Below are 72,089 nucleotides of genomic sequence, written 5' to 3'. Positions count from 1 at the left end.
AAGACAGCATTTTTAGATTAAACTCCAATTGTTTCCAAATTCCAATTCACTGCAATAAATATTTTTTTAAAAAAATCAAAACTGCCGATGTTATATGAGTGAGTCCCACGTCCGGAACTTAAGACTCCTCCAAAACATGACATAATAAACTTGAAAGTTCATTGTTGCAACAAATGAAATTTCCAGTTCTTCAACTTAAACAGGTCAATTAACCTTAACAGTATTAATTCAATTCAGACTTATTAACTTATAATACTTATTAACTACACACAACAGAACAGAATAGCACGTGCTTATTTTAAAAGATAGGTAAATTACGTCATTTTTCTTGCTCTTTCTTCAGGTGCCAGCCTGTAATAAAACCAAAAACTAAAGAAAAAGTTATTTAACATTCTTACAACAAAAAATTTAACACCAGCTTTTTAAACAGACAGAATCTTTCCTATATCTCCTTTGTTTATTTATCTCTCCCTTAAAAAAATATAACAGTCAATAAAACATGTCTTCAAATTTAGACTGTAAAATAAAACAATAGCAAAGTTTCCAATTAAAACAATGTTCCAAACCCCAAATTAGATTTCTGCCGGACATCTTCAGACCTTCAAGGCTGAAGCTTATCCCTCAGAAAATTGTTCATTGCCTTTTCACAGTTGCAAAAACAACTAAAAATAAAACTTTAACTTAAAATATAATTCAATTTTATATCCCATTCCTGGGTGCACAATCCTAAATCGAAATGAACAAACTCAACAATCACTTTTCACACTCATTCAATTCCAAACAACTTAATAGACTCATGCTTTTAACATTAAAGCCAGACAACAAAGAGTTAACGACAGTCAGTTCTGCAGAACACAAACTGTAAAATCCAGATATTCAATTCATTCGCGGAAGCTTCCTACATTCTCACAGTCGCATCAAAGACACAGTTACTTGTTTTACTCTGAAACATACCTATCTTTAAAACACATATTTACCGTGGTGCTTCTGTGTCTTCTTCGAGGGGGGAAACGGACGTGGGTCGCCTTTCTCCAGAGGACATGGATTACTCGTCCCTGGGGGCAACCCTTCCTTCTTGGAAGCCATTGAGTCCACTCTTACTTCTACTTTCTCAAAACCTTCTAATTTTATGAGTTAATTTCTATGGAATAAACAACATTAACACAAACAAAAGACAAAACCACACACAAGGAGACAAACAGGCGCAGTTAATGTTAAATTCTCAAGGTCAGCTAACCGGCTCATCCCTGTCTCTTCAGGTCAATGGTATTTTCGTTCTCCAACTCTTGTCACCCGCATCTTTCTCGAGGGCCTGATCAGCGGGTGTACTCAGGAGCCCCGAAAATGTGCCTGTTGGGTCAATTTGGTAATTTAGTTACAGCCCCAGTCATCTCTGTCCCATATCTTGTCACCATATTTTACTCACTTCCCGTGTGTGAGAGTTAACTTCGTATACTCAATGGGATCAGGTATTAGCCCCAGCCGACTATGCCTGATTCCTAAATTTACTGCATTTTCCACTTATCTACTTTTCAACTTCCCTTCGCAGAATTACTCACTTCCCATGTGTGAGCTTAACTTACTCAATTTTAGACCTTTTCTGATCAGGTTTCAGCCAATTCTTCCTTGACCCCTTTGTTCCCTTCGCCCATTTAATTCCTGGCCTTCACGTGGGACCCAATTGTCCTCTTAATTCCGGCTCAGGCTGGGTGATTGGGATATCAGGGTTGCAGAAAGGTTGACTTACCCCTGATCCTGTTGATTATTTTTTCACTAGGTTCTTTTGGATCCCGTGAACTCAGGGATCCTGCCAACTACGCCAAACTGTTGGAGAAAATCCAGATTGTGCCCAATTGTTGAACAAATTCTCCGGACTCAGACGTTGAGAACTAACACTTTATTGCATGATATCATGGGATATAACACCTTACCTAAAGGCGGTCCAGTGCTACTCCCAAAAAGCTACAGATCGCCGTGGACTTATATAGTATAAAAGAGGAAGAGCTAACAGTTTCACAATTAGATAAGCACCCACAAGACTGCCTACGTAACGGTGCACCATGCAGGGTCCGAGGTCAGCAAAACATCAGTTTCAACAATAACAAGCTAGTTCCTTAATTCAATGCCCACTTCAGACACCATATCTGGCCATAACGTCTGATTGTGGTTAGCTGCTCTGTCTACATTTTATGACCGTTGGTTGTGGTTAGATTAGCTACAAGCTGTCTCCTGCTTTTCTGCTTCTACAAAGTTAAGTAATAATTAGCAAAGCTAAGAACATTTCTCCAACATGTCACAAACACAAAAAAAAACCTCTTGGGCTGTTTACTTGCTCATTTTTGAAGAAAACATCAGATGAGATACGTTGCTCCAAAATTGGAATACAGTCTAACTTCTGAGTATAGGTAGACAGGTCAGTAGGGTATTTTAGAACAGTTCTTTTCAGAAGGCATTGAGAATTAATTTTAGCAGGCATTCTTCAAAGACATGCGATAAGATGAATTAACTCAGTGGACTTCTCAGGGTCTTTTAAAGATTTTCTGGAAAACAAGCTGGGTTGTGGTCTTCTCTCCTTTCTTGACACTTCTTCAGGCTAACTTTATCAGCTGCTCACTCCAGCAGGTAAAACACACTGACTCTACAACCAAAAGCTTGTGAGTTTTATGCTGTCTTAGGTGTACGCTGCTGCTGCCGAGCTTGTCCAATCAAGGGGCGCGAATGACTTCACGAACCACATCTCCCTGTTACCATGGTTTCTGTTCTATATTTAACTTGAATTATGTCATTGTATAACCTCACACAGTCCCTTGAGAGGGGCCACATGCAGGAGGAATACGTGTGTCCCCATCATGGACTGCTGGACTATCACCATCAGAGATGTTGTGCTTGTCCCCGCTGGGAGACTAACTTTGTTCATCATTGTGGCTGCAGGAAAAGACATCCCACAATTGGAAAGAGCGTGTCAAGACTGGCGGTGGAGTGCCTTATCTCCATGTCCTCATCCCGATGGAGGAGGAGGCCATAGAACTGGCTGGGCAGCAAAGCAGCTGCTCCACAGCTGATGGAGAGACAGGGTCACCTACCCAAGAGAGTGAGTGAACATCTCCTGGGGCACAAGGGAGCATCCGCTGCAAAGGAGCCACACTGCTCATCTGTTCACCACTGCATCAATGGAGCTGCACAGTAGGGGTGGTTGGAATGTCGTGATGGGCAGACCCTAACATTTCAATGTCCCTGTTTTCACATGCAGGCCCGGATGAACGACAAAAGCAAAGAGCTGGAGAGACTGGGGGACAGCCGGACACGTCTGAGGAGGAGGAGGGAGCCTCAGAGGGTGCACCATCACCTCATTCCCCTGCACCCTCCACCAGCACAGAAACCCTCATGTTGGTGGGTATCCGTTCGCGGTTAGATTCTGGCATACAAACTGATGAGCACATCACAGACAGGCCCGGGCAGCTGGCGGAGGCTGTGACAGCCGAGGCCACTGGGAGTTGGTGGTCTGTGGGAGGCCAGGCCCATGCTGTGCCCCAGGCTGATGACGTGCCTGTGGTGTCACCAGCAACAGGGGAAATGCTGCAGCTGCAGTGAGAGGTCAGGCAACATCTGGCAGAGTTGCCGGAGGTTATGTGTACCCAAGTTCGGATGATGGAGGAGTCCATCCAGGCCTTGCATGCTGTACTGTCTCTGATGGGGGTGTGTCTGGCTTCCTTCCTTGAGAGATTGGTGACTCTGATGGAGAGCCAGATCCAGCCGACCAATCAGTGGCTGCCGGAGATGTGCGCAGACCTGCACTCCATCACTTTGTCCATGAGCTCCATCCAGCGGTGACAAGGTGAGAGGGGGGACGAGGCACCTGAACTCTTCACCAGGTCCACATCCCTCTCAGGTCAGCAGGGAGGTACAAATGTGTCTTATAAGGGGGAGGAGCAGCTGGCTGCTACATCTGGGGTCTCCTCTCAGGGTGCTCCTGGTGTGGACAGTAATTCCAAAGTCCCTCTGCCAGTGACACCAGTGATGCCAGCACCTCCATCATCCTTGATGACAGAGAGTGTCCCTGCACCTGTGCAGGAGGCGCTCAGTGTGCCAGGGCCCTCCAGGCCTCAGGCAGCCAGAGGACGGTCGCCAATGTCATCCCAAGCCATGGAGCATCAAGGTCAGCAGCCTGTCTCCACCTCAGCTGACAGAGCAGGGGGAGCACCACGTAGGAGCACCCGGAAAAGATTTAAGAAGAGCACCTAGATTCACTGAGGGGTTCACGGGTGAATGTACATTCCAGATGGATAGGGTTGTGTTTGGTGTCACACAGAATAAAGAAATGATGTTCTCTCACTATGTCTCCTTCCTATTGTTGATGCCCTTTGGGACTTCATTTAAACCCTTCCTCCCAAGGGGCTGTAAGTGAGGGACCAAGCCCTGAGTTCACAAAGCTTCAGCTTTGCCAGTGTGCGATGTGTACCTGGGCACTGTAGTGTGGAAGGAAAGAGGTGACAACAGGGCTGCTTAAAGCTCAGGCTTTATTGCCTTGGTTCCAGAAGGTGGTAAGGCTCAAAGGAAACGTGAATGTATAAGGGTGTCTCGTGTCTCCCTTGTGTGTATCTCATGGTGGCTTTCCTGCTGTGCCTGAGGTCCTTCATCTGGCACTGCCTGAGCAGCATCCTCCTCCACATCCTCATCATCAGAGGAGCCATCACGCTCCATGATATCCTCACGAGTCAACACCTCACCCCTCTGTAATGCCAGATTGTGCAGTGCACAGCAAAACACCACGATATGCGAGACCCTCGCCGGGACATACTGAAGGGCTCCACAGGAACAATCTAAGTGCCTGAATCTCATCTTCAGGAGACCAATGGCCTCTTTGTTGGTCGCTCGGGTTGACCCGTGGCATGTGTTGTACCTCTCCTCTGCATTCTTGTGTGGGTTCCTCACAGGCGTCAGTACTCATGTTCTCACTGGGTTGCCCTTGTCTCCAAGGATCCATCTCAGAAAGCGCATGGGGCCACGGAAAAGTTCTGGTACCTGCGACTGCCTTGGTATGCAGGCGTTGTGACTGCTTCCCGGGATTTGTGCACACACCTGTAGGATGCATTTGTGATGGTCACAGACCAGTTACACACTGAGCAAGTGGAAGCCCTTCCTGTTGAAGGCTGCTGGCTGGTCTGCGGGAGCCTTGATGGTCACATGGGTGCAGTCAATGGCATCCTACACCTGGGGGAATCCAGCGATGGCCACGAATCCTATAGCCCTTTCAGCTTGACTGTTTGGATCAATGTGCACATCGTCACCGGCCCTCCTGAACAGGAGATTGGTGACCTCCTTGATGCACTGATTCACCACAGACTGTGAGATTCCACACATTTCTCCAGTGGATCCCCGCAATGATATGCTGGTGTAGACGTTCAGTGGCACGGTGACCTTCAGTGACACTGGCATCAGGTGCCCACCAAGTCCCATCATGGCAGAGAGATCAGTGACAACCTCCGTGGAGAGGCGCAGTCTGTGGAAACACTGTCACTCGGACATCTGCAGGTAGTTGAACCTCGGCTGACGTGTTCCTCTGCCTCCTTCTCCAGCCTCCTGTTCGAGGCTGGCCCTCCTGTGGGCCCCCAAGCAGCTGTGGTGCCCCTGCTGGTGCCTGGGCCTCCCTCCCTTCCTCTCTACTCCTCCTCCTCTTCAATGGGAGCCGCGAATCCAGGGTGAATGAGGCCCATGAGAGGTTGCCCCTCCCTGAATGCAAGGCCTTCACAGTAAACAACACCCAGTCACAGTTACCTCACTTGTCATCCTCAATGAGGTGGCACTGCCCCAATGGCATCCTGATGTTGTTCCCCCTGCAGAGCTGGCACATTGGCCCCCACTCCTGACAGTGTTTCCCGATGCCCTTTCCCCCTCCACCCTTGCTGCCAAGTTACGCTGCCTCACCCGATAGCTTCCCAGTGAAGCCAACACTCAGCTCCCACCTCCCAGTCACCTCCTTTAACCAGGCGAGGCTCTGAAGCCCCGTGGTTCCCGTGCACTATTATTTCAATTGAACCCAGTGAATAAAATTGCTGACAATTGGACTCATAAATACTTTAAATGCCTTCTTGCCGTGTGGATGTGCGAAGTCTGCCCTCCATGTCAGCCGCCGACAGAAAAATCCGGTCCGACGTCTTCCATCCCTATCTTATCCACCCCCCTCCCCCTCCCCAGCCTCCATTCCCGTCTCCAACGGTCCCTTAAAATTCTGGCCCATGTCTCCAAGACTAATGGGAGTGAAACTACATCTGCTCCTTAGACTGAACAGGGAGAGCTGCTCTCTCTGTGTTTAAAGTGAATGAATCTGATCTTTACCTTGTCTTACTGGAACGTTCACTGTCTAGAAATGTCTGTTTGAAAATGTTTTCCTGTTATATTAATGGAGCAGAGGAGCAGATGTGAGGTACTGTTGAACAGAGAGGTTTGGAAGTGGGTGAAGGGGTGGAGTGACGGTGTGTGTGAGAGGTACAGTGAGTTGGCCATTCTCAATAGAGTGTCAGGAATGAAGGTCAGAGGAACAGACCAGGCTGGAAACACAGAAAGAGCGAGGAGAAGCTGGTGTGAAAAACAGAGATTAAACAACAGGCTTGTTCAGTTGGTTTGGGTCTGGTGTTTAGAATACCCGGAATCTGGGTTCACTTCCCTTCCAACTCAGCGAATTGTATCAACATTATGTTCATAAAACCATAGAATGATATCCAAAGAAGGAGACCATTTGGTCCATTGTGTCAATGCTGTCTCTTTGGTTGTGTTATCCAATTAGTTCTGATGCTCAGCTTTTTCCTGTAATCTGTCCATTTTCCATCCAGTATTTATCCCTATTGCTTTTCAAAGTTACTACTGAATCTGCTTTCAAGTCCTGATCAGACAGTGCATTCCAGATCACAACACATCACTGTATAAAAAATCATTCCTCATTTCGCCTCTGGTTCTTTTCTCAATCACCTGATAAATACATCCTCTGGTTACTGACCCTTTTGCCACTGGAAACAATTTCTCCTTATTTAACTTATTGAAAACCTTCTTGATGATGTCACATACTGGACTGCCAGTAAAACTGAAGCCCATGGAATAAAAGGGACAATGACAGCATGGATATGAAGTTTGCAGACTGATAGGAACATAGGAGCAGGAGTAGGCCATTCAGCCCATTGAGCCGACCCCGCCATTCAATATGATGATGACTGATCGTCCACTTCAATGCCTTTTTCCCACACTATCTCCATATCCCCTATGTCATTTGTATTTAGAAATCTGTCAATCTCTGCTTTAAACATACTCAATGACTGAGCTTCCACAGCCCTCTGGGGTAGAGAATTCCAAAGATTCACAACCCTCTGAGTAAAGAAATTTCTCCTCATCTTTGTCCTAAGTGACTTTCCCCTTATGTTGAAATTGTGTCCCCTGGTTCTAGATTCCTCAACCGGAGGAAATAGCTTCATCTACCCTGTCTATCCCTTTAAATACATGGTCAGTTTCAATGAGATCACCTCTCATTCTTCGAAACTCTAGAGAATACAGGCCCAGTTTCCCCAAAATCTCTTCATAGGACAGTCCCGCCACCCCGGGAACAAGTCTGGTGAACCTTCGTTGTACTCCCTCGATGGCAATGATATTCTTCCGAAGGTAAGGGGACCAAAACTGCACACAGTATTCCAAAGTGCAGTCCAACCAAGGTTATATACAATTGAAGCAAGACTTCACTACTCCTGTACTCAAATCCTCTTGCGATAGAGTCTAACATGTCATTCGCCTTCCTAATTGCTTGCTGCACCTGCATGTTAGCTTTCAGTCACTTACTGACAAGGACACCCAGGCCCCTTTGTCCATCTACACTTTCTAATCTCTTACCATTTAAGAAATAATCTGCACATCTGTTTCTCCTACCAAAGTGGACAACCTCACATCTTTTCACATTATATTCCATGTGCCACTTTCTTGTCCACTCACTAAGTCTGTCCAAATCCCCGTGAAGCCGCTTTGCATCTTCCTCACAACACACATTCCCACCTAGTTTTGTGTCATCTGCAAACTTGGAAATACTACATTTGGTCCCCACATCCAAATCATGTGAACAGCTGGGTCACAGTTTGGTGGTGAACAGTTGTATTTCTGTCTGGAGGAAGGTTTACAGTGGGTTCCCCATGGTTCCTCATAACCTCAGTTATGTGCAGAGACTGGAAAAGCTGGGGATGTTCTCCTTGGAGCAGAGCAAGTTCAGAACAACTTTGACAGAGTTAGAATCAAGGAATCAAATGGTTACAGTACAGAAGGAGACCATTCAGTCCATCATGTCCATGACAGCTCTTTGCAAGAGCAAATCAGCTAATTCCACTCCTCTGCCCTTTCATTGTAACCCTGCAAATGTTCTCTATTCAGGTGTTTATTCAATTCCCTTTTGAAAGCCACGATTGAATCTGCCTCCAGCACTCTCAGGCAGTGTATTCCAGATCCGAACCACTCACTCTGTCCCACACCCCTGGTACCATTGCAGAAAATCTCTTCTGTTCATTTCATCCCTCATAAATAATTGAAATGAAATGTTTATTAGGAAATGCACAACATAAAAAGGAGAGAGAAATAAATGCTGAGCAAAATAGAAGTTAATGTTTGGAAGGTAAAAAGAGCAAAAGATGTAACTTTTATTCTGGTTGAGTGAGAGGAATATATCACACTTTGGGGCTTTTGTAAGAGGATTTATTGATAAACCTGGGATTTGAGAGGAAGCTGGTTCATGGTTTACAGAAAAAATTCAGCCCCTGGGATGGAGCCAACAGCTGCACTGTCCAATAACAGACAGGACAGGGACACTGTCTCAGGCATGGTGAGCTCAGTCAATGAAAGCATGAATCTCTGAATCTCAAGTTTTTGGGTTTGAGCCCCACGGTGGGTGTCTTTTATTTCCTTTGTAGGCTGATTTTACAGGCATTCTCCATCTCTGAATTCCTCGGCAGAGAGTTCAAGGAGTGTTTGAAATGAGATTCAACAGCAGGATGAGAAAGTCTCTCCTTGATTCAGGACTCTTACCTCTCTGCAGCATCTCGCTGCTGAAGTCTGAACTTTGTCTCATTTCATTCTCAGCTCAGGGTCAGTGTGGACCAATGGGACTTCTGGCTGTCTCCCACTTCACAATCCATCAGTGCTGAGAAAGCAATGGGGAAGATTACTCACATGTTGTAATGTTTTATAAATACTTGAATGTATTTCACACCGTGTCTAACAGTGTGAATCTCCCCTGGTATATCAGCTCACCAATACTTCAACAGAACATTCACATAATGTGAGCTCTGAGATCTGTTCGGATCCCATTCCCAAGACCTGGAAAGTGGGATTGGGCTGGATCACTCTTTTTCAGCTGGCACAGACACGATTGCTAAATGGTCTCAGTCTGTGCCATAAATTTTCTCCATTTTCTTTGTTCTGTGAAGTGAGGTGTGATTGGGAGGGGCAATTCCACCAGGGTTATATTTTCTACCAAAACAATGACACAAGGGATACTTCACTTTTTTATTCATTCATTCATGCGATGTGGGCGTTGCTGGCTAGGCCAGCATTGACCGCCCATTCTTAATTGCCCTTGAAAAGGTGGTGGTGAGCTGCCTTCTTGAACCACTGCGGTCCATGTGGGGTAGGTACACCCACAGTGCTGTGAGGAAGGGAGTTCCAGGATTTTGACCCAGCGACTGTGAAGGAACGGCGATATAGTTCCAAGTCAGGATGATGTGTGGCTTGGAGGGGTACTTGAAGGTGGTGGTATCCCCTGCATTTTCTGCCTTTGCCCTTCCAGGTGGTAAAGGTCGCTGGTTTGGAAGGTGCTGTCGAAGGAGTCTTGGTGCATTGCTGCAGTGCATCTTGGAGACGGTACACACTACTGCCACTGTGCGTCGATGGTGGAGGGAGTGAATGTTTGTAGATGGGGTGCCAATCATGCGGGCTGCTTTGTCCTGGATCATGTTGAGATTCTTGAGTTGGAATTGCACCCATCCAGGCAAGTGGAGAGTATTCCATCACACTCTTGACTTGTGAATTGCAGATGGTGGACAGCCTTTGGGGAGTCAGGAGTCATGGATGAGTGAGAGGAATATATCACACTTTGGGGCTTTTGTAAGAGGATTTAATCATAAACCTGGGATTTGAGAGGAAGCTGCTTCATAGTTTACAGAACAAATTCAGCCCCTGGGGTGGAGCCAACAGCTGCACTGTAATTACTCACCTCAGGATTCCAAGCCTCTGACCTGCTCTTCTAGTCACGTTATTTGTATGGCTTCCCATTGTAACCCCCATGATGTTGATAGTGGGGGATTCAGTGATTGTAATGTTATTGAATGTCAAGTGGAGATGGTTAGATTCTCTCTTGTTGGAGATGGTCATTGCCTGGCACTTGTGTGGTGCGAATGTTACTTGCCAATTATCATCCCAAGTCTGTGTGACTGAAATAGCTCAGTTGGGAGAGTGTTCGACTGAAGATCCCTGGTTCAATCTGGGGTTTTGGCAGTTCTCCTTTATTCTGCATCGCCATTTAGTTTTGACTCTCGAAGTGCACTATTTACACTGAAATTATTTACCCAACTCTGAAGGTTGGATTGGAATAGAGAGATTTCAAGGATGGGAGATATTTACATTGTCTGCTTTAGCTTATTCTCTATCTCCTTGTGTCCTTTTCCCCAGTTTTTGACTCTCTCGGGGCAGGGTGAACATTTGATTTGCTGCATTTGTCCCAAACTGAAGCCTTTTCCACATCTCTGGGTGGTCAGACTCACTCTGTCTGTTTTTGCTGCTCGTGACCATGAACGAGAACAGGCCACGAGTTCAACGTTTATCAGGAAATGGAAGATAATTGGAAAGAATTCTGTGTTATTCCAGACCAGTGACAAAGATACAATGGATGTTATTCAAAATAAGTTTCCTCTGACATTTTATGTAAACTTGTTTGCATCTAAAAGTTGGATTTTAAGTGTTACAAAAATGTGTCAGATTAATGACTGACCATGTGACAGCGCACATGGGGATCAAATCCACAGCCTTGTTGTTATCAACACTGCGTCCTAACCAACTGAACTAAGCGGCCTATAGACAGAGCCAGGTATGGGTTTGAGCCGCACGCTGGGCGGTTTGTGTTTTATTTCTCACACTGGGTGACAGAGCGATTGCACAGACAATGGACACATCACATCCCTGAAACATTGTTCTGATATAAAACAGTGTCAAATAAGAACTGAGCATGGAAATGGAACGGAACCAGAAATCAGGACTTTAATCTATTAAAGTTGATCTTGAAATTCAAACATTCACTGAACATTCCAATAGAACGAACTTTCTTCTGAGATAAAATCCAGGAACTTGAGATGCTGTAAAACATAACTGAGCCTGATGTGATTTGAACACACAATCTTCTGATCTGGAGTCAGACACGCTACCGTTGCGCCACAAGCTCACAGATAAAGCAGAGGCTTCCATTCCTGACAGATTTACTTCTTGTTTAGATTCAGTGATTGAAATTAATTCAATCCTCATCTGACCTCCGCTCTGGAAAGGCCTGCTACCAGACCTGAACCCGACGGGACCCGACGACCTGTGTCGGGTTCGGGTCGTGTCGGGTCGCTCTTCCGGGCTTTCAGGTTCAGGTCAGGCTGGGTCCAGGTTAGGCTAGGTCCGGGTGTGACACACACAGTAAGTATTAAATTTTGCTCTGCTGGGAAGTTGAGTTTAATAAGTGTCAAAAGTTGAAAAGCCAACCTCAGCTGGGAGTCTGGGACGTCAAGGAGGGAAACTCTGAGTCTGCTCAGTGAGCAAGTGAGCATCTCTATGATGTCATTGCGCTCATGCTGCAGCTTCCTGTAGATTCGGAATCGGGAGGTAGGTAAAGTGAACATTCCGGTGGTCGGGTAAGGCTCGGGTTAGTTTGGGCGTGGGAATAAATGGAGATACTCGGGCCGGGTCGGGCTCGGGTCCAATGTGGTTCTGTCAGGTTCGTGTCGGGTTTTTTTCCTGACCTGAGCAGGCCTTTACCGCTCTGTCAGTTCAGTGCCTTATTTAAACTATTACTTGGAGTTCTGTTTTACAGGGTCTCGGCTGTTTAAGTGTTTCCCAGACCCACTACTCTGATTAATCAGACATTTTGCTGCTAATTGCTGCTGCTACAATTGAAATGTAAAAAAGAATTTCCAGTGACCTGCAACCAAAGGGCAAATACATTTCAGAAAGATAAAGCTCATTCACCAATCCACAAATGTGTCTTTCTGCTTCTATTTATAAACAACTCCTTCTCTCCACTATGAGAACTATACAATCACTACAGTTATTTGAAAGTTAGTATAAGATGTTCCAGTTCATCAATTTTAAAACTGCAGCAGGCATTTTCCAGAAAACTTCTCTGTTGGAACCTCAGTCCCATTTAGATTGAAAGTGGACAATTAATGTATTCACTTGTTCATTGTGGACAGGTGTCTGACTTCGAATAAATCTCATTAACTTTCAATGAGGTGGCAGGATTTCTGTGCTCCCATTTTACACAGTCTGTCCTGTTCATGCACCATGTTTTTATTCTCCTCTCCCATTCGCCACAGGATACAGATTACAAGCATCATCAATCTAGCTGTTGAAAAGCATTGGAAGAATCTGGTCACACAGGTATTGAAACATTCATTCTCTGCCATTTTCCAAGTTGGTTGCTTTAAACACAATACAATGTGCAATCATCTTGAAAAGAGATTCTCTTCAATATCCAATACAAATTGAATTAAAAACCTGACAGACAAACACAGGAGAACAAGTGACGAGTGAACACAAACCTCATGGTGCTCATTTTCAGATTTATTGCAGTCATCTTACAAAACAAGTGAAAGAATATTCCTGTGAAATGATTTGGAACGTAGGTGTGACATTTGTTGGTGCATTTCTTTGCTCTGTTGGTGAAACTTTCTTGCACCTGACTCCTGTTCATGTCTCTGTTTCCTCTATTGAATGAGGAAGGAGATATTTGATCAGAAATCAACTGGATTGTGTACCTTTGAGAGGGGATTTCTGCACCATCAGGGCTGGAAACAGGAGTGAGTGAAAGACACTGTGTGGAGTTTGATTTTGTACAGAGGCAGAGCAAATCTAACAGGGCTGTGAGATATTGGCCTGGATTTTACAGCCCCATTGGCGGCGAACACTGAGACTTTCACTGCTATTGAGGGTCTGAACAGCACTGCAACTGCCGGTGCATGCACACACTAACACCAGCATCTGGAAGTTGTGGTGGTGCGAAATGTGCTCAGAAGGAGCCTCTGATCATAATCGCACCAGCCCACTCTTTAAAGTGACAGGGACCTGTAGTTCAGCAATTTGGGCTCATTGCCCACAATGTATCCTGATTTTTACCTTGGTTGGATTGGAGCCGGTGCCAACTGGCTCAGGGCTGCTCGGGAAGGACGTTTCTGTTGACACAACAGCTCCACTATTCCAGGAAGACACCGGCAGCAGCAGGGGTCAACTTTCAGAGGGAGTTCAGACATTTTAAATGTTGTATTTTGTTTCTTAGTTGTTTGTAACTTTTTAGCATAGCCTTATCAGAGTTCTTAAATTTATATCTGACTTTTTATTAACAAGATTGAAGTGCTTTTAAAAGATCTCTAAATGTATATGAGTTTTCATCAAAGATTTACCTGGCTTCTTTGTAAAGACTCGAGTAAGATTGAAGTGACTTTTAAAAACTACATCTTATCCTTTAAAATCCCGCTTCCATGTAGATGACATTGGAAGATGGCTTCAGAATAACTTCGACTATCTTTCTAACAGGTACTGCAACAGCTTAAGTCCTACTTTCTGCAAAAGCTGGTGAATTACGAAGAAACAATGGATTGAACATTTTATAAACTGTTGATGCAGATGGGATTCAAACTCATACATGTAAAACAGAAGGAATTAATAATCCATCATCTTAACCTCTCAAACACCTCATCACCCAGCTTTGTGCAAGTAACCCATCACATGTCTTTTTTGCCTCTATGGAAATTTGGGCAGGACGGTCACCTTCAGCACAGATCCTGACTGTGCAGCCAGATGTGCAATGATGGAAATGTAGCTTCTGTAAGTAAATGGAATTTCCATCACATCAGGTGATGGCCTGTTGGGAATGGAGCGGTGTGAAACATTTCCAGACCATGTCCAACACGTTTCAACTCAGTGTGAAAACCCACCACTGAAAGACTGGAACATACAATCAATTCATCACATCATGATTAACATCACTCAGACACCTGAACCATGAGGTCACTGACGAAGTCATGATAACTTCTAATTTCTCATGAAATGACAACTGAACTAACTGACTGGAAGAATTGCTTTAACTCCACGTGATCAGAGAGGCACAGCCTCAGACCGACTTGGGAGATGAATATTGATTGAATAATTTCAGTGTGAGGAATGTTCCAGCATCATAAACCAGGGGAACGTGCTGACTGAGCTGTGTCTTCATCTCTTCTGGGCAGTCGGACAGTTCACCCTTCATTCTGCTCTGATTCACTTTCCCAAAGTGGATCTACAGATTCTCAAATCTGGAGACTGGGTTTTCTTACTTTGTTCCTTTTGATTTTTCTTGCTCCTGAATGATAATATATTCTAAACCTCGGATCAACCCACCCCTTTGCGTCGTGTTATAGTCTTGGTTAAAAGAGACACAAAACGAGACAAACACTCTGAAACATACAACACGGTCACACTTTCCTTCAGTGAGATTAATGTTGAGCTGTTTTCCAGGTTAAATGCAACTGCAAACACATTGCTCTCAAAGAAATTGTAGCGGATTGAGCTGCCGTTGAAATATTAGCACTCAACATCTGTACGAGCAGGAACAGCCATTTCAAACTCACATCCTTCACAAAGGCAACCACTGAGCTGTTTTCTTTTGTGAATAAAATTCATAAGAAAAGTTAAAGTTCACAAGAAAACATATGTAAACGATTGACAGCTAAACTTTTGAAGCAAGGATATGAATCCAAGATTTTCTGATTATTAGACAAACACTCGAACCAATTAAGCTACTGAGCCAGATCACAAATGATGTGACAACTAAGGGCAGAGGAGGGCACTCTTTATTCTCATCCCACTTCTCCACAGGTCACAACATCTATTTTAACTTTTCCCACTTACTGATACAGTCAGTCATGTACTCTATTTTTCCCAGAATAGAAGACACTGACCAGGTTTCTTTAATGAACAACAAAATTATACATTTATTGTCGAATATGTTTTAACTAGTCATGAAGTAAAGCATAAACACACAGGTGGAAATTTTAAAAGTTCCTTTTTCACCTTGAACAACTTTTAAAGCCCTTTTTTTGTCTTCGAGCCACACGCACACACACGCACACACACACACACGCACACACACACACACACACACACACACACACACACACACACACACACACACACACACACACACACACACACACACACACACACACACACACACACACACACACCGGATAGCTGAAAAAATAAAAGGGATTTTTTTTTTAAATTCACCACTCTGTTGCAGACAAAAACAACCTCTTGGGCTGTTTATTTGCTCATTTTTGAAGAAATCATCAGATGAGATATGTTGCTCCAAAACTGGAATACAGTCTAACTTCCGAATATACGTAGACAGGTCACTGGGGTATTTTCGAACAGTTCTTTTCAGAAGGCATTGAGAATTAATTTTAGCAGGCCTTCTGCAAAGACATGCGACAAGATGAATTAACTCAGTGGACTTCTCAGGGTCTTTTAAAGATTTTCTGGAAAACAAACTGGGTTGTGGTCTTCTCTCCTTCCTTGACGATTCTTCAGGCTAACTTTATCAGCTGCTCACTCCAGCAGGTAAAACTCACTGACTGCTACAACCAAAGGTTGTGAGTTTTCTGCTGTCTTCGGTTTGCGCTGCTGCTGCCAAGGTTGTCCATTCAAGGGGCATGACTGACTTCACTAACCAAATTTCTCCCGGTTACCAGGGTTTCTGTTCTATATTTAACTTGAATCATGTGACAACCAGTAAACATAGTTGCCAAATTGGTCCTTTTGGTGCCCTCTTGAAAAAGAACTGGTCCTACATTTATTCAGTTTGATTATGACTTCTTCAAAAAATATTTTAACAAAAGAAATAGAATCCCTTCCATAACATCATGTACTTTCCCTGAGCTGCAGGTTATCGCAAGTCTCTCTGGCTGTTTTTATTTTAGCTGATTTTGTACTCAGGTTCTTTCTGAATCCATGTGTTTGCAGATCTTTGTGAGTGAGAGATGTGGTAATATGTTTAAAAGATTTCCCTGTAAATTATTCGTATCTCCATCTTTCCCCGAACTTTGTACAAACACATTAATATGGGAATCACACACATCAGGCCGTCAAACCTGTCTGCTAAACATTGAAAGGTGACAGTGTTTATTGTGACGGGGTTCCATTTCTGAAGACATATCTTGATGATTCACACATGTAAAAATTTGTATATTATGTTTATGACATAATGACATAAATAAACATTTCCTTGCACTTGCCATGCTTGGTGAACATTTTCTCTGCTGATGCCCCCTGAATATATTAGAGAACATGGTGACGAGGTTGAGATAAAAGCCTGTAAATATAGGCAGCAAACAGCAGCAGGGACTGCAGTGAACAAGATTTACGTGACATATTTGTGCTTATATTGATGGGTGAAATAAGATACTAAACACACAAAATCCTACATTTGAGCTCGCGTAAAAGATTGCTCTGTCTATGGAGATAGCATCAAAGAATGCTCAGGAATTTTGTCCAATGCCAGTGATAGTAACACACTTCAGGGGAACTTAAAAAAAACTGGTAAAATGGGCTTTCACATAACAGATGAAATTTTACACAGAGAAGTGTGAAGTGATACAATTTGGAAGGAAGAGTGCCATATAAATGAAACGTTACAGTTCTAAACTGGGTGCAGGAGCAGAGAGACAATGTACACCAATGTGAGAAGGATTGAAAAGGTAGCTAAGAGCAAACAGGAAACTTGGCTTTACTAATAGAGGCATAGAGTAAAAACATATAAGTTATGCTAAACCTCTTTAAAATACTGGGAATGAATGGCCTCCACCTGTACCTCCACAGAAAGCTTCCATTCCAGGTTTACACACACTCGTCAGGATCACTCTCCACAGATTCTGCCCTCCAGGCTTGGACACCCACTTCAGGATCACTCTCCACAGATCCCGCCATTCCAGGTTCGGACACCTACTTCAGGATCACTTTCCATACATCCCAGCACTATGGGCTCGGAGACCCTCTTCAGAGATCCTAAATCTCCAGACACGGACATCGTTTGAGGACTACTCACCACAGATTCTTCCCTCCAGGCTCAGACACCCTCTTCAGAATCACTCTCCATACATCCCGCCACTCCACGCACGGATATCTCCCTCAGGATCAGATCAAAGAATGTTGCTTGTCACTTATCAGCTCAAGCCTGAATGTTGTTCAGGTCTTGCTGCTTGCAGGCACAGACTGCTTCAGTATCTGAGGAGTTGTGAATCATCAGCGAACATTCCCACTTCTGACTTATGTTGAAGAGAAAGCCATCAATGAAACAGCTGAGGATGGTTGGGCCTAGGGCACTGCCCTGAGAAACTAGGTATCCAGTCATGAATGGTGGTGGACAATTAAATAACGAACCAGATGAGGAGGGTCTAAAAACATCCCTATCCTCAATTTTGGTGGAGCCGAGCACGTCAGTGCAAAAGATGAAGCTGGAGCATTTGAAACCATCTTCAGTCAGAAATTGCTCAGTGGATGATTCATCTCGGCCTCTTGAGGTCCCCAGCATCACAGCTTCCAGTTTTCAGCCAATTCGCTTCACTCAACATGATAGCAAGTAACAGCTGAAGGCACTCGATACAGCAAAGACTATGGGCCCTAACAACATCCCGGCTCTAGTACTGAAGACTTGTGCTCCAGAACTAGCTGCGCTCTCAGCCAAGCTGTTCCAGTCGAGCTACAACACAGGCGTCTACTCAACAATGTGGAAAATTGCCCAGGTGTGCCCTGTCTGAAAAAAAGCAGGACAAATGCAATCTGACCAATTGCCGCCCCATCAGTCTACTATTAATGCCCTAACAACATTCCGGCTCTAGTGTAATTCTGAGTTATTTTTGCCTTCAGTCTGGTTCAGTGAATATACTGAGTCGGATGTGTAGGTAAAATCAATTACTTTATTTGCGCATTTAGCCGGCTGACTTACTCTAATGCAACGACACTGACTCCACCCAGAGTCTGTCTGGTCCACTAGAGTAAGTGAAGTTTTTTGATACGGGTACTACTGTTTATATATTAAGATTCATGCTGCACCCCCTTGTTTAACCAATCAGTGCGATACAATTCGACTTCACCCACGTGGTGACATGCAGTACATCTGTTACTGAGGTTACAATACACTCCATTCTCAATACATACTTGTTACTAATAAAATATTGTTTTGTACCAGCAATATAAAACAAAGCAGACAAGCAAGCTAATTAGCAAGAGCATAGGAATCATTTATAATCATTCGAGTCTCACTCCCTACATGGATCATGAGTCTGTCTCTACCTTGTGACAAGTAATTGCGGCGCATCCTGCTATCTCTATTCGGTGTACATTCCTGAGTGTTTCGTGCAGTCTGCAGCTACATCAAGTAGCGGCAGTTCACGAAGATAAGAGGGGCCTAGCACTCCTTATCACTCACACAGGGATGGACATCATTTGATTCACAGGAGTCCATTTGTTCCAAACCACAGGGAGTCACACAATCAGGCCATAAAGAACAGATGTCTTTGCAATTACCAGTGTCGGCTAGTCTTTACAGTCTCACACGCTCTGCCTTTACTTTTAACTATTTCATTGTGGTTTCTGCCACTTAAAATCAAAGCTCAGCAAAGCTACTATTCCTAACTTGGCTATATTTCCCATTAAGCAAAGTGCCATGCCTTTCTGCTCACTTCCACACTCGTACTGAAGACTTGTGCTCCAGAACTAGCTGCGCTCTCAGCCAAGCTGTTCCAGTAGAGCTGCAGCACAGGTATCTACTTGACAATGTGGAAAATTACCCAAGTGTGCCCTCTCCATAAAAAAAATGCAGGACAAATCCTATCTGACCAATTGCCGCCCCATCAGTCTGCTATCAATCATCAGCAAAGTGATGAAAGATGTCACCAACAGTGCTATCAAGCACCACACACTAAGCAACAATCTGCTCATCGATGCTCAATTTAGGTTCTGCCAGGGTCTCTCAGCTCCAGGAAATAATTTGGCAGATAGAGTAGAATGTGGGAAAGTGTGAGGTTATCCACTTTGGTAGGAAGAATAGAAAAGGAAAATATTATTTAAATTGTGAGAGATTACAGAATGCTGCGGTGCAGAAGGATCTGGGTGTCCTCGTACATGAATCACAAAAAGTTACCATGCAGGTACAGCAAATAATTAGGAAGGCAAATGGAATGTTACCCTTTATTGCAAGGGGGATGGAGTATAAAAGTAGAGAAGTCTTGCGACAAATGTACATGGTGCTGGTGAAACCACACCGAGAGTACTGTGTACAGTTTTGGTCTCCTTATTTAAGGAGGGATATACTTGCATTGGAGGCAGTTCAGAGAAGGTTCATTGGATTAATTCCTGTGATGAAGGTGTTGTCTCATGAGGAAAGTTGAGCAGGTTGGACCGATACTCATTGGAGTTGAGAAAAATGAAAGGAGAACGTATTGAGACATATAAGATTTTGAGGGAGCTTGACAGGGGAGATGCTGAGAGGATGTTTTCTCTCGTGGTGGAATCTAGAACTCGGGGACACAGTTTCAGATTTAGGGGTTTTTCATTTAAGAAGGAATTTCTTCTCTCAGAGGGTCATTAATCTTTGGAATTCTTTACCGCAGAGAGCAGTGGAGGCTGGGTCATTGAATGGCTTCAAGATTTTTATCTACAAGAGAGCCAAGGGTTATGTGGGCAGGCAAGAAAGTGGGGTTGAGGTCATGATCAGGTCAGCCATGATCCTATTGAATGGCGGAGCAAGCTCGAGGGGCCAAATGGCCTACTCCTGCTACTAGTTCTTCTGATCTTATGTTCGTATGACCTCATTGCAGCTTGGTCCAAACAGAGATGAAAGACTGGAATTCCAGAGGAGAGGTGAGAGTGAGTGCCCTTGAGTGAGTGTGGCATCAAGGATCCCCAGCAAAATTGAAGTCAATGGGAATCAGGGGGAAAACTCTCCACTTGTTGAAGTCATACCTCGCACAAAACAAGATGTTGTGGTTAGTGGAGGCCAATCATCTCAGCCCAGGACATTGCCTCAGGAGTTTCTCAGGGTAGTGTCGCAGACCCAAACATCCCAGCTGTTTCATTTACGAACTTTCTCTTCAACATCAGTCAGAAGTGGGAATTTTAGATGATGACTCACAACTCTTCAGATACTGAAGCAGTCTGTGCCTGCAAGCAGCAAGACCTGAACAACATTCAGGCTTGAGCTGATAAGTGACAAGCAACCTTCTGGTCACACAAGTGCCAAGCAGTGAACATCTCCAATGAGAGAGAAAAAAATCTACCTTTTGATATTCAGAAGCATTATCATCGTTAAATCCCCCACCATCAACATCTTGACCAGAAACGTAACTGGACCAGTCACATCTATGCTGTGGCTATAAGCGCAGGTCAGAGATTACGAATTCTGCAGCAAGTATCTCACCTCCTGACACCCCAAATCCTGTCCACCATCTACAAGGCACAAGTCAGGAGTGGGATGGAATACATCCCACTCAACAACACTCAAGAAGCTCAACACCATCCAGGACAAAGCAGCACACTTGATCGGCACCTAACCCGCCACCTTAAACATTCAATCCCTCCACAACCAGTAAACAGTGGCTGCAGTGTGTACCATCTCCATATGCACTGCAGCAACTCGCCAAGTATCCTTCAACAGCACCTTCCAAACTCGTGACCACTACCACCTCGAAGGACAAGGGCAGCAGATGCATGGGAACTCACTACCTGCAGGTTCCCCTCCAAGTCACTCACCATCCTGACTTGGAACGATATCGCCATTTCTTCACTGTTGTTTGGTTACAATCCTGGAACTCCCTCCCCAGTAGCACTGTGGGTGTTCCTGCACCATATGGACTGCATCAGTTCAAGAAGGCAGCTCTCCACCACCTTCTCAACGGCAATAGGAATGGGGAATAAATGCTCGCCTTATCAGAGATACTCACACCCAAGAATGAATAAAAACCAAATCACTCTCCACAGATTCCCCACAATCTGGGCTTGGACATTTACTTCAGGAGCACAGAGCTTTATATCACTGCAACATGAGTTCCAATCTTCATATTCTGTTCACTTTTCACATTATTTTCGACCAGTCCACGAGCTTTTATTAATTCAGTATTCGGGTCTCTGCTCCTCCGCCGTTTCTAACATCTCACCTCTTCCAAAAAAACGCTCTGATCTATCGTAGGTAGTAGATGACCCCTCATTTTAAACTCCATCTGCCAAAGCATTGCTCACTCAATTAATCTATCAAGAAGATTTAAAAATAAATTTCTTGCCAAGGGATCATTTTCTGCATCTGCTCCCTCGCCATTTGCTTTTCCCATTTGTCTTTCACTTGGTGCAAAGCCAGAGAAAGTAAAGATGGAAGGAAGGAGGGGAAGAAAAATCCAGCTCCGTTTCGTGATCCCTATTTGATCTTCATTCCAGTGCAGTTTGGGTGAAGAATTCCAAATGTCTGTCTCAATTTTAATAAAGTATAACCAATTCTGGAATCACTATCTGGACACAGACAAAAACGGGTTTTAAGGCTGACTTGACACAGAAACTCCCCCAACATAAACAGTTCATAAACAAGCGACAAAGATTGGATTCGAACCCAAACATGCAGAGCACAATGGATTAGCAGTCCATCGCCTTAACCCCTCGGCCACCTTGTCAGTTGCATAAGCCTAGCTGTCACCTTCAGCACAACTTCTAGCTGTGCAGCTAGCTGTGCAATGATGGAAATATATCTTCTGCAAGTAAATGAAGTTGGGAATGGAGCGGTGTGAAACATTTTCAGACCATGTCCAACACATTTCTGCTCAGTGTGAAAACCCACCACGGAAAGACTGGAACATACAATCATTTCATCACATCATGATTAACATCACTCAGACACCGGAACCATGAGGTCACTGACGAAGTCATGATGACCGAATTTCTCATGAAATGACAACTGAACTAACTGACTGGAAGAATTGCTTTAACTCCACATGATCAGAGAGACACAGCCTCAGACCAACTTGTCGGGTGGTGTAAACAGATATCACTGCTTCTGATCTTCACCAGAACAGAGAGTGAGATGTGACATTGATCATCAAACAGACTGTGAGAGTATACAACAGAATAAAACACATGGAGAGACACTGTGGAATAACAAATAGATTTGATTGGAATGTTGAAATTTTGATTGGAATGGATAAAACACCAGAAACAGCAGATTAAATTGGGATTCTCATCATTATATTGATCTGGGACAGAAAAGAGAAACTGATGGAAAGAAGAGAAGAAGGAAGAAAAGAAAGGAGGGAACTGTTCCATTTTTTCAGTTTTTTCACTCACCCATCAAAGCTGATAAAAAAAGTTGCAAATAAAAGAGAATTTCACCAAAAAGGGAGATTAAATGTTGCTGAAACCTTGGATCGAAGGATGCCCCAATAGATCACCTGTTTAACTGTCTCCTCACTGGGGGATTTCAATCAGTGAGCAATATTATTCTCTACTTTTTTTGTTAATTGGTCCCAGAACTGTCACTTGGAATTAATATCAGTGTTCTGACTCCTGAATAATAAAATTGTGAGTTTCTCGATATTTTCTGGACACATTTACTGCTGAAAGAACTAAGAACTCTTTTCTAATTTACACAATACAAAATACACACTCATCAAGCCTGCTAAGCTAGCATCCTTGGTGCTGCTCTCTCTTCTCCCAAACTTCATCTCATGTGACTGTTACATTGTCACTCTGACAGTGGGAGGGGTTGATCCCACCATCTTCAACATTAACCCTTTACATCCTTATACCACACTGTCTGTCCAAAAAAAATGGGTGGAGGGAACTTCCTTCATTCATCAAAGCACCAACAGCAGCACAGTGGCGCAATGGCTAGCACCACAGCCTCACAGCTCCAGTGACCAGGATTCAGTTCTGGGTACTGCCTGTGTGGGGTTTGCAAGTTTTCCCTGTGTCTGTGTGGGTTTCCGCCGGGTGCTCTGGTTTCCTCCCACCTCCAAAAGACTTGCAGGTTGATAGGTAAATTGGCCATTGTAAATTGTCCAAAATGTAGGTACGTGGTTGGAGAATGGTGGGGATGTGGTAGAGAATATGGGATTAATGTAGGATTAGTATAAATGGCTGGTTGCTGGTTGGCACAGACTCGGTTGGCCGAAGGGCCTGTTTAAGTGCTGTATCTCTAAATAAGAAAAGTAAAATAAAAGCTACCAGTCGTAAATCAACTCAAACACATTAGAGAGATAGAGGGAGACTGTCAGAGAACTTCCTGCATCCAGTCCTGACCCTGTCACACTCAGCAGCTTCTCACCCAGACCCCACTCTCATCAAAACTGAACATTGTTACCGAGACCCTTCAAATACTGTTTATAAAAGGTCGAAAAATTCAAACTTCATCACAGCTAGATTGAATAGAACAAAGTTTAATATCTTCTCGTCGTCACTCGGTAACCACATGAAACAGTCCTTAAATCAGTAGCATAAATTATTAGCTGTAAGAATGTTTGTCATTGGGTTGAATCATTTCTGTGTGATGAATGTTCCAGCATCATAAACCAGGGGAACGTGTTGACTGAGCTGTGTCTTCATCTCTTCTGGACAGTTCACCCTTCATTCTGCTCTGATTCACTTTCCCAAAGCGGATCTGCAGATTCTCAAATCTGGAGACTGGGTTTTCTTATTTTGTTCCTTTTGATTTTTCTTGCTCCTGAATGATAATATATTCCAACCTCGGATCAAACTTGCCCTGTCTCCCAGTCTCGGTTAAAAGCGACAAATAACGGCAACAACATTCTGAAACAAACAACACGGTCACATTCTGCTTCAGTGAGATTAATGCTGAGGCAGTTTCCGTGTCGAATGCGATTGTGAACAAATTTCTCTCAAGGAAATTGTGAGTGATCAAGTATTTGCACTGAATTTCTGTGCAAGAAGGGACAGTTTCAAACAGTCATTCCCAAATCACTTCCTTCACAAAGACAAAGACTGTGCTGTCTTAACGTGTGACTCAACTTCACAAACAAATTTGAACTCGAAGTTCAGGAGAAGACAGAGATGTGAATGATTGACAGTGTAATCTTAAAATCATAATTTTCCGTTTCTTCGTTGAAGTGAGCCTCAACCCTAAGCCACTAGAGATCGCGGAAAGCTACAAACTTGGATCCAGAAATCAGAAAAGTAGTGAAATAGTTGGTGAGTACATTGTAACACTGAAGAATTTATCACCACCTTGCAACATTGGCACATTCTTAGACCGTACATTATGAGACAGATTTGTGCTTATATTGGTGGATGAGGAAAGATGCTAAACACACAAAATCCCAATTTGAGCTAGTGTGTAAGATTGCTCTTTCCAAGGAGATAGCATCAAAGAATGCTCGTGAATTTCGTCCTATGCCAGTGACAGTAACACACTTCAGAGGAACTTAAACACACTGGTAAAATGGGCTTTCACACAACAGATAACATTTTACACAGAGACTTGTGAAGTGATACAGTTTGGGAGGAAGAATGAGACAATGTACACCAATCTTTTTTGATCAAGGTTTGAAAAGGTTGCTAAGAGCAAACAGGACACTTGGCTTTATTAATAGAGGCATAGAGTAAAAGCAAATAAGTTATGCTAAACCTTTATAAAACAGTGGGGCTGAATGGCCTACTCCTGTACCTCCACAGAAAGCTTCCACTCCAGGCTCAGACACCCTCTTCAGGATCACTCTCCATACATCCCGCCACTCCACGCACGGATATCTCCCTCAGGATCAGATCACAGCTCCACAGTCCTGCCACATCCAGTCGTGAATGGTGGTGGATAATTAAATAACTAACAAGATGAGGAGGCTCCAAAAACATTCACATCCTCAATGATGGTGGTGCTGAGCAAGTCAGTGCAAAAGGCAAAACTGAAGCATTTGCAACCATCTTCAGTCAGAAGTATTAAGTGGATTTGATCTGTGCTAATTTCAGCTCCTCATGCTCGCTGGTTCCTTGGTTTTATGGTGCTAATTTCAGATTAAATCAAACAGCTTGACAATTGGAGCCAAAGAAAAAGACACAGGAGAGTTTGAAAGTGCCAAAACCTGGGATTGAATCAAGAACTGTTTAACTGTTAGTACAGCACGAACTCAACAAAGCTATTTCAACAACACACGAAAGCCACCATTCTGTCACTGCTTTGGAAGACAATATATACATTAAAGTGTTTGTAAAAAGTTACAGAACACAACATGTGAGTAATATTCCCCATTGTTTTCTCAGTACTGATGGACTGTGAAGTGGGAGACAGCCAGAAGTCCCACTGTGCCACACTGACCCTGAGCTGTGAGTGAAATGAGATAAAGTTCAATCTTTAGCAGAGAGATTCTGGAGAGAGGTAAGAGTCCTGAATCAAGGAAAGACTTTCTGACACAATAAAAGCAAAATACTGCAGATGCTGGAAATCTGAAATAAAAACAAAAAGTGCTGGAAATACTCAATAGCTCTGGCAGCATCTGTGGTGAGAGAAACAGAGTTAACATTTCTGGTCTGTGACCTTTCATCAGAACTGACACAGGTTAGAAAATAATTCGGTTTTAAACAAGTGAAGGGGAGGGGCATGTGGGAGAGAACAAAGGGGCAGGTGTTTGATCGGGCAGATGGCAGGAGAGATTAAATAACAAAGCTGTCCTGGGACAAAGTGTGTTAATGCTTGTGGTTGCCTGACACCAGTCATGCTGTGATGTTATTGAACACAATGTTCAATCCACAAGGCTGTAGAGTGCCGAATCAAAAGGTCGGGTGCTGCACCTCGAGCTTGGGTCGATTTTCACTGGAACACTGGAGCAGGCCAAAGACAGAAATGTTGACATGAGAGCAGGGGGGAGTGTTGAAATGGCAAGCAACCAGAAGCTCAGGATCATGCTTTCGGCCTGAGCAGAGGTGTTCCACCTAACCTGCTTTTGGTCTCCCCTGTTTAGAGGAGCCCGCATTGTGAGTAGTGAATACAGTATACATAATTGAAAGAAGTACAAGTAAATCGCTGCTTCACCTAAAAGGAGTGTTTGGGGCTTTAGATAATGAGCAGAGAGGAGGGAAAAGGGCAGGTATTATATCTCCTGCGATTGCATGGGAAGGTGCCTTGGGAAGGGGAAGAGGTGTTGGGGTAATGGAGGAGTGGTCCAGGGTGTTGTGGAAGGAACAATCCCTTCGGAATGCTGACAAGGGAGGGGAAGTTGTGTTTGGTGGTGGCATCACGCTGGAGGTGGTGGAAATGGTGGAGGATGATCCTTTGGATGTGTTTATGTTTAGAGATACAGCACTGAAACAGGCCCTTCGGCCCACATGGTCTGTGCCGACGATCAACCACCCATTTATACTAATTCTATACTCCTACCACATCCCCACCTGTCCCTATATTTCCCGACGACCTACCTATACTAGGGGCAATTTGTAATGGCCAATTTACCTACCAACCTGCAAGTCTTTTGGCTTGTGAGAGGAAACTGGAGCACCCGGAAGAAACCCACACAGACACAGGGAGAACTTACAAACTTCACACAGACAGTACCCAGAATTGAACCCGGGTTGCTGGAACTGTGAGGTTGCAATGCGCGCCACTGTGCCACTGTGGAAGCAGGTGGGGTGGAAAGTGAGGACAAGGGGATCCCTGTTGCAGTTCTGGGAGGGAGGGGAAGGGGGAGGGCAGAGGTTGAAGGTCCATTCAACTACACTGGGAGGGGGGATTTGAAATCTGCTGATGTTGTTGAATTTAATTTCAAACACCCCTTGAACTCTCTGCCGATGAAGTCTGGAAAAGGGAAGAACAACCACACAACATGGGTCTCAAATCCAAGACCCTGAGATTAAAATTCTCATGCTCCACCAACTGAGCGAACAAGGCCTGATACAGTACTTCTACTCTGTCTGTTATTGGACGGATGCAGCTGTTGGCTCCACCCCAAGGGCGGGAGTTTGTTCCACCAACCATGAAGCAGCTTCCTATCAATTCCCAAAATTATCAGTAAATCCACTTACAGAAGCCCCAAAGTGTGATATATTCCTCTCACACATCGATAATAAAACTTATAAATCTTTTTACCTTGCAAATGCTGCCATCTATTTTGTCAGTATTTATTTCTCTCTCCTTTTTGTTTAGTACATGCATTCCTTTGGAATTTTTTTCCAATTATATCTGAGGGAAGAAATGAACAGTTCTGGCAACTCAAAACTGGGCATCCATGAGGCACTGTGGGCCATCTGCAGCAGCAGAATTGTATTTAAACACAATATGTTACCTCATAGCCTGACATATCCCTCACTCTACCATTACCATCAAGCCAAGGGAGCAATAGTGGTTCAATGAAGTGTGCAGGAGGGCATGTCAGGAGCAGCACCAAGCAGACCTAAAAATGAGTGAAGCTACAACACAGGATTACTTGCATGTCAAACAGTGGAAGCAGCATGCAATAGACAGAGCTGAGTGATCTCACAACCAACAGATCAGATCAAAGCTCTGCAGTCCTGCCACATCCAGTCCTGAATGGTGGTGGATAATTAAACAATCAACAGGAGGTTCCACAAATATCCCCATCATTAATGATAGGGGAGACCAGCATATCAGTGCAAAATGCAAGGTTGAATAATTTGCAACCATCTTCAGCCACAAGTATCAAATAAATGATGCATCTCGGCCTCCTCCTGATGTCCCCAGCATCGCAGATGCCAATCTTCAGCAAATCCACTTCACTCCACATGATATCAAGAAATGGCTGAAGGCACTGGATACTGACAACATCCCGGCTGCAGTGCTGATGACTGATGCTCCAGAACTAGCCGCGCCACTAGCCACGCTGTTCCAGTACAGCTCCAACACTGGCATCTACCCAGCAACATGGAAAATTGCCCAGGTATGTCCTGCAAACAAAAAGCAGGACAAATCCAACCCTGCCAATTACTGCCCCATCAGACTCCTCTTGATCATCAGTAAAGTGATGGAAGGTGTCATTGACAGTGCTATCAAGCAGCACTTACACAGCAATAACTTGCTCATCAATGCTCATTTTGGGTTCTGCCAGAGCCACTTGGTTCCTGACCTCGTTGCAGCCTTGACCCAAATTTGGACAAAAGAGCTGAACTCAAGAGGTGAGGTGAGGAGACAGTGACTGCTCTTGCCAAGGGCATCAAGGAGCCCTTGCAAAATTGAAGTCAATGGCCACCAGGGAGAAAACTCTCCACTAGAATTCTTTGAGGAAGTGACAAAGTTTATTGATGAGGGAAGGGCTGCAGATGTCATATACATGGTCTTCAGTAAGGCGTTTGATAAGGTTCCCCATGGTAGGCTGATGGAGAAAGTGAAGTCGCATTGGGTCCAGGGTGTACGAGCTAGATGGATAAAGAACTGGCTGGGCAACAGGAGACAGAGAGTAGCAGTGGAAGGGAGTTTCTCAAAATGGAGACGTGTTCCACAGGGATCCGTGCTGGGACCACTGTTGTTTGTGATATACATAAATGATTTGGAGGAAAGTATAGGTGGTCTGATTAGCAAGTTTGCAGACGACACTAAGATTGGTGGAGTAGCAGATAGTGAAGGGGACTGTCAGATAATACAGCAGAATATAAATAGATTGGAGAGTTGGGCAGAGAAATGGCAGATGGAGTTCAATCAGGGTAAATGCGAGGTGATGCATTTTGGAAGATCCAATTCAAGAGTGAACTATACAGTAAATGGAAAAGTCCTGGGGAAAATTGATGTACAGAGAGATTTGGGTGTTCAGGTCCATTGTTCCCTGAAGGTGGCAACGCAGGTCAATAGAGTGGTCAAGAAGGCATACGGCATGCTTTCCTTCATCGGACGGGGTATTGAGTACAAGAGTTGGCAGGTCATGTTACAGTTGTATGGGACTTTGGTTCGGCCACATTTGGAATACTGCATACAGTTCTGGTCGCCACATTACCAAAAGGATGTGGATGCTTTGGAGAGGGTGCAGAGGAGGTTCACCAGGATGTTGCCTGGTATGGAGGGTGCCAGCTATGAAGAGAGGTTGAGTAGATTAGGATTATTTTCATTAGAAAGCCGACGGTTGAGGGGGGACCTGATTGAAGTGTACAAAATCATGAGAGGTATAGACAGGGTGGATAGCAAGAAGCTTTTTCCCAGAGTGGGGGATTCAAATACTAGGGGTCACGAGTTCAAAGTGAGAGGGGAAAAGTTTAGGGGGGATATGCGTGGAAAGTTCTTTACGCAGAGGGTGGTGGGTGCCTGGAACGCGTTGCCAGCGGAGGTGGTAGACGCGGGCACGATAGCGTCTTTTAAGATGTATCTAGACAGAGACAGGAATGGGCAGGAAGCAAAGAGATACAGATCCTTAGAAAATAGGCGACATGTTTCGGTAGAGGATCTGGATCGGCGCAGGCTTGGAGGGCCGAAGTGCCTGTTCCTGTGCTGTAATTTTCCTTGTTCTTTGTTCTTTAGTTGGAGTCATACCTAGCGCAAAGGAATATGGTGATAGTTGTGGGTGGCCAATCATCTCAGTCCCAGAACAGCACTCAGCAGTTCCTCAGGGTAGTGTCCTAGGCCCCAACCATCTTCCGTTGCTTCATCAATGACCTTCCCTCTATCATAAGGTCAGAAGTGGGGATGTTCGCTGATGATTGCAAAACGTTCACTAGCATTAGCAACTCCTCAGCTACTGAAGCAGTCCGTGTCCACCTGTAGAGAGACCTGGACAACATTGGGCTTGGGCTGATAAGTGACAAGGAACATTCAACCCACAAAAGTGCCAGGCAATGAACATCTCCAACAAGAGAGAATCTAACCATCTCCCCTTGACATTCAATGGCATTACCATTGCTGAATCCCTCACTATCAACATTCTGGGGGTTACCGTTGAGCAGGAACTAAATTGGATCAGCCACATAAATACCGTAGCTACAAGAGCAGGTCAGAGGCTGGAAATTCTGCTGTGAATCACTCACCTCCTGTCCACCATCTACAAGCACAAGTCAGGAGCGTGATGGAATACTCCCCATTTGCCTGGATGAGTGCAGCTCCAACAACACTCAAGAAGCTCAACATCATCCAGGACAAAGCAGCTCGCTTGATCAGCACCCCATCCACCACCTTAAATATTCACTCCCTCCACCACCAGTGAACAGTGGTAGCAGTGCGTACCATCTACAAGATGCACTGCAATAACTCACCAAGCCTCCTTCGACAGCACCTTACAAACCCATGACCTCGACCACCTAGAAGGACATTGGATGCATAGGAACACCACCATCTGCCAGTTCCCGTCCAAGCTACACACCATCCTGACTGGGAAAGATATCACCGTTCCTTCACTGTCACTGGATCAAAATCCTGGAACTCCCTTCCGAACAGCACTGTGGATTTACCTACACCACATGGACTGCAACAGCTCAAAAAGGCGGCTCACCACCACCTTCTCAAGGGAAGTTAGGAATGGGCAATAAATGCTGCCGTTGCCAGCGATGCCCACATTCCGTGAAAGAATAAAAAAGAGATTTGCCACAATGGTAGCAGGGTGAGGGACTTCAGTGATGTGGAGAGATTGGAGAAGCTGGGGTTGTTCTCCTTGCAGCAGAGAAAGTTCCGAAAAGATTTGACACATTTGTTCAAAATCATGGAGGTTTTCAATAGTTTAAATCAGGAGAAACTGTTTCCAGTGGTAAAAGGGTCAGTAAGCAGAGGACACAGATATCAGGTGATTGGCAGAAGAACCAGAGGTGACATGAAGAACCATTTTTTACACAGTAATGTGTTGTGATAAAGAAAGAAAAGACTTGCATTTATATAGCACCTTTCAAGACCACTGGACATATCAAAGCACTTTGTAGACAATGAAATACTTTTGAAGTGTAATCACTGATGTAATGTCAGAAATGCAGCAGCTAATACCCACAAACAGCAATGTGATAATGACCAACTGATCTGATTGAGGGGCAAATATTGATCACAACACCAGGGAGAATTGCTCTTCACTTGTTTGAAATTGCAGCATGGGATCTTTTACATTCACCCAAACATGCAGACCAGGTCTTGGTTTAACATCACACCTGAAAGGCAGCACCTTCAACACCCTCAGTGCTGTACTGGAGTGTCAGCTGTGAACTCTGAATCCAGAAGCTTGTGATTTCGAGGTGAGTGTGACCAACTGAGCCACAGCTTTTACCTGAGTCTCAATCCTTCTACCAACAGTTTCTCTCCATCGGGTCTGTCACGACCCCTCATGATTGTGAACACCTCTATCAAATCTCCTCTCGAAGGAGAACAACCCCAGCTTCTCCAATCTATCCACATAACTGAAATCCTAACCATACGTTGCAGAAAGGAATTTTTCCTCAAGTTCTTTCCAGTTTTGTGAGTCACATTAAATCTGTAACCTTCGGTTATTGACGGTTCAGCAGTTAGAAACAGTTCCTCAGAATTTACTCTACCTCAAACCTTCAAGGAAGCTCTGCAAAGTAACTGAAAATCAAGTTGTCAGAAGTGGGATTTAAACACATGCCTCCAGTGAAAGCTGCAATCTGAACAGAGAAGCTGAAACCGCTCAGTCACCTCAACTGTTCAGACATATTGCGAGAGTGGTTAGCAAAGCATGTGGGATCTTGGGCTTTATAAATAGAGACATTGAGAACAAAAGCAGGGTTGTTATGCTGAACTCTGGTTCGGCCCCAATACGAGTGTTGCATCCAGATCTGCTCACCAATCTTTAGAAAGGATGTGCGGATTCTTGAGAGGATGCAGAGGAGATTTACCAGAATAGTTCCAGGGATGGAGGGTTTTAGTTTCAAGGTTAGGTTAGAAAAACAGGGTTTTTTCTGCCTGTATCAAAGGAGATTGAGGGGAGAATTGATGGAGGTGTCGAAGGCTATGACAGTTTTAGATAAGTTGGCAAGGAAAAATTGTTCCCATTAACTATTGGTACAAGGACTAGGGGATTCAGATTGAAGGTTTTGGACAAGAGATGCAGGGGGAATGTGCGGAAGAACTTTTTTACACAGTGATTGGTAATGATCTGCAACTCGCTGCCCCCGAGGGTGGAGGAAGTGGAGACAATCGTTGGTTACAAAAGGAATTTCGATGGGCATTGGAAGGAAATAAATTTACAGGGCTCGGGGGATCGAGCAGACGAGCGGGACTGACTGGATCGCTCCATGGAGAGCTGGCCTGTACTCGATGGGGCGAATGACCTCCTTCTATACCACAAATGACCCAATGACTCGATGAGTCTATGTCACTCTCAGAATCAAGACAACAGAGTGACAGATTTAACACAACATTATAACACATGTTTGGTTTGACAAATTCAATAATAACTCGTCTCCACTCCTAGTATTCCTAAATCCCACACATTCACTATAATGTGAACAATTATTTCCTGTTGTGTCTCTCTCAGATTTGTAAACTTCACTATATTGGAGTGAGGTGACATCTACTGGCGGGAAGCAAGAACTGCAATCAAGCAGCAGAAACTCCACAGTCTGTCAGGGTGAAAGAAACATTGCAATATGAGGAAATAGTGAAGGGGTTTGATCGGGTTGATGGAAACATGATTCCACTTGTGGTATCGTGTGAAGCAAGGGCCGGAAATATAAAATTGTCGTTAATAAAAGAAATGAGGAATTCATGAAAAATGCATTTGCTTCGAGAATGGTTATAGAGATATACAGCACTGATATAGGCCCTTTGGCCCACTGAGTCTGCACTGACCATCAACCACCCATTTATACTAATCCTATGTTAACCCAGAATTCCCTACCACATCCCCACATTTCTCCTATCACCTACCCTAGGGCCAATTTACAACAGTCAATTCATCTATCAACCCACAAGTCTTTCGTTGTGGGAGGAAACCAGAGTACCTTGTGGAAGCCCACATAAACAACTTGCAAACTCCACACAGGCTGTATACAGAACTGAATCAGGGTCACTGAAGTTGTGAAGCTACAGTGCTCACCACTGCACCACCCTTAGAATGTGAATAGAGTAAAAAGTGAGATTGGATGGACAGAAGCAGTCTGAAAAGATGGCTCAAACAAAAGGTGAAAACCCTGAAATTTTAACTCTGTTTCTCTCTCCACAGATGCTGTCAGAGGTGCTGAGCATTACCAGCACTTTCTGTTTTTATTTCAGCTTTGTAGGATATTGTTTTGATCTGAAAAAAATGCATGATCGGCTGTGGGTGCCAGTGACATTCCACAGGAGCGAATAAAAACTATGCCAACGGTGGCTCGTTGGTCTAGGGGTATGATTCTCGCTTTGGGTATGTAAGTGATTAATATGTGAGAGGTCGTGGGTTCAAGTCCCAGACGAGCCTTTCTCTGTTGCCATTTTTAGTTTCAGGTCATCGATTGCTTTCAGCCTTCCAGAAAGCGGAATCGATTTCCAAACTGAGCCTGCTTGAGGACAGGGGAACTGGATTCAAAGAGCTTGTCGACAAAATTGAAATGAACAAAATATACAGATTGTCAAGTGGGAATATAAGGTTGCAACAGTAACTAAAGGCCTGTACGGGTCAGCAAATGAAACCCGACCCAAGCCTGACAGCACCGCATCCGACCTGGTCCGAGTCCTTTCATTTTTTTCCCGTGCCCGAACTGACCACCAGAATGTTCAGTTAAACTTGCTTCCGTTTTTCACTTTTTAAGCTTGTGCAGGTAAGGCAACAAAAACTGTAACTGGACTTGAAAGGTTGTTTAAATGTACATTAAGATTAGAGCTACGTACCGGAGGTGATGAGCTGAAGATTGTTACCATAGAAGTTAGTGATTGTGAGGTCACTAGTTCAAGAGAAACTCGTGGAGTTGTGCCCAGACAGGTTGTCCCACACTGTATTGATTAAAATATTGCCCGAAGGCTAGAAAATATCATTATACATTCCCTAGACTCCTGCTTTACAGGTTGAAATACTTTCTGCAAGTTTATCCAGAGAGCAGCTGAGATGCAGAGACCAGGAAGGTCTTGAGTGATTAATTATTATAAAATATACATTCTTATATTAAAGAGATTGTGCTCTACCTTCGATGGAATCGCTCACTGCAGACTAGTGCGGAGTGTTTCCCGCCTTGACGTCCTGGCTGTCACTGGATATTGAGTCCAGGCCTCTGGATTACTGGTCCAGTAATCTTTGAAATTTCTCCCTTGATCTAATATTTTAATCTGGTAAATCAGATTTTACAAAAAAAAATTAAATGATTTAAGTTCATGTTCAGCTGTGCCAAATGAATAAAGAAATTCAAATATATTCAAAATTATATATCAACTATTAAATACTAATGCCCAGCTTTGAATACAAAAAATGCCTCTAATTGTGTTCTGGTCTGGAATGGAATTCTTCAGTGTTTCTGTTTAGCTTGGATTGACTCATCGATTTTCTTGTTTTTCACTTTGTCGATGCCTTTGAATAATTGTGGATCCTTCTTCAGGCTGTCTTCTTTCACCAGGTAGTTCTGACCTCTGATGATGTTGATCGTAATCAGCTTCAATTTGTTGATAGTTTTGGAAGTGTGCAGATTTCCTTTGCTTGAGTTTACAACATGGAACTTAGTCTGACGTGTGGACCCATGGGAGGATTTGAAAGCTGCCCTTGCATTGGAGCATACAGTTGCATCCATCCAAACAGAGTTACAGTAGAAGTGACATATTCAGTTCAGTCTGTCGATCATGGGGCTTTCAATCTCAGGGTTGTGAGTTTGAGCGCCATTTAGTTTTTCCACTTTTTAGGCTTCATTAGCAGAGAGTACAAGGAGTGTTTGAAATGAATTTCAACAACAGTATGAGAAACGCTCTCTTTCATTCGGGACTCTTAACTCTCTGCAGCATCTCGCTGTGAAAGATTGAACTTTACCTCATTTCTTTTTCAGCTGGGAGTCAGTGCGGCTCAGTGGGACTTCTGGCTGTCTCCCACCTCACAATTCATCAGTGCTGAGAAAGCAATGGGAAATATTACTCATGGTTGAGTAAGCAGAGGACACCGATTTAAGGTGAATGGGAAAAGAACCAAAGGCAACATGAGGAAAAACCTTTTTTATGCAGCAAATGGTTAAGATCTGATATGTACTGCCTGAGAGTGTGACGGAGGAAGATTCAACCATAGCTTTCAAAAGGATATATGATAATTATCTGAAGGGAAAAAAAAATCAGCTTTTCATGGAATACATGAGGATGTGGCATGAGCTGAGTTGCTTGTGCAGAGAGGCAGCACAAGCACGATGAGCTGAATCCCTCCTTTTGTGCTGTAATTATTCTGTGATCTATGATTCTATACAAAGTGAAACCAACACTCACATATGAGAAACTGACAGGTACAGTGTAAACCCCACACTAACAAACCAGCAAATGCCAGGGACAGAGTAAAACCAACAGTCCTAGACAAGAAACTGACAGATACTGTGTGAAACCCAAAAATCACTTATCAGGATTTGGCAGTTAATGTATAAAAACCTCTCTTCAATATCCATCCTGCAAGGTACAAAGAAAATTAGGTACAAACCCAGGCTCATACTTCGAAGACTGAGAGATAAAGAGCAAAACACAGACTCACCTACAAGAGGCTGACAAGTACAGAGAATAAAATAGAGGGGGTGCAGATTCAAAACACATGCATGTAACGGATACTGATAGGGATAGAATCAAACCCTTTCTCACACATGACACGAAAATTGGTGGTGTCGTAAATAGTGAGGAGGAAAGCCTTAGATTACAGGCCAATATAGATCGTCCGAGGCAGAGAATATAAGAGCAGGGAGGTTATGACGGAGCTGTATAAAATGCTAGTTAGGCCACAGCTGGAGTGCTGTGTACTGTTCTGGGCACCACACTATAGGAAGGATGTGATTGCACTGGAGAGGGTGCAGAAGAGAGTCACCAGGATGTTGCCTGGGCTGGAGTATTTCAGCTATGAAGAGAGACTGAAAAGGCTAGCGTTGTTTTCCTTAGAGCAGAGAAGGCTGAGGGGAGATAAGATTGAGGTTTACAAAATTATGAGGGGCATTGATGGGTTAGATAGGAAGAAACATTTTACCTTAGCGGAGGGGTCAATAACCAGGTGGCATAGATTTAAGGTAAGGGACAGGAGGTTGAGATGGGATTTGAGGAAAAAAATTTACCCAGAGGGTGGTTGGAATCTGGAACGCACTCCCTGAAGAGGTGGTAGAGGCCGGAACCCTCACAACATTTAAGAAGTAACTGATTCGGATTTGGAATGAATTGTCTGACAGGGTGGTGGAAACAGATTCAATTATAACTTTCATAAAGGAATTGTACAAATATTTCAAAGTGAATTTCTCCAGGACTATGGGGAAATAGGCAGTGGGTTGGACTAATTGCATCATTTTTTTCACAGATTCAGCACAGGCACAAAAGACCGATTGGCCTCCTTCTGTGCTGTTTGATTCTATGAAATAGTGACACTCAGGGCAAGTCTGTATAGGAAGGAGAAATGGAGACAGGTCAGGGAGAGCACATCACCAAAACTGGAGATACTACATTGGACAGGGAGGGTCGAACGGGGAGAGAGCATGTACATACAGTCAGAATCAGCACCTTCAGGGGAGGAGAGAGAGAGGAACCAGTGAGTGTAGAACTGAACCCAGCCAGAGTCAACCTGCTGAAACACCAGTGAGTTCACACTGGGGAGAGATTATTTACCTGCTCCGTGTGTGGGAAGGGGTTCACTCAGTCATCCAACCTCCCTGAACATCAACTTGTTCACATTGATCAGAGACCTTTTCAATGTCCTGACTGTGAGAAGAGCTTGAAAAGCAGTAATGATCTGCTGAAACACCAACACATTCACTCTGGGGAGAGGCCGTTCCCCTGCCATGTGTGTGGGAAGGGATTCACTCAGTCATTCAATCTGCTGCAGCATCAGCAAGTTCACATGTAACTGCAGGGGTTGGATTCTGCTGTTGTTGCTGCTATTCCTCACTTTCAGAGACAAAGTTGGGTCTTACTTTATAACCAGTGTAGTCCAGAGCAAAAGCGTCTTCTTAATGTTGAGATAAACGGGAGAAGAAACCGGGAAGTGGCGGCGAGGATGGGGGAGGAGCTGAACCATCACTTTAATGGTGCACCCTCCCTCCCCCGGGGTCCTCGCTGCACGTCCGCCAGGCCTGGTGGCTCTGATTGGGGTCCTGAGAGCCCCTGAGACTCGGTGCAGCTGAGGCTGCGCTCACCCCCGCTCAGCTCTGTTGTGATATTTAAAATACGAAAGGCCTGTTGGACTGAGAGCTGATCTGGAATTTAGAAAGCAGCATTACTGGAGGCTCATTGCTGCTCAGCACAATCTCACCCCCGATCCTGGGAATTGTTGATTCTGCACCCTGTAGTTCAGTTCTGCAATTAACTCGAGGGGGAGATGTGTGAGCAGAAAAACAGAGCGAAATGAAAACACAGCTGGACAGATGTGCAACAGGTCAATCCACTGTTACAATAACTCCATCTCTGACTCCCTCCTGACAGTAACCAGCCCTTTCACAGAGACTGTGGGTGGCTCTGAAAAGAGCCTTTGGTTTATTAGATGTCATTTTGGCCGCTTTACTTTTTCTGGGAGCTCTGAGCGCTGGTTTTCTTGCGCAGCAGCACGGCCTGGATATTAGGCAGCACCCCGCCCTGAGCGATGGTCACCCCTCGCAGCAGCTTGTTGAGCTCCTCGTTGTTGCGGACGGCCAGCTGCAGGTGTCTGGAGATGATGCGGGTCTTCTTGTTGTCCCGGGCCGCGTTACCGGCCAGCTCGAGGATTTCAGCGGTCAGGTACTCGAGCACAGCAGCAAGATAGACCGGGGCTGCAGCACCCACACGCTTAGCATAGTTACCCTTTCCCAGGAGCCTGTGAACGCGGCCCATCGGGAACTGCAGTCCAGCCCGGGAGGAGCGAGACTTGGCCTTGGACCGAGCTTTCCTGCCGGTCTTTCCTCTTCCAGTCATTTCCACAATCTCACAAATACTTTCACAAAGAATGGATAATTTCTCAGCTTTTGTCGTAAGCTTGAAACAGTCAGGATGGCCGAGTGGTCTAAGGGGCTGTGTTCAGGTCGTAGTGTTTTCTGGAGGCGTGTGTTCAAATCCCAAATCTACCAAGTTGTGTTTTGACTGAACTGGAGGGATTTGGGAGCAGCGGTGAAGGGAAAGCATGGAAGAATATTGACAAGGAAAATGAAAATGGACCCAAAGATGTTTCTTCTATACATTAAGGTAAGAGGCAACTAAAGAAAGAGGAGTGCACTGAAAAGACCAAAAAATCACAGTGATTTTTGACATCTTGCCAGGATTGAGTGGCGCGTGCACGGGATGATGTCATTTTGCAGCGCCAACATCATCACATTTCCGCAACAAATCCATCTTCGTACATGCGTGATAAAGCGTCATTGGGTATCTAGCCACCCCATCCCCCCACCACTTGGCTGGAGGAAGTGGCTGAATGGGAGATTTTGAAGCTGTAGCTCTCCCCCCTCGGCAACTCACTCCAGGCCTCGACGATTCCCCCCATCAGCCGCTCGCTCCAGACCTCGCTGCTCCCCCACCCCCCCCACTCCCCTGGCCAGTTGTTCCTCGCTTCGCACTACCCCACTCTCTGACCACTCGCTCCAGGCCGCGCCGCTTCCCTCCTCTCAGCTACTCACTCCTCCGTCGCCCTGTCACTCCTTGCGGCCCTCCTGCTTCTACAGGTGGCGCCTGGTGAAGAAATGTGGGAGCGAGTGTCACGGCCAGAGCTAGCAGCTGTGGGCAGGGCTGGGACAGGGTGGGGGGTGGGGGTGCGGGGAGCGAACAGCCAGAGTGTGGAATTTCGCCAGCAGGGAGGAGGGGGAGAAAGCGAGTTGCAGAGGGGGGAGAGCGGTCAGTGAGGTGGGAGCTAGTAGCTGCGTTCGGGTGAAGTCAATCCTGGTCAGTTATATAAACAAATCACAATAACGAATTGGCAGCACATTTTATCCTCTGCCCGATTTTCCTTTCCATCGATCGGGGTGCTAATTCACTATCTTCCAATGGAAATTCAATCATAAAATTCCTTTTGTATTTAATAGGATTACTGAAATGTTAAATGGATCTGAGGATTACAGTTAGTATTAGCAAACGCACCCGAGTGAATTAGCACCCCAATCGATGGAAAGGAAAATCGGGGAAAGTATAAAATGTGCCGCCAATTTCGTTATTGAGATTCATTGAGTAATTCGATTCTGCCCAACACTGAAATTGGCGGCTTTTTTGAATTCAACCTTTCTGCCAGGAGGACAATTTAAGCCAATGATTTGCTGTATTTTCTAATTCGAGGCTCGGCAATTGGTTAAGACATGCGAATGGGAAGAGGGTGACCAATCAGAAGTGGGCTCTGGATAGCGCGGGCTCAAACTGCGGGAATTCCAGGTCCCTGAATGAATGAGCTGAAACTGATCAGTTTCACAAACCCTGTCAGTTTCAGTGCAGGAAACACCGTCTCGGGGGAAATAACATCACAAGTGGGTCTGGTTCCAGCGACCGATTCAACGGCTGCTGCAAAACTCCCGGATTCCCTCATTGCAGCGAAATCATTTTGAAATTCTATGAAAACAATGAGTGATTCTGGAGGAGTGATGTGGCTTTTCACTGAGGGCATGTGTCGACTGGAGAAATAACTAACTGAAGAGCCTCAGGCGCTGTTTAGACAGCCCGTTCAGAAAATCAAATCCACTGCATATCCTTGCTACAAATGAAATGTCAAATTTGGGGATTCTAGTTTTGTATCCCGAACACAGCACAGATTTATTCCAGACAGTTCTAAACAGCCTATCCCAGCTCCCGTTTCCAGGTCACTGCTCTCTCTGTGAGGCGGTGGGTGGCTCTTAGAAGAGCCTTTGTTGTGTTTGCTGGAAAGGGTCGAGTTGTTCAGCCGCTGAATTCGTAGAGAGTGCGGCCCTGCCGTTTCAGAGCGTACACCACATCCATGGCAGTGACCGTCTTGCGCTTGGCGTGTTCAGTGTAGGTGACCGCATCCCTGATCACATTCTCCAGGAAAACCTTCAACACCCCGCGAGTCTCCTCATAGATCAAACCCGAGATCCGCTTGACCCCGCCACGGCGTGTCAGGCGGCGGATTGCTGGTTTGGTGATGCCCTGGATATTATCACGAAGCACTTTGCGGTGCCGCTTTGCTCCGCCTTTGCCCAGTCCTTTCCCTCCTTTACCTCTGCCAGACTTTCTTTTATTAATTTCCAAAATATACTTTATTCATTAAAATCTGTAAAAAAAATACATTACAAAACAGTTCCCAAAAGCACCAAGTCAAACAATACAAAGAGTGCAAAGGAGATCAGTTTCCTTCAATACAGGAGTGAGTTGCCTCACAACCCTTCCATTTCATTGTCATGCCATGTACATTTTACAGCAAACAAATATTTTCTGGCTACAGTTCGAGTGGTTTCCCATGGATCCGGCCCCTCAGTTCAGCTTGGTGAGGGGACCTTACACAGTGGTCTTTCCACATTGAGCCTTTGCTGCGGCTGCCCCAAGTTTTAGTGCGTCCCTCAGCACATAGTCCTGGACCTTGGAATGTGTCAGTCTGCAACATTCGGTCGTGGACAACTCTTCGCACTGGAAGACCAGCAAGTTTCGGGCAGACCAAAGGGCATCTTTCACCGAATTGATAGTCCTCCAGCAACAGTTGATTTTTATCTTGGTGTGCGTCCCTGGGAACAGCCCACAGAGCACAGACTCCTGTGCTACAGAGCTGCTTGGGATGAACCTCGACAAAAACCACTGCATCTCTTCCACACCTGCTTTGCAAAGACACATTCCAGAAAGAGGTGGGCAACGTCTCTTTTCCACCACAGCCACCTCGAGGGCCGCGTGTGGATGGGGTGAGACTTCGGGTGTGCAGGAAGGATCTGACAGGGAGGGCTCTTCTCATCATCAGCCAGGCTACATTTTGGTGCTTGTTTGAAAGTTCTGGTGATGAGGCATTCTGCCAAATGACTTTGGACTTCTGCTCAGGGGACCATCCGACAGGATCCACCATCTTCTTTTCCCGTAGGGCCTTGAGGATATTCCGTGCAGACCACTGCCTGATGGATTGGTGGTCAAAGGTGTTTTTCCACAGAAACTTTTCCATGAAGGATAGGCAGTACGGCACAGTCCAACTGGATGGAGCATTCCGCGGCAATATGACCAGGCCCATCCTTTGCAACACCGGGGACAGATAGAACCTCAGCACGTAGTGACACTTGAAGTTTGCAAACTGGGGATCGACACACAGCTTGATGCAGCCGCACACAAAGGTAGCCATAAGGATGAGGGCGACGTTGGGTACATTTTTCCCGCCCTTATCCAGAGGTTTGAACATCGTGTCCCTCCGGACTCGGACCATTTTGGATCCCCAGATGAAGCGGAAAATGGCTCAGGTGATCGCCACAGCGCAGGAATGCGGTATGGGCCAGACCAGCACCACGTACAGCAATGTGAGCACCTCGCCCTTGATGACCAGGTTCTTACCCATAATGGAGAGAGATCGCTGCTCCCACATGCTCAGCTTATGTTGTACCCTGGCTACTCGCTCCTTCCAGGTTTTGGTGCACATCCCAGCCCTTCCAAACCATATCCCCAGCACCTTCAGGTAGTCTGACCTAACGGTGAAGGGGACAAAGGATCGATCAGCCCAGTTCCCAAAGAACATGGCCTCGCTCTTGCCGTGTTTAACATTGGCTCCCAAGGCCAGTTCGAGCTGGTCGCAGATGCTCATCAGTCTGCGCACAGACAGTGGATCCGAGCATAAAATGGCGATGTCATCCATGTACAGGGAGGTTTTCACCTGAGTGCCTCCGCTGCCTGGGATTGTCACCCCTCTGATGCTCGCATTCTTCCTAATAGACTCAGCAAAGGGTTCAATACTGCAAACAAACAAGACAGGGGAGAGAGGACAGCCCTGTCTGACTCCAGATTGGATCGGGAAACTTTCTGATTCCCACCCATTGATTGAGACTGCACTACTGATGTTTGTGTAGAGTAGTTTGACCCAATTGCAGATTCCCTCCCCAAACCCCATTTTGGAATGCACATCCATCATGTAAGTGTGCGATATCCTGTCAAAAGCCTTCTCCTGGTCCAGGCTGATGAGGCAGGTGTCCACCCTCCTGTCCCGTACATAGGTGATCATATCCCTGAGTAGCGCAATGCTATCAGAGATTGTCCTGCCTGGTATAGTATAGGTCTGATCAAGGTGAATCACCAACTCCAGAGCAGACTTGAATCGACTGGCTATGACTTTTGACAGAATCTTGTTGTCAGCATTAAGCAGTGAAATGGGCCGCCAATTTCTTATTTCTGTCCTCTCCCCCTTCCGCTTGTCGATGAGGGTGATGATGCCTTTCCTCATGGATTCTAACATACTGCCAGCCTGGAGCATACTCTTGTTTACTGCCAGACAAGTTGATTCTTGCCTCAAATCAGTGCACAATAAAAGAGACTGATTCCGTCATTCTCCTTTTTATACAGGCCACCCGGACCTGGCTGAGAATGGCAGAGAGAGAGCAGGAAGGGGAGGAGACAGAGTGAAGATTGAACAGAGAGCAGATGGGGAGGAGACACCCAGAGTGACAGACGGAGAGAGAACGGCCCCTCATCTTTCAGCTCCACCTCCAGTTTCCTCCGGGCTGCCAATTTCAAACCCTTGATTAACAGTGGAACCGAAACCCAGCTCTCCACACAAAGCCTTCCAGACTCGGTCTTCATAGTCAAGGCTTTCCAGAAAGCCGGAGCTTTTAAATATGGTCCCGATGCAATTAACGCTCAGTAATATTCCCACCTAAACACAGTCCATTATATAACAAGAAACCTCCTCAGTAACATCACCATTTCCACACACATCCGCTTCCAGCAGTTTACAGCACCTTGCTGCAGCTGCTTGGGGAATCTCCTGTGTTAAGATTGGAGTTGGAAAGCGGCCTTTACCCGGCAGTGTTATTGTCTCACACTGAATCTGCTGGACATCCTGTTCTCTTTATTGCGAGAGAGAAAGCACGGATTTAGGAAATGTTCATTTGAAATGATCTCTATTGAGAACGAGCCCGGCCGTGGGACAGGTATTCCAGTGCAAAGAGCTGTCCATGACCGAGTGTTGCAGACTGGCACATTGCAACGTCCAAGACTATGTGCTGTGGGACGGCATTAAAGCTTGGGGAAGCCACCATGGAGACTCAATGGGGAAAGGCTGCAGTCGAGGGCCCGAGTAGGCCATAGTACAGTGAGGGGCTGGAACCCGTGTAAAACCCCTCGGGCTGTTTGCACCAGAGAATGTTTGATGTGTAATGTAAATACTGTAAATATAACCTGTGCAGGCAAGGATAGTGAGATACATCATGTACATTATTGAAGGAAACTGATCTGTATTGTTCCTGATGTAATATTAAATTTGAACTGCTTTGCAATGTAATTGCACAAATTATACGAATAAAATACATATTGTGCAAAAGAAAGCAGCTTTCCTGTCAACACACACCTTGTCTCAGGGCACAACTTTCCTGTGATCTTGTCATACCCAACTTCGCTCTATATCTTCTGACACACACACTTTACAGTCTGTCATTTCCAAAAACAAGCATTCTAAAATCAAAAGACCTTTTGTTTATTTCTCCTTTCTTTTCATTTCTCCTCTATTCTTCTCAATCACTCCCTTCAACAGTCCTATTCAGATCAAGGTGGAATGTGAATAGTGTCACAACTCACCTGACACTATTATTACCCTTCTTTTCTCTTGTCTCATTCAATGGGAAAGTTTTATTCACCAGTCTGTTGCTGTTTTACACTCTTGCCATACCATCTGGTATTGCATCCATCTGAATTCTGTGCTTTCATGGCCTTACATATCTTTTCCTCTTCTGGATGATTTGTTTGCTTCAGTTCCATTCAACCAGGCTGGACCACAGGGAAGCTTAGAACCTTTGCCTTGGATGGGTCCACGTTGATCCATTACATTCAGAATCACCTCCTTGAAATAACTCCATAGTACAACTACAGTAACCACACAGAATCTGCTTCAAACAGTCCTCCACATTTTATCTGTTCTGACTGTCAACACCTCCAGCTCTTTTGTTTAAGTGGAACCCATCAGGTTTGTATAGGCTCCTTCTATTCTGAAAGCTGTAGCACTGGTTCAGGGAATTCAGCCCTGTTTCTCTACTCGAAAGGATCAGCCATGCTTGATCTGCCTCGTATTTTGCTTTTATTGCAACGTTACAAGACCTCCAATCCTCTGGCACCACACCTGTATCCAGTGAGGGATTGGAAAATGATGGTCAGACCTTTCACTATTTCTTAAAAGCAAAATACTGCGGATGCTGGAAATCTGAAACAAAAACAAGAAATGCCGGATTCACTCAGCAGGTCTGGCAGCATCTGTGGAAAGAGAAGCAGAGTTAACGTTTCGGGTCAGTGACCCTTCTTCGGAACTCCGAAGTTCCGAAGAAGGGTCACTGACCCGAAACGTTAACTCTGCTTCTCTTTCCACAGATGCTGCCAGACCTGCTGAGTGAATCCGGCATTTCTTGTTTTTGTTCCACTATTTCTTCCTTGGCTTGTTTCAACAGCCTGGGGTACATTTCATCTGGTCCTGATGATTTATCCACATTCAAGGATGCTCATCCCATGAAGACTTCCTCTCTCCTTAAGTTATCTCGTCCAATACGTCACACTCCTCCTCCTTAATAACAATATCTGCATCACCCTCTCATTCGGGAAAACAGCAAAGTATTCATTAAGGATATTGGCAACATCTTCCACCCCGAGACAAAGGTTACATTTTTGATCTTTTATGTGCCCTGCTGTTTGTTCAGTTGCCTCTTACTCTCATGTTTGAATGCAACATCTTTGGGTCCATTGTTATTTTGTTTGTCCATGTTCTTTCATGCTTTTTCTTTGCTTTTTGCCGCTGCTCCCAAACGCCTCCAGTTCAGTCAAAACACAACTTGTCAGAAGTGGGATTCGAACTCACGCCTCCAGTGGAGACTGCGACCTGAATGCAGCGCTTTAGACCGCTCAGCCATCCTGACTGCCTGTGATGTATTACCACTGCTAAGGAAATTATTCATTCTTTGTGAAAGTATTTGAGAGATTGTGGAAATGTCTGGAAGAGGAAAGACCGGTGGGAAAGCTCGGGCCAAGGCCAAGTCTCACTCCTCCCGGGCTGGACTGCAGTTCCCGGTGGGCCGTGTTCACAGGCTCCTGAGAAAGGGTAACTATGCTGAGCGTGTGGGTGCCGGAGCCCCGGTCGATCTGGCTGCTGTGCTCGAGTATCTGACCGCTGAAATCCTCGAGCTGGCCGGTTACGCGGCCCGGGACAACAAGAAGACCCGCATCATCCCCAGACAACTGCAGCTGGCCGTCCGCAACGACGAGGAGCTCAACAAGCTGCTGGGAGGGGAGACCATCGCTCAGGGCGGGGTTCTGCCTAATATCCAGGCCGTGCTGCTGCCTAAGAAAACCAGCACTCAAGAGCTCCCAGAAAAAGTAAAGCGGCCAAAATGTCATCTAATAAACCAAAGGCTCTTTTCAGAGCCACTCACAGTCTCTGTGAAAGGGCTGGTTACTGTCAGGAGGAAGTCAGAGATGGAGTTATTGGAACAGTGGATTGACCTGTTTCACATCTGTCCAGGTGTGTTTTCAGTTCCCTCTCTGGATTTCGCTCTGTTTCTCTGCTCACACATCTCCCCCTCTAGTTAAGTGAAGAACAGGGTGTCAGAATCAACAATTTAATAAATCCCACTGCCTTCGATTTGATAAATCCCGAGATTATCCCGGTACATTAACGGGAACTGGTTCGGAGCTGATGAATTAATTTAATAATGGAAGTGTCCGGGTTAATTCTCTGTTTTTCATTTGGACAGTTTGAATTGTGTTTTTTTTTTTTCTCTCCGGTGATCTGAGCGCCGCTTCTCAATGAGAATCTGCTTCCGGAACAGAGTAAATGCAGGAAGGAAGAGGCCATTCTCGGGCTGTGTGTTTCTCTCCTAACCTGATCTGTTTAGACCGCACTTTTCCCAGAGGACGGAATCAGTGAGAGTTGTGCACACACAGGAGCTGAGTCCATTGCAGCGCTTTAATATGTGCCTTCCCCCCGGCCCTCCCTATTCTCCGGACACAGAGCTGTCTGTTTCCCCCGGCGGCGGGATAGAGTCGGGGATTCTCTCCCCGCAGTGTCAGGGTCTGCAACCCCGGGGAACTGGCGGTTTCAGTCAGAGTGACCGAGCTGCCTTACATATCCTGTGTACTAATCTCCAATGGATTCAAATATTAGTGAACTCATTGGGTAATGTTAGTTAATAACCCTCATGTGAACGGACCCGGCTCCATTAATGCCTTCCAAATAAAACTGGGATCCATTTCTTTTCCCCAAATGCCAGCTAACGGATCCCAGGAGCGGGGTTGAGATTGTGCTGAGCAGCAATTAGTCTCCGGTAATGCTGCTTTCTAAATTCCAGATCAGCTCTCAGTCCGACAGGCCTTTCGGGAAAGTGATGTGACAAAACAGAAACCATGTGGCCGCCCCTCCAATCTAATGGGTTTGATGATGAACAGAGATGGCAGCTCTTTCCTTTGCTGATTTGGTGGCTCTGAAAAGAGCCCTTGTTACACTTGTTACTGAAGCTGGGTTTTAAGTGCGTTCCCCGCAGATGCGGTGGGCCAGCTGGATGTCTTTGGCCATGATGGACCGGGATCATTCTGGTGAATCTGCTCATTTTCCGGCAGAAGCATCAGTCGCTGTTTGAACTGTTTAAAGTCAGGGGTGAATTAGCAGCCAGAAAGTGAAGGGCAGTTCATTGCTCCCTGCAGCATTATCCGCCTCTTTCAGGAGAAAAGATCAGAAACCGCTCGTTTCAATCAGTCCCCGAGAAGCCTGTGAGAGGCGGTTAGTCGCTAATTTGTTCCTTTTACAGAGTGGAAGCTGATATTTGTCCCGTTTTAAATTGCTGAACCGGACCTTCCTCCCGCCGCTTACAGTTAACAGATTGACAAATGAAAACGATTCCTAAAATCGCGTCACGATTTTGTGACGGTAAATACAGTAACACAGAACATAAAATGAGAGGTTTTAAAATTGTTGCCTGAAAATTGAAATTTTCCATCACTTCAATTCCTTCCTGCTCTGGAATTGCCAGGATTTTTCCAATTGGAAAATCTAAGCCAATGAGAACTTCTATTTACTTATATGTGATTCTCCTATTGGTTAAGAATTGGATTGAGAAGCGGGTGACCAATCAGAGACAGAGTCAAACTGCGGGGATTCCAGGCCCCCAGTAACTGAGCTGAAACTGTTCAGATTGACAAACCCTGGCAGCAGCTTCACACATTGGACACTTCACACTGAGTCATTCAAGGGCTGGTGTGAGAGAAGCTTCAGATCCTGTCATTACTCTCTGACTCATTATTCATCTCGAACCAAACAATTAGTAAATGTGAAGCAGTGAAGAGACTTTTCATTCTCACTGCAGAATGTGTCATCTGGGGAAATAAGGAACTATTATTTCCGGAGATTCCAGGTACATTCCTCCCTGAACAAATCCATTCCTAACATTCCCGATCACAGCCTATCCCAGCTCCTGTTGTCACCCGACTCCAGCTGAATTGGAGAAACTCATGTGTTGGGGTTTGAGTTGTGAGGTGGGGTTTCTCCGCCAGTGTTACTGTCTTACAAACTCTCCCCCTGAATTTGTGAACTGAGACTGCACCGAACACATCCCCAGTTAGAGTGAGGGCCGGACACCCCTCTGTTTTATGACAGAGAGTGGGGAAAGGGCTGGGTGGAGGAGAGTCACCAGGGATCCTGGATTTACTCCAAATCATTTCCATGTGGAATCTGCAGGCGGGGCCTGGACAGGGATCATTTGATCAGGGGATCAGCTCTTTCCTGAGAGATGTGGGTGGCTCTGAGAAGAGCCTTTGTGTTCAGATGTTTACAAGTTTCCCGCGCTTTCACTTCTTTCCAGACCCTGCTTTCTGAGACTTCGCTGCTTTCGGCTTGACCTTGCTCTTCCATGTCTGCACTTTCTTCAGCGCCTTTCCGCCCGCCGCACTCTTGCCTTTTTTGACATTCTTCGCAGGAGACTTTTTCTGAAGCGTTGCTTTCTTCACCGCCTTATTTGGCGTTGCCGCCACCTTGCTGCTCGTTTTCTTGGCTGTTACTTTCTTTGTTGTCACTTTCTTGTCTGCTGGTTTCTTCACGAAAGATTTCTTGTCTGCTGGTTTCTTCACTGAAGATTTCTTGTCTGCTGGTTTCTTCACTAAAGATTTCTTGGCTGCTGGTTTCTTCACCTTCTTTCCCACTTTTCCCTGGGTTTTCCTTCTTGCTGATTTTGAAGGAGCCGGAGGCGCCCTGTCCCTTGCTCTGCACCAGGGAGCCTTTGTTCACATTCCTCTTGATACTTTGCTTGATCTGGGTCTTGAGCTTCTCCTGAGCGGTGGCAGACCTGCAAGGAATCAACTACCAGCTAGCGTACAAAGCGAGACCAAGGCTCAGGGCCTTCAGTTACCTGGAGGGGAGTCGGAGAGGCAGCGGATCCTGTGAGGAACCACAATCCAGGAAGGATGAGAAGGTCATTGTCAGAGTACAGAGGAGATTAAGTTAAAGATTTACCAGTTTATAAGCAAGCGCAGAGCCAAGGAACGGTGCTGGGGCAGATCAAATAATAGGAAGCTGTGATCAGTTGGAAGGCAAGAGTGATTAAATGACAGAAGAGATGATGGTGCAAGGCAAAAGTCAGGGAAAGAATAAATAACATTTTGTAAGCACAGATACCAGGAGTGGGGTTTGAACCCACGCAGACACATGTCTATTGGATCTTAAGTCCAACGCCTTAACCACTCGGCCATCCTGGTACATTAGACCACCACTGAAAATGAAATTTAATGTGATCCGGGTGCCATCTGGCCTTTTCCAATCTAAACATATGACTCCTCTCCCATGCTAAATTGGACCCTTCATTATTTATGAACCTCAATCGGATCACCCCTCAGTCTAGGTTTCTCTAAGGTGTAGGGTCCCAACTCTTTTAGTCTAACTTGATAACCAAGATGTCTTATACTGGGAATTCGTCGAATGTCTCTCCTCTGTACCCTTTCCAAAGCCTCAATATCACCCATCATATGAGGAGACCAAGACTGGATACAATATTTCAAGTGAGTCCTGACCAAGGTTTCATAAAAGGACAAATTCAGGACATCTCAGATACTGAAGGAGTCCGTGTCCAGAAGCAGCAAGACCTGGACAGCATTCAGACTTGGGCTGCTAAGTGGCAAGTAACATTCACACCACATAAGTACCAGGCAATGACCATCTCCAACAAGAGAGAATGTAACCACCTCCCTTTGACGATCAACAGCATTGCCATCGCTGAATCCCCCCACCATCAACATCCTGGGGGTTACCATTGACAAAAGCTTAACTGGACCATTCATATACATACTCTGGCTACAAGAGTAAATCAGATAGTGGGAATTCTGTGATGAGTAACTCAGCTCAAGGCACGTGGTGAAATGCTCATTAGGAGAGCTGGAGAAATGGACTGGTCAGGTGTGCAGAAAAGTGGCAAATGGAACTCAACTTGGAGAAGTGTGAGGTGATGCCTTTGGTGAGGTCAAACACAGCAAAGGAATACACAATTAATGGGTGAATGCTGAGAGGTGTAGAGGAAGTGAGGGACCTTGAAGTGAATGTCCACAAATCCCTGAAAGTAGCAGGACAGGTTGATAAGTTGGTTGAGAGGGCTTATGGAATCCTTTCCTTTATTAGCCGATGTATGGAATATAAGAGCAGGGAGGTTATGCTGGAACAGTGTCAATCATTAGTTAGGCCACAACTTGAGTTCTGTGTGCAGTTCTGGTCACCTCATTCCAGAAAGGATGTAATTGCACTAGAGAGGTTAAAGAGGAGATTTACGAGGATGTTGCCAGCTCTGGAAAAATGCAGCGATGAGGAAAGATTGGATCAGCTGGGGTTGAATAGAGGAGGTTGAGGGGAGATTTGATTGAAATGTACAAAATTGTGAGGGGTCTGGATAGAATGGATGGGAAGTGTCTATTTACCTTAGTAGGGAGGTCAGTGACTAGGGGGCATAGATTTAAAGTGATGTGTTGAACAATTAGAGGGGAGATGAGGAAAGGTTTTTTCACCCAGAGGGCTGTGGGAGTCTGGAATTCACTGCCTGTAAGGGTAGCTGAGGCAGAAACCCTCAACTCATTTAAAAGGTGTCTGGATGTGCACCTCAAGTACCTGAACCTGCAGGGCTACGGTCCAAATGCTGGGCAATGGGATTCAGCTGGGTGGCTCGTTTTTTGGCCTGCCTGTGCTGTAAACTTTCTATGTTCTATGATTCTATGCAGACACAATGGGCCGAATGGCCTCCTTCTGCACTGCAATAATTTTGTGATTTTTGACTCTCCAAAACTTGTCAACCATCTACAAGGCACAAACCAGGATGAGTGCAGCACCAACAATACTCTAGAAACTCGACACTGTCCAGGACAAAGCAGCCGCCTTGATTGTCACCCCATTCACCACCTGAAACATTCACTCCCTTCATCACTGACGCACAGTGGCAATAGTGTGTACCATCTACCAGATGCACTGCTGCAACTCACCAAGGCTCCACAGACAGCACCTTCCAAACCGAAGACCTCCACCACTTTGAAGGACAAGGACTGCAGATGCATGGAAACACCACCATGTGCAAGCTCCCCTCCAAGTCACACACCATCTGATCTGCAAATATATCGCTGTTCATGCACTGATGCTGGGTCAAAATCCTGGATCTCCCTTCCAAACAGAACTGTGGGTATACCTACACCACATGGAGTGCAGCAACTCAAGAAGGGAGCTCACCGCCACCTTGTCAAGGACAATTAGGGATGGGTAACAAATTCTGGCCTTGCCAGTGTCGCTCACATCCCATGAAAGAATATGCCTCATTTTATACTCAATTGTCCTCTGAATGCAGCCCAACCCTCTATTTGCTCCAACTATCACTTCACAGCATTGCTGCTGTACCTTTAGAGATCTGTGCACTAGAACATCCAGATCTCTGCTCAAAATTATTTTCTTTTTTCCACCTACTTTAATGTTTTTCCCTGAAGGGTGTATGAATGTTGAGCATTCGCCCTGTCCACATGAATAACACTGCACTTACCCAAATTAAACATAATTTACCAGTCATGAACCCAATCTCCCAACACATTAAGATCAGCCTGAAATAGTCGAGTATCGTCTACAGTCTGAACACTCGCACAGATCTTCAAATCATCTGTAAATTTACAGATGGTGCCCGCTACACCTACATCCAGATCATTAATAAAAATAGTAAAGAGCAACAGTCCCAACACCGATCCCTGTGAGATACCATTGGTAACTGGTCTCCAAACAGATCCAGATCCATCTGTAACTACTTTCTGCCTACGTCTGCCAGTCAGTTCCCAATCCAGATCAATATATTACCACTGATACCAGGGACTTTAATCTTATAGAGAAGCCTCTTGTGTGGAACCTTATCAAAATCTTTTGACTGAGATCTGCTAATTGAACACAGGCCGGGGATGAGGCCTAGGCCTGTCCTGCTTTGTGTGTGGGTCTCAGGACCACACAAGGTGAGATCAGCTCACTGAGCACAGGCCCATCCTGCTCTATATGGTGCTCAGTACCTCACCAAATGAGAATAACTAACACACCACAGGCATTGGAGCCTCGGCCCATCCTTCCCTGATTGCGGTTCAGTGCCAACCAGGTCAGATCAGCTAATTCAGCACAGGCCGGAGATGGAAGCTGGATCTTTCCTGCTCTGGGGACTCCGTACCATACCAGGTGCGATGAAGTAAAATACCACAGGCCGGGGATGGAGCCTAAGATTTCCCTGTTCTGTGTGGGGCTCTGGACAACAACGTGTGAGAAGAACTATCATCCCTCAGGCTGAGGAAGAAGCCTGGGCCCATTCTGTTCTGTGTGGCTCCTACCACACTGAGTGGGATCAGTTAACACAACACAGGCCATGAATACAACCAGGCCCTTTCCTGCTCCGTGTGGCTCAGTATCACACCAGGTGGCATCAGCTAACACAGCACAGGCTGGGGATGGGGCTGGAGCCTGGGCCCGCCCTGCTCTGTGGGCTCTGTAACAACCCGTAAGATTAACTTTTTTCAAAAGACTTCAGTGTATTTATCTCTGTCCAACACTCTGAGGCAGCTTTCTGTGTTTATAAAGAGTGTAATTTATTGACTGGTCTCTTGGATCAAACAGGGTAACAGACAGAGGTCTGTGTGCAGAGGGTTTGGGGGTGAGCTCTGATTCCTAACCCTTTCTGGATTGTGAGGAATAAAGAATGAATGAGAGAGAGAGAATGTGGGAGAAGGGATGATGGAAGAATTTGTCCGTGAACCTGATTCAAAGTGGCTCAAACGCAAGATAATATTAAGATATCAAGAGCAGAACATTAACATAATCTGAGTTCCGCGATCTGGTCGGGTCCCATTCCCCTGAAGTGAGGAATGAACGGGTGGGGAAATTCCGCCTGGAGTTATATTTGTCTCCAATGAAGATGAGTTCACAGTGAGGCTGGAATAGCTCAGTTGGGAGAACACTAGATTGAAGAACCAGGATACAATCCCTGGTTTCATCAGTTTTAATTTGGTGTCTCCTTCATTCTAAGTAGAGAGAATCAGAGGGGAGATTGTCCACTCTTGACCCCATGGGCTGAATTTTAAACTAACGGTGTGGCTCTCGGCAGAGGCACCGGAAGTGGGTGTCGTCACCACACGAGTGAAATGTGGCCGACCGACCCCGATCACGGCGCAGCCGACCAATTAATGAAGGGGAGGCGTGGGGCCCATGTAAACAAGGACCAGAGGTAGGGAACGAGGCACCGATGGCACCGACATCTGATACAACGGCAGGTGCTGGCACCATATTGAAAGGGCTGCCAGACTTGCATTCACTGCTGGCTGGTTTAAAGGAGTCTCTTCCTGAGAGCCCTCTGCTGCCCCAGAACCCGTTCTGCTGCCTCTGCTGCCCCAGGACCCATTCTGCTGCCTCTGCTGTCCCAGAACCCGTTCTGCTGCATCTGCTGCCCCAGGATCCGTTCTGCTGCCCCAAGACCCGTTCTGCTGCCTCTGATGCCCCAGGACCCGTTCTGCTGCCCCAGGACCCGTTCTGCTGCCTCTGCTGCTCCAGGACCCGTTCTGCTGCCCCAGGACCTGTTCTGCTGCCTGTGATGCCCCAGGACCCGTTCTGCTGCCCCAGGACCCGTTCTGCTGCCTCTGCTGCTCCAGGACCCGTTCTGCTGCCCCAGGACCCGTTCTGCTGGCTCTGCTGCCCCAGGACCCGTTCTGCTGCCCCAGGACCCGTTCTGCTGCCTCTGCTGCTCCAGGACCCGTTCTGCTGCCCCAGGACCCGTTCTGCTGCCTCTGCTGCTCCAGGACCCGTTCTGCTGCATCTGCTGCCCCAGGACCTGTTCTGCTGCCTCCGCTGCCCCAGGACCAGTTCTGCTGCATCTGCTGCCCCAGGACCTGTTCTGCTGCCTCTGCTGCCCCAGGACCTGTTCTGCTGCCTCCGCTGCCCCAGGACCAGTTCTGCTGCATCTGCTGCCCCAGGAACTGTTCTGCTGCCTCTGCTGCCCCAGGAACAGTTCTGCTGCCTCTGCTGCCCCAGGACCAGTTCTGCTGCATCTGCTGCCCCAGGACCTGTTCTGCTGCATCTGCTGCCCCAGGACCAGTTCTGCTGCATCTGCTGCCCCAGGACCAGTTCTGCTGCCTCCGCTGCCCCAGGACCTGTTCTGCTGCCTCTGCTGCACCAGGACCAGTTCTGCTGCATCTGCTGCCCCAGGACCTGTTCTGCTGCATCTGCCGCCCCAGGACCTGTTCTGCTGCCTCCGCTGCCCCAGGACCTGTTCTGCTGCCTCTGCTGCCCCAGGACCTGTTCTGGTGCATCTGCTGCCCCAGGACCTGTTCTGCTGCCTCTGCTGCCCAGGACCCTTTCTGCTGTCACTGATGCCCCAGGTCCCGTTCTGCTGTCTCTGCTGCCTGATAGGTAAGGAGCTGAATGCGAGCCTGCAGTGACCATGGTCCAATGGTTTGGCGATGCCTTCCTGCAGGTTCGCCTCCAGGTGACAACAGATAGGTGGAAGATCCTCTTCCCCAGGGATGGGAGGTGGAGACCTGTCTACCTGACCAAGCAAAGCTGCTTTGAGATAGTAGGTGAAGTCAGCAGCCGTGGGGTCACCCCCAAGACATGGATCCAGTGCACTAAGTGGGTCAATGACCGGATCCGGGCTGCTCAGGCGCAAACTCAAAACACTTTGGACCCTTTGGACATTGCGCATGGCAGAGTGAGAGGGAGTGTTTGGTGGAAAGGGAGTGACCACCCAGTCATGTGTATTGGGGAAGGGCAGCAGGACATGCTGCCTGAGGCTTGGCTGCATCTCGGTGGGAGGTGCACATCGGTCATTGTATAAACTCACACAGTCCCTCGAGAGGGGCCACATGCAGGAGGAATATGTGTGTCCACATCATGGACTGCTGAACTATCACCATCAGAGATATTGGGTTTGTCCCCGCTGGGAGACTAACTTTGTTGATCATAGTGGCTGCAGGAGAAGACAGCCCACAATCGGAAAGAGCATGTCAAGACTGGCAGTGGATGCCTTATCTCCATGTCCTAATTCCGATGGAGGTGGAGGCCATGGAACAGGCAGGGCAGCAAAGCAGCTGCTCCATAGCTGATGGAGAGACAGGGACACCGACCTAAGAGAGTGAGTGAACATCTCCTGGGGCACAAGGGAGCATCCGCTGCAAAGGAGCCATACTGCTCATCTGTTCACCACTGCATCAATGGAGCTGCACAGTAGGGGTGGTTGGAATGTCACGATGGGCAGACCCTAACCCTTCAATGTCCATGTTTTCACATGCAGGCGAGGATGAACGACAAGAGCGAAGAGCTGGAGAGACTGGGGGACAGCCAGACACCTCTGAGGAGGAGGAGGGAGCCTCAGATGGTGCACCATCACCTCATTCCCCTTCACCCTCCACCAGCACAGAAACCCTCACTCGGTGGGTATCCACTTGCAGTTAGATTTGGGCACACAAGCTGGTGAGCACGTCACAGACTGGCCCGGGCAGCTGACGGAGGCTGTGATAGCCGAGGCCACTGGCAGTTGGAAGTCTGTGGGAGGCGAGGCCCATACTGAGTCTAGGCTGATGACGTGCCTCTGGTGTCACCAGCAACACGGGAAATACTGCAGCTGCAGCAAGAGGTCAGGCAACATCTGGCAGAGTTGCCAGAGGTTATGTGTACCCAAGTTCGGATGATGGAGGAGTCCATCCAGGCCTTGCATGCTGTACTGTCTCTGATGGGGGGGGTGTCTGGCTTCCTTCCTTGAGAGATTGGTGACTCTGATGGAGAGCCAGATCCAGCCGACCAATCAGTGGCTGCCGGAGATGTGCGCAGACTTGCACTCCATCGCTTTGTCCATGAGCTCCATCCAGCGGTGACAAGGTGAGAGGGGGGACGTGGCACCTGAACTCTTCACCAGGTTCACGTCCCTCTCAGGTCAGCAGCGAGGTACAAGTGTGTCTTATAAGGGGGAGGAGCAGCTGGCTGCTACATCTGGGGTCCCCTCTCAGGGTGTTCCTGGTGTGGACAGTAGCTCCAAAGCCCCTCTGCGAGTGACACAAGTGATGCCAGTGCCTGCCTCCATCATCCTCGATGACAGAGTGGGGTCCCTGTACCTGTGCAGGAGGCCCTCAGTGTGCCGGGGCCCTCCAGGCCTCAGGCAGCAAGAGGACGGCCACCAATGTCATCCCAAGCCATGGGGCAGCAAGGTCAGCAGCCTGTCTCCATCTCAGTTGACAGAGCAGGGGGAGCACCACGTAGGAGCACCCGGAAAAGATTTAAGAAGAGCACCTAGATTCACTGAGGGATTCACGGGTGAATGTACGTTCCAGATGGATAGGGTTGTGTTTGGTGTCACACGGAATATAGAAATGATGTTCTCTCACTATGTCTCCTTCTTATTGTTGATACCCTTTGGGACTTCATTTAAACCCTTCCTCCCAAGGGGCTGGAAGTGAGGGACCAAGCCCTGAGTTTACAAAGCTTCGGCCTTGTCACTGTGCGATGTGTACCTGGAAGCTGCAGAACAGAAGGAAGGAGGTGACAACAGGGCTGCTTAAAGCTAAGACTTTATTGCTGTGGTTCCAGAAGGTGGTAAGGCTCAAAGGAAACTTGAATGTATAAGGGTGTCTCATGTCTCCCTTGTGTGTATCTCATGGCCCCTTTCCTGCTGTTCCTGAGGTTCTTCATCTGGCACTGCTTGGGCAGCATCCTCCTCCACATCCTCATCATCAGAGGAGACACCACACTCCACGATATCCTCACTAGTCAACACCTCACCCCTCTGTAATGCCAGATTGTGCTGTGCACAGCAAACCACCACGATATGCGAGACCCTCGCCGGGACATACTGAAGGGCTCCACTGGATCGATCTAGGCACCTGAATCTCATCTTCAGGAGACCAATGGCCTCCTTGATAGTCGCTCGGGTTGACCCGCAGCAGGTGTTGTACCTCTCCTCTGCATCCGTGCGTGGGTTCCTCACAGACGTCAGTAGTCATGTCCTCAGTGGGTAGCCCTTGTCTCCAAGGATCCATCTCTGAAAGCGGATGGGGCCGCGGAAAGGTTCTGGCACCTGGGAGTGCCTTGATATGCAGGCGTTGTGGCTGCTTCCCGGGATTTGTGCAAACACCTATAGGATCCATTTGCAGTGGTCGCAGACCAATTGCACACTGAGCAAGTGTAAGCCCTTCCTGTTGAAGGCTGCTGGCTGGTATGCAGGAGCCTTGATGGTCACATGGGTGCAGTCAATGACACCCTACACCTGGTGGAATCCAGCGATGGCCCCGAATCCTATAGCTCTCTCAGCTTGACTGTTTGGATCAATGTGCACATAGTCACCGGCCCTCCTGAACAGGACATTGGTGACCTCCTTGATGCACTGATTCACTACAGACTGTGAGATTCCACACATATCTCCAGTGGATCCCCGCAATGATCTGGTGGTGAAGAAGTTCAGTGGCACGGTGACCTTCAGTGACACTGGCATCAGGTGCCCACCAAGTCGCATGGGGCACAGCTGCATCATGGCAGAGAGATCAGTGACGACCTCCGTGGAGAGGTGCAGTCTGCGGAGACACTGTCACTCGGACATCTGCAGGTAGTTGAACCTCGGCTGATGTGTTCCTCTGCCTCCTTCTCCAGCCTCATGTTCGAGGCTGGCCTTCCTGTGGGCCCCCAAGCTGCTGTGGTGCCCCTGCTGGTGCCTGCGCCTCCCTCCCTTCCTCTCTACCCCTCCTCCTCCTCCTCAATGGGAGCCTCGAATCCAATGAGAGCTTCGAATGAGGCCCATGACAGGTTGCCCCTCCCTGAGTGCAAGGCCTTCACAGCAAACAACACCCAGCCACATTTACCTCACTTGTCATCCTCAATGATGTGGCACTGCCCCAATGACACCCTGGTGTGGCTCACCCTGCAGAGCTGGCACATTGGCCCCCACTCCTGACAGTGTTTCCCGATGCCCTTTCCCCCTCCACCCTTGCTGCCAAGTTTTGCTGCCTCACCCGATAGCTTCCCAGTGAAGACAACACTCAGCTCCCACCTCCCAGTCACCTCCTTTAACCAGGCGAGGCTCTGAAGCCCCGTGGTTCCCGTGTGCTATTAGTTCAATTGGATCCAGTGAATAAAATTGCTGACAATTGGCCTCATAAATACTTTGAATGCCTTCTTGCCGTGTGGATGTGCGAAGTCTGCCCTCCATGTCAGCCGCCGACAGAAAAATCCGGTCCAACGTCTTCCATCCCTATTTTATACACCCCCCTCCCCCTCTGCGGCCTCCATTCCCCTCTCCAACGGTCCCTTAAAATTCTGGCCCATGTCTCTAAGACTAATGGGAGTGAAACTACAGCTGCTCCTTAGACTGAACAGGGAGAGCTGCTCTCTCTGTGTTTAAAGTGAATGAATCTGCTCTTTACCTTGTCTTACTGGAACGTTCACTGTCTGGAGATGTCTGTTTGAAAATGTTTTCCTGTTATATTAATGGAGCAGAGGAGCATATGTGAGGTACTGTTGAACAGAGAGGTTTGGAAGTGGGTGAAGGGGTGGAGTGACGGTGTGAGTGAGAGGGGCAGTGAGTTGGCCATTCTCAATAGAGTGTCAGGAATGAAGGTCAGAGGAACAGACCAGGCTGGAAACACAAAAAGAGCGAGGAGGAGCTGGTGTGAAAAACAGAGATTAAACAACGGGCTTGTTCATTTGGTTTGGGTCTGGTGTTTAGAATACCCGGAATCTGGGTTCACTTCCCTTCCAACTCAGCGAATTGTATCAACATTATGTTCATAAAACCATAGAATGATACCCAAAGAAGGAGACCATTTGGTCCATTGTGTCAGTGCTGTCTCCTGTAATCTGTACATTTTTCCTTCCAGTATTTATCCCTATCGCTTTTCAAAGTTACGACTGAATCTGCTTTCAAGTCCTGATCAGACAGTGCATTCCAGATCACAACACATCACTGTATAAAAAATCATTCCTCATTTCGCCTCTGGTTCTTTTCTCAATCACCTGATAAATACATCCTCTGGTTACTGAACCTTTTGCCACTGGAAACAATTTCTCCTTATTTAACTTATTGAAAACCTTCTTGATGATGTCACATACTAGACTGCCAGTAAAACTGAAGCCCATGGAATAAAACGGACAATGACAGCATGCATATGAAGTTTGCAGACTGATAGGAACATAGGAGCAGGAGTAGGCCATACAGCCCGTCGAGCCCACCCTGCCATTCAATATGATGATGACTGATCGTCCACTTCAATGCCTTTTTCCCACACTATCTCCATTTCCCCGATGTCATTTGTGTTTAGAAATCTGTCAATCTCTGCTTTAAACATACTCAATGACTGAGCTTCCACAGCCCTCTGAGGTAGAGAATTCCAAAGATTCACAACCCACTGAGTATAGAAATTTCTCCTCATCTCTGTCCTAAGTGGCTTTCCCCTTACGTTGAAATTGTATCCCCTGGTTCTAGACTCCTCAACCGGGGGAAACATCTTAGCTTCATCTACCTGTCTATCCCTTTAAATATTTTGTAAGTTTCAATGAGATCACCTCTCATTCTTCAAAACTCTAGAGAATACAGGCCCAGTTTCCACAATCTCTCTTCATTTGACAGTCCCGCCATCCCGGGAACAAGTCTGGTGAACCTTCGTTGCACTCCCTCTATGGCAATGATATCCTTCCGAAGGTAAGGGGAACAAAACTTCACACAGTATTCCAAAGTGCAATCCAACCAAGGTTATACACAAATGAAGCAAGACTTCACTACTCCTGTACTCAAATCCTCTTGCGATAGAGGCTAACATATCATTAGCCTTCCTAATTGCTTGCTGCACCTGCATGTTAGCTTTCAGTCACTTATTGACAAGGACACCCAGGCCCCTTTGTACATTCACACTCTTACCATTTAACAAATAATCTGCACATCTGTTTCTCCTACCAAAGTGGATAACCTCACATTTTTACACATTATATTTCATGTGCCACTTTCTTGTCCACTCACTAAGTCTGTCCAAATTCCCTTGAAGCCACTTTGCAACTTCCTCACAACACACATTCCCACCTAGTTTTGTGTCATCTGCAAACTTGGAAATACTACATTTGGTCCCCGCATCCAAATCATGTGAACAGCTGGGTCACAGTGTGGTGGCGAACAGTTGTATTTCTGTCTGGAGGAAGGTTTACAGTGGGTTCCCCATGGTTCTTCATAACTTCAGTTATGTGCAGAGACTGGAAAAGCTGGGGTTGTTCTCCTTGGAGCAGAGCAAGTTCATAACAACTTTGACAGAGTTAGAATCAAGGAATCAAATGGTTATAGTACAGAAGGAGACCATTCAGTCCATCATGTCCATGACAGCTCTTTGCAAGAGCAGATCAGCTAATTCCACTCCTCTGCCCTTTCATTGTAGCCCTGCAAATTTTCTCTATTCAGGTGTTTATCCAATTCCCTTCTGAAAGCCACGATTGAATCTGCCTCCAGCACACTCTCAGGCAGTGTATTCCAGATCCGAACCACTCACTCTGTCCCACACCCCGGTACCATTGCAGAAAATCTTTTCTGTTCATTTCATCCCTCATAAATAATTGAAATGAAATGTTTATTAGGAAATGCACAACATAAAAAGGAGAGAGAAATAAACGCTGAGTAAAATAGAAGTCAATGTTTGGAAGGTAAAAAGAGCAAAAGATGTAACTTTTATTCTGGATGAGTGAGAGGAATATATCACACTTTGGGGCTTTTGTAAGAGGATTTACTGATAAACCTGGGATTTGAGAGGAAGCTGGTTCATGGTTTACAGAACAAATTCAGCCCCTGGGGTGGAGCCAACAGCTGCACCGTCCAATAACAGACAGGACGGGGACACTGTCTCAGGCCTGGTGAGCTCAGTCGATGAAAGCATGAAACTCTGAATCTCAAGTTTTTGAGTTTGAGCCCACGGTGGGTGTTTTCTATTTCCTTTTTAGGCTGATTTTACAGGCATTCTCCAGCTCTGAATTCCTCTGCAGAGAGTTCAAGGTGTGTTTGAAATGAGATTCAACAGCAGTATGAGAAAGTCTGTCCTTGATTCAGGACTCTTACCTCTCTGCAGCATCTCGCTGCTGAAGATTGAACTTTTTCTCATTTCATTCTCAGCTCAGGGCCAGTGTGGATCACTGGGACTTCTGGCTGTCTCCCACTTCACAATCCATCAGTGCTGAGAAATCAATGGGGAATATTACTCACATGTTGTAATGTTTTATAAATACTTGAATGTATTTCACACTGTGTCCAACAGTGTGAATCTCCCCTGGTATATCAGCTCACCAACGCTTCAACAGAACATTCACATAATGTGAGCTCTGAGATCTGTTCAGATCCCATTCCCAAGACCTGGAAAGTGGGATTGGGCTGGATCACTCTTTTTCAGCTGGCACAGACACGATTGCTAAATGGTCTCATTCTGTGCCATAAATTTTCTCCATTTTCTATGTTCTATGAAGTGAGGTGTGATTGGGAGGGGCAATTCCACCAGGGTTATATTTTCTACCAAAGGAATGACACAAGGGATACTTCAGATTTGTATTCATTCATTCATGCGATGTGGGCATCGCTGGCTAGGCCAGCATTTATTGCCCATCCCTAATTGCCCATGAGAAGGTGGTGGTGAACTGCCTTCTTGAACCGCTGCAGTCCATGTGGGGTAGGTACACCCACAGTGCTGTGAGAAAGGGAGTTCCAGGATTTTGACCCAGCGACAGTGAAGGAACGGCGAAATAGTTCCAAGTCAGGATGGTGTGTGGCTTGGAGGGGAGCTTGCAGGTGGTGGTATCCCGTGCATTTGCTGCCCTTGTCCTTCTCGGTGGTAAAGGTCGCTGGTTTGGAAGGTGCTGTCGAAGGAGTCTTGGTGCATTGCTGCAGTGCATCTTGTAGACGGTACACACTGCTGCCACTGTGTGCCGATGGTGGAGGGAGTGAATGTTTGTAGATGGGGTGCCAATCAAGTGGGCTGCTTTGTCCTGGACGGTGTTGAGATTCTTGAGTTGGAATTGCACCCATCCAGGCAAGTGGAGAGTATTCCATCACACTCTTGACTTGTGAATTGCAGATGGTGGACAGGCTTTGGGGAGTCAGGAGTCATGGATGAGTGAGAGGAATATATCACACTTTGGGGCTTTTGGAAGAGGATTTATTGATAAACCTGGGATTTGAGAGGAAGCTGCATCATGGTTTACAGAACAAATTCAGCCCCTGGGGTGGAGCCAACAGCTGCACTGTAATTACTCATCTCAGGATTCCAAGCCTCTGACCTGCTCGTCTAGTCAAGTTATTTGTATGGCTCTCCATGGTAACCTCCATGATGTTGATGGTGGGGGATTCAGTGATTGTAATGCTATTGAATGTCAAGGGGAGATAGTTAGATTCTCTCTTGTTGGAGATGGTCATTGCCTGGCACTTGTGTGGTGCGAATGTTACTTGCCACTTATCATCCCAAGCCTGTGAGACTGAAATAGCTCAGTTGGGAGTGTGTTAGACTGAAGATGCCTGGTTCAATCTGGGGTTTTGGCAGTTCTCCTTTATTCTGCATCGCCCTTTGGTTTTGACTCTTGAGCTGCACAATTTACACTGAAATTATTTACCCAACTCTGAAGGTTATATTGGAATAGAGAGATATCAAGGATGGGAAATATTTACATTGTCTGCTTTTGCTTATTCTCTATCTCCTTGTGTCCTTTTCCCCAGTTTTTGAATCTTTCGGGGCCGGGTGAACATTTGATTTGCTGCACATGTCCCAAACTGAAGCCTTTTCCACATCTCTGGGCGGTCAGACTTGCTCTGTCTGTTTTTGCTGCTCGTGACCATTAACGAGAACAGGCCACGAGTTCAATGTTTATCAGCAAATGGAAGATAATTGGAAAGAATTCTGTGTTACTCCAGACCAGTGACAAAGATGCAATGGATGTTATTCAAAATAAATTCCCTTTGACATTTGATGTAAACTTGTTTGCATCTAAAAGTTGGATTTTAAGTGTTACAAAAATGTGTCAAATAAATGACTGACCATGTGACAGCGCACATGGGGATCAAATCCACAGCCTTGTTGTTATCAACACTGCGTCCTAACCAACTGAACTAAGCGGCCTATAGACAGAGCCAGGTATGGGTTTGCGCCGCACGCTGTGCGGTTTGTGTTTTGTTTCTCACGCTGGGTGACAGAGCGATTGTCCAAACAATGGACACATTACATCCCTGAAACATTGTTCTGATGTAAAACAGTGTGAAATAAGAATTGAGCATGGAAATGGAACGGAACCAGAAATCAGGACTTTAATCTATTAAAGTTGATCTTGAAATTATACCATGCACGAACATTCCAAGAGAACGAACTCTCTTCTGATAGAAAATCCAGGAACTTGAGCTGCTGTAAAATATAAGTGAGCCTGACATGATTTGAACACACAACTTTTTGATCTGGAGTTAGACGCACTACCGTTGCGCCACAAGCTCACAGATAAAGCAAAGTCTTCCATTCCTGGCAGATTTACTTCTTGTTTAGATTCAGTGATTGAAATTAATTCAATCCTCATCTGACCTCCGCTCTGAAAAGGCCTGCCACCCGACCTGAACCCAACGGGACCCGACGACCTGTGTCGGGTCCGGGTCGTGTTGGGTCGCTCTTCCGGGTCTGGCTTTCGGGCTCGGGTCAGGTCGGGCTAGGTTCGGGTCGGGCTGGGTCCAGGTCGGGCTGAGTCCGTGTCGGACACACACAGTAAGTATTACATTTAACTCTGCTGGGAAGCTGAGTTTAATAAGTGTCAAAAGTTGAAAAGCCAACCAAAGCTGGGAGTCCGGGTCATCAAGGAGGGAAACTCTGAGTCTGCTCAGTGAGCAAGTGAGCATCTCTATGACGTCATTGCGCTCATGCTGCAGCTTCCTGTAGATTCGGAATCGGGAGGTCGGTAAAGTGAACATTCCGGTGGTCGGGTAAGGCTCGGGTCGGTTCGGGCGCGGGAATAAATGGAGATACTCGGGCCGGGTAGGGCTCGGGTCCAATGTGGTTCTGTCAGGTTCGTGTCGGGTTTTTTTTCCTGACAGTTCAGTGCCTTATTTAAACTATTACTTGGAGTTCTGTTTTACAGGGTCTCGGCTGTTTAAGTGTTTCCCAGACCCACTACTCTAATTAATCAGACATTTTGCTGCTAACTGCTGCTGCTACAATTGAAATGTAAAAAAGAATTTCCAGTGACCTGCAACCAATGGACAAATACATTTCAGAAAGATAAAGCTCATTCACCAATCCACAAATGTGTCTTTCTGCTTATATTTATAAACAACTCCTTCTCTCCACTATGAGAACTATACAATCACTACAGTTATTTGAAAGTTAGTATAAGATGTTCCAGTTCATCAATTTTAAAACTGCAGCAGGTATTTTCCAGAAAACTTCTCTGTTGGAACCTCAGTCCCATTTAGATTGAAAGTGGACAATTAATGTATTCACTTGTTCATTGTGGACAGGTTCTGACTTAGAATAAATCTCATTAACTTTCAATGAGGTGGCAGTATTTCTGTGCTCCCATTTTACACAGTCTGTCCTGTTCATGCACCATGTTTTTGTTCTCCTCTCCCATTCTCCACAGGATACAGATTGCAAGCATCATCAATCTAGCTGTTGAAAAGCATTGGAAGAATCTGGTCACACAGGTATTGAAACATTCATTTTCTGCCATTTTACAAGTTGGTTGCTTTAAACACAGTACGATGTGCAATCATCTTGAAAAGAGATTCTCTTCAATATCCAATACAAACTGAATTACAAACCTGACAGACAAACACAGGAGAACAAGTGACCAGTGAACACAAACCTCATGGTGCTCATTTTCAGATTTATTGCAGTCATCCGAGAAAACAAGTGAAAGAATATTCCAATGAAATGATTTGGAAAGTAGGTGTGACTTTTGTTGGTGTTTTCTTTGCTCTGTTGGTGAAACTTTCTTGCACCTGACTCCTGTTCATGTCTCTGTTTCCTCTATTGAATGAGGAAGGAGGTATTTGATCAGAAATCAACTGGATTGTGTACCTTTGAGAGGGGATTTCTGCACCATCAGGGCTGGAAACAGGAGTGAGTGAAAGACAATGTGTGGAGTTTGATTTTGTACAGAGGGAGAGCAAATCTAACAGGACTGTGAGATATTGGCCTGGATTTTACAGCCCCAAAAGTGGTGAATTCTGAGACTTTCACTGCTATTGAGGGTCTGAACAGCACTGCAACTGCTGGTACATGCACACACTAACACCAGCATCTGGAAGTTGTGGTGGTGAGAAATGTGCTTAGAAGGAGCCTCTGATCATAATCGCACCAGCCCACTCTTTAAAGTGACAGGGACCTGTAGTTCAGCAATTTGGGCTCATTGCCCACAATGTACCCTGATTTTTACCTGGGTTGGATTAAAGCCGGTACCAGCAGGCTGCTCGGGAAAGACTTTTCTGTTGACACAACAGCTCCACTATTCCAGGAAGACACCGGCAGCAGCAGTGGTCAACTTTCAGAGGGAATTCAGACATTTTAAATGTTGTATTTTATTTCTTAATTAGATGTAACTTTTTAGCATCGCCTGATCAGAGTTCTTAAATTTACATCTTACTTTTTATTAACAAGATTGAAGTGCTTTTAAAAGATCTCTAAATGTATATGACTTTTTATCAAGATTTACTTGGCTTCTTTGTAAAGACTCTTGAGGAAGATTGAAGTGACTTTTAAAAACTACATCTTATCCTTTAAAATCCTGCTTCCATGTAGATAACATTGGAAGATGACTTCAGAATAGCTTAGACTATCTTTCTGACAGGTACTGCAACAGCTTAAGACCTACTTTTCTGCAAAAGCTGGTGAATTACCTTCCGGGAGCGGAGAGGAGCGGAGCGGAGCAGACCTATATGGACCGATATGAGGAGAACGTTGAGAGCGGAGCCTATAAATCCAATCTGAGGATCGAGGCCCAGTCTCTTCCCTTCCAGGAGTGGAGTGGAGCTCTTCCAGTGTGCTGGAGTTTTGAAAAAAAAGAAGCCAACTGTGATGTCAGAGGAGAGCTGCAAGGTGATTGGTTGGTGAGTCACTGCTGTTAGTGTATTTAAATAACTTAAAGAAAAGGGCAAAGTTTTTTTACTTGAAAAAAAAACCTCTGCTGAGAAGATGAGTACTACTAAAGTGTTTTTTTAATTCAGTGTCGCTTATGAAGGACTTGAGATTGTAGTGGGTAGAACAAGGCCCCTAGTGTCATTAGTATTTTTTAATTAAGGGAGTAACTAATTAATCTAAGGGTAAGTCATGGCAGGAGAGCTCAGCCCCGTGATATGCTCCTCCTGCGCTATGTGGGGATTCAGGAACCCTCCCAGTCTCCATGACGACCATGTGTGTAGGAAGTGTATCCAGCTGCAGCTACTGGCTACTCGCATTATGGAGCTGGACCTGCGGGTGTTTTCACTGTGGAGCGTCCACGAAGCTGAGGGCATCATGGATAGCATGTTTAGTGAGGTGGTCGCACCGCAGGTAATGGATGCACAGGCAGAAAAGGGATGGGTGACCACCAGATGGAATAGTAGGAGCAGGCAGGTAGTGCAGGAGTCCCCTGTGGCCATCCCTCTCTCAAACAGAGATACTGCTTTGGTTACTGTTGGGGGGATGACCTCCCAGTGGAAAAGAGCAACACCGCGGTCCGTGCCACCACGGAGGGCTCTGCTGCACAGCAGGGGAGGAAAAGGGGTGGAAGAGCTATTGTGATAGGGGATTCTATCATAAGGGGTGCAGATAGGCGTTTCTGTGGCCGCAAACGAGACTCCAGGATGGTATGTTGCCTCCCTAATACTAGGGTCAAGGATGTTTCGGAGCAGCTGCCGGAAATTTTGAAAGGGGAGGGTGTGCAGCCAGAGATCGTGGTCCATATTGGTACGAACGACATAGGCAGGAAGAGAGATGAGGTTCTGCAAAGTGAATATAGGGAGTTAGGCACATGGTTAAAGAGCAGGACCTCTAGGGTTGTAATCTCAGGATTACTCCCTGTGACACGTGCTAGTGCGGGTAGGAATAGGAGGATTAGGCAAATGAATGCTTTGCTGAAGACTGGCGCAGGCGGGAGGGCTTCAGGTACTTGGATCATTGGGATCTCTTCTGGTGCAGAGGTGACCTGTCCAAGAGGGACGGGTTGCATCTGAACTGGAAGGGGACCAATATCCTTGCAGGGAGATTTTATAGTAATACACTGGAGGGTTTAAACTAGTCTTGCAGCGGGGGTGGGACCCAAAGTAGTAGTCTCTCCGATGAGATAGTTGAGGCAAATGGAGAGGTTAAAGCAAGCAAGTCCAGTAGGAAGGCCAGGAAGGGGCAGGACAGGGAGCGTGGAAGGTCTGGTGAGCTAAACTGCATTTACTTTAATGCAAGTATCCTTACAGGTAAGGCAGATGAACTCAGAGCATGGATCGGTACATGGGATTGTGGTATTGTAGCTATTACGGAAACGTGGTTGAGGGATGGGCAGGACTGGCAGCTCAATGTTCCGCGGTACCGATCCTTCCGGCGTGACAGAGGTGGAGGTAAGAGAGGAGGGGGAGTTGCACTATTGATTAGGGAGGACATCACGGCAGTACTTAGAGAGGATATCCCGGGGTGAATGTCCAGTGAGGCCATACTGGTAGAACTTAGAAATAATAAAAGGGTGATCCCTTTGATGGGATTATACTATAGGCCCCCCAATAGTCAGAGGGAAGTGGAGGAGCAAATATGTAGGGAAATCACAGATAGGTATAGGAATTATAGGGTTGTAATAGTAGGTGATTTTAACTTCCCTAATATTGACTGGGACTGCCTTAGTGCTAAGGGATCAGATGGGGAAGAATTTGTTAAGTGAGTCCAGGATTGTTTTCTGAAGCAGTACGTGGATGGCCCGACTAGAGAAGGGGCTACACTCGATCTCCTCTCAGGAAATGAGGATGGGCAGGTGGTTGATATGGCAGTGGGGGAGCACTTTGGGACCAGTGACCATAACTCTATTAGCTTCAAGATAGTTATGAAAAAGAATAGGACTGGTCCTCAGGTTGAAGTCCTAACTTGGGGGAAGGCTAATTTCCATGGCATCAGACAGGAACTCTCAAAAGTTGAATGGGAGAGGCTGTTTACAGGTAAAGGGACGTCTGGCAAGTGGGAGGCTTTTAAAAGTGAGATAGGAAGAGTTCAGGGCCAGCATGTTCCTGATAGATGGAAGGGCAAGGCTGGCAAGTTTAGGGAACCTTGGTTGACGAGGGATATTGAGGGTCTGGTCAGGACAAAGAAGGAGGCATACGTCAGGTATAGGCAGCTGGGATCGAGCGAGTCCCTCGAGAAGTATAGGGGATATAGGAGTATACTTAAGAAGGAAATTAGGAGGGCGAAAAGGGGCCATGAGATTTCCCTGGCAGATAAGATAAAGGAGAATCCTAAAATATTCTATAAGTGTATTAAGAGTAAAAGGGTAGCTAGGGAGAGAGTAGGTCCCCTTAAGGATCAGTGTGGCAATCTATGTGTGAAGCCACGCGAAATGGACGAGGTCTTAAATGAATATTTCTCGTCTGTATTTACCGTGGAGAAGGTCATGGAACCTAGTGAGTTCAAGGGAGGGAACAGCGATATCCTGCAGCATATCAACATTACAAAGGAGGAGGTGTTGGAGGTTTTGAAGCGCATTAAGGTGGATAAATCCCCAGGGCCTGATCAGATGTATCCTAGGATGCTATGGGAAGCAAGGGAGGAGATTGCTGGGGCGCTGGCAGAGATTTTTGGATCATCGTTAGCCACGGGTGAGGTACCGGAAGACTGGAGGATAGCTAATTTGTTAATTAATAAATTAAATAACAAATCATGTCGCCTCTTTCTCTTCTAAACTCTGGCGGAGACAAGCCTAGCTTGTCCAATCTTTCCTCGTAAGACAGCCCACCCATTCCATGTATTAGTCTCGTAAACTTTCTCTGTACTACCTCCAATGCATTTACATCCTTCCGCAAATAAGGAGACCAGTACAGTGCTCAGTACTGCAGAAGAGGTCTCACCAATGTCCTGTAATGCTGAAGCATAACCTCCCTACTATTGTATTCAATTCCCATGGTGATAAATGATAACATTCTATTAGCTTTCCTAATGACGTGCTGGACCTGCATACTAACCTTTTGCAATTCATGCCCTCGGTCACCCAGATCCCTCTGCATCTCAGAGCTCTGCAATCTCTCACCATTTAGATAATATGCTTTTTTATTCTTCCTGCCATAGTGGACAATTTCCGACTTTCCCACATTATACTCCATTTGCCAAGTCTTTGCCCAATCACTTAACCTATCTATATCCCTTTGTAGCCCCCTTATGTCCTCTTCACAACCTACTTTCCTACCTATCTTTGTGATCAGCAAATTTAGCAACAATACCTTCGGTCCCTTCATCTAAGTCATTTATATAAATTGTAAAAAGTTGAGGCCCCAGCACAGATCCCTGTGGCACACCACTCGTTACTTCTTGCCAACCAGAAAATGACCCATTTATGCTGACTCTCTGTTTCCTGTCAGCTAGCCAATCTTCTATCCATGCCAATATGTTACCCCCGACACCATGAGCTTCTATTTTCTGCAATAACCTTTGATATGGCACCTTATCCTTCTGGAAATCGAAATACAATACATTCACTGGTTCCCCTTTATCCACAGCACATGTAACTCCCTCAAAGAACTCCAATAAATTGGTTAAACATGATTTCCCTTTCAAAAAACCATGTTGACTCTGCCTGATTACCTTAATTTTTTCTAAATGCCCTGCTATAACATCCTCTGTAATAGCTCCAAACATTTTCCCTAAGACAAATGTTAAGCTAACTGGCCTGTCGTTTCCTGCTTTCTGTCTCCCTCCCTTTTGGAATAAATGAGTTACATTCACTCTTTTCCAATCTAACGGAACCTTCTCGAATCTAGGGAATTTTGGAATATTAAAACCAGCGCATCAACTATCTCACTAGCCAATTCAGGACCTGGCGACTTGTCAACCCGCAGCTCCAACAATTTGTTTCGTACCACTTCCCTGGTGATTGTAATTTTCTTGAGTTCCTCCATCCCTTCCATTTCCTGACTTACAGCTAATACTGGGATGTTATTTGTCTACTCAATAGTGAAGACCGATGCAAAGTATCTGTTCAATTCATCTGCCATCTCTTAATTATCCATTATTAATTCCCCAGACACACTTTCTATTGGACCAACAGTCGCTTTGTTAACTCTTTTCTTTTTAAAATATCTATCGAAACTCTTACTAGTTGTCTTGAAATTCCTTGCGAGCTTTCTCTCATACTCTAATTTGACCTTCCTTATCAATCTTTTAGTAATTCTTTGCTGTTTTTTTTATATTCTGTCCAATCTTCTGACCTGCCTCCAAGCCTTTGCACAATTATAGGCTTTTTCTTTAATTTTGATAGTATCTTTAACTGTTTTCGTGAACCGTGGATGGTGAGTCCCACCTTTGGAACTTTTCTTTCTCGTTGAAATGTATCTATTCTGTGTATTCTGAAATATCCCCTTAAATGTCTGCCACTGCATCTCTATTGACTTATCCCTTAACCTAATTTGCCAGTTCACTTTAGCTAGCTCTGCTTTCATGACCTTATAATTGCCCTTATTTAAATTTAAAATACTAGTCTGGGACCCACTCTCCTCTCCCTCAAACTGAATGTAAAATTCAATCATATTATAATCGCTACTACCTTGGGGCATCTTAACTATGAGGTCATTAATTAATCCTATCTCGTTGCACAATGCCAGGTCTAGTATAGCCTGCTCTCTGTTTGGCTCCAGAATGTATTGTTCCAAGAAATTATCCCCAAAACATTCTATGTACTCCTCATCTAGGCTACCTCTGCCCATCTGAATTTTCCAATCTATATGTAGATTAAAATCCCCCATAATTATCACAGTACCTTTCTGACAAGCTGCCATTATTTCTTCCTTTATATCCCATCCGACAGTGTGGTTAATGTTAGGTGGCCTGTACACCACTCCCACAAGTGACTTCTTGCCTTCATGATTTCTCATTTGTACCCAAACTGCTTCTGCATCCTGATCTCCAGAACTCAGGTCATCCCTCTCTATTACGGTAATACCATCATTAATTAACAGAGCTACCCCGCCACCTTTTCCTAGCTTCCTGTCCTTCCAAAATGCCATGTCACCTCCAATATTCACATCCCAATCTATGTCGCCCTGCAGCCATGTCTCTGTAATGACTATCAGATCGTACTTATTTATTCTATTTGTGCTCCCAGTTCATCTGTTTTGTTTCAAATGCTCCATGCATTCAGAATCAGAGCATTTAGTTTTGTCCTTTTATTATTTTTGTCACCTCTAGCCTTATCTGTCGATTTACTCTTAGATTCGTACATTCTGTCCCTTCCTGACACAGTCTGTTTATCATTTCCCATATTTATACCTTTCTCTCTTGCCTTGTCTCTCCTCCTTGATTCACCATATCTTCCCAAATTTGATCCCTTGCCCCCACTATTCGGTTTAAAACCGTCTCTACTTCCCTCGTTATGTGGCTCGCTAGAACACCGGCACCAGCACAGTTCAGGTGTAGACCGTCCCAACGGTACAGCCACCTCTTTCCACAGTACTGGTGCCAATGCCCCATGAACCAGAACCCACTAATACCACACCAGTCTTTCAGCCGCACATTACTTTCTCTAATCTTATTTGTCCTATGCCAATTTGCACATGGCTCAGGTAATAATCCAGAGATGATTAACTTTGAGGTTCTGCTTCTTAATTTGGTGCCTGGTTCCTCATACTGACTTTGCAGAACCTCTATCCTTGTCCTGCCTATGTCGCTGGTACCGACATGGACCACGACGACTTGATCCTCCCCCTCCCATTGTATGTTTCGCTCCAGCCCTGAGCAGATGTCCTGAATCCTGGCACCGGCAGGCAACACAGCCGTCTGGACTCTTGCTTTTGCTGCAGAGAACAGAGTCAATCCACCTTACTATACTGTCCCCTACTACCACTACATTCCTTTTTTCTCCCTCTTTGAGCCGCAAACACTTACTGCAGACGTGTTTGCCCTGGATCACACTGGCATCCAGGAACTCCCACATGCTGCAGCTGTGACACATCACCTGTCCTGTCAACCTTAACGTGTTTCAATT

The 72,089-nt window shown here is 45.9% G+C and overlaps 1 protein-coding gene and 4 non-coding genes across 5 annotated transcripts; all 5 read right to left on the bottom strand.

Moving 5' to 3' along the window:
- Window positions 1-11,383: 11,383 nt before the first annotated feature.
- On the bottom strand, window positions 11,384-11,455 carry trnaw-cca (transfer RNA tryptophan (anticodon CCA)). Its single transcript has one exon. It is a non-coding gene; the product is annotated as a tRNA-Trp (tRNA).
- Window positions 11,456-21,880: 10,425 nt separating this feature from the next.
- On the bottom strand, window positions 21,881-21,962 carry trnas-gcu (transfer RNA serine (anticodon GCU)). Its single transcript has one exon. It is a non-coding gene; the product is annotated as a tRNA-Ser (tRNA).
- A 15,872-nt stretch (window positions 21,963-37,834) lies between these two features.
- On the bottom strand, window positions 37,835-38,254 carry LOC137360604 (histone H2AX-like). The gene has a single exon (XM_068025997.1). It carries the CDS (start codon window positions 38,222-38,224, stop codon window positions 37,835-37,837), a length of 390 nt encoding a protein of 129 aa, XP_067882098.1. The 5' UTR covers window positions 38,225-38,254.
- Window positions 38,255-45,229: 6,975 nt separating this feature from the next.
- Window positions 45,230-45,312, bottom strand: trnal-cag (transfer RNA leucine (anticodon CAG)). Its single transcript has one exon. It is a non-coding gene; the product is annotated as a tRNA-Leu (tRNA).
- A 3,740-nt stretch (window positions 45,313-49,052) lies between these two features.
- Window positions 49,053-49,135, bottom strand: trnal-uaa (transfer RNA leucine (anticodon UAA)). The gene has a single exon. It is a non-coding gene; the product is annotated as a tRNA-Leu (tRNA).
- Between the last annotated feature and the right edge of the window lie 22,954 nt (window positions 49,136-72,089).

The sequence above is a fragment of the Heterodontus francisci genome, unplaced genomic scaffold (genome assembly GCF_036365525.1).
Source record: "Heterodontus francisci isolate sHetFra1 unplaced genomic scaffold, sHetFra1.hap1 HAP1_SCAFFOLD_59, whole genome shotgun sequence".
Lineage (NCBI taxonomy): Eukaryota > Metazoa > Chordata > Chondrichthyes > Heterodontiformes > Heterodontidae > Heterodontus > Heterodontus francisci.
This window is presented reverse-complemented; position numbering and strand designations above follow the sequence as displayed.

Coding starts and splice junctions, on each gene's coding strand:
- LOC137360604 (XM_068025997.1), bottom strand. CDS start 38,224: ATGACTGGAAGAGGAAAGACCGGCAGGAAAGCTCGGTCCAAGGCCAAG.